Source organism: Telopea speciosissima, chromosome 2 (assembly GCF_018873765.1).
Source record: "Telopea speciosissima isolate NSW1024214 ecotype Mountain lineage chromosome 2, Tspe_v1, whole genome shotgun sequence".
In the NCBI taxonomy this organism is placed as follows: domain Eukaryota; kingdom Viridiplantae; phylum Streptophyta; class Magnoliopsida; order Proteales; family Proteaceae; genus Telopea; species Telopea speciosissima.
Genome location: NC_057917.1, coordinates 42,769,429 through 42,841,517, shown reverse-complemented (window position 1 = coordinate 42,841,517; position 72,089 = coordinate 42,769,429). Strand labels below are relative to the sequence as shown.

Genomic DNA, 72,089 nt, shown 5'->3' with positions numbered 1-72,089 from the left:
TAGGAGATAAGGAATAATAAGACTTTAAACAACCAATAATTAGGATTAAAATCCTCTCCAATTCCTTGATCGTTGAGTGCGGTGCAGTTTGGGGTTGAGAGGTTGACACCTAGTAGGTGCGACATCCAATCGTTTGAGGTCGATTGAGTCATTTGTTTTCTTTTCTTCTCGAGCTCGCCACAGTTGGATGTCATGCCTATGAGGTGTCGAGCTCTCAACCCCAAACTGCACCGCACTACACTTTTAAAAGCCATGACAACAGTTGTGCCAGAGATAGATTAATGAGATGAGGGAGATCGAGAGAGAGAGAGCGAGAGACACGAAAATGATGGAGAGATGCTTACCGTGAGAGATGAGGGAGATCGAGCTCGAGCTCGCTTCGGGGAGGAGTGGACCAAAACTTTCTCACCATTCCTCGTGTAGAGGACGAGAATAGTTTTAGATTCCGATGGAAAGTTTTATAATTTTTTTTTTTTTTTAAAAAAAAATTTCTTTCTTAAATTTATCAACCAAACAACCAGAAAATATGAAAGCCAAGAAATATTAGAGAATCTTCTTTTTTTTTCTTGACTTCCAAACACAGCCTTTGGAAATTGGAGATGAGAATTTTTTTCATAGGCTTAGGTTTTAACCATTTCAGATAGAGAGCTCTAATGTAACATACACCACTTGTTCAGAAAGACCTGTTTTTTTTTTTATTTGATTTAGTCGGATTCAAATTTAAAAAATTGCTATAAACAGTTGATCGCTTCCATTGCTATAAAGTTTTCAAAAAACACGGCTTTGAAATCAAACCTTTTTTTTAAATGAAAGAAAACCAATACTTGGTGGGCACGATATTAGAATTTATAATTAGAGTAAAAAAAAAAAACTCTATTTTATTTTTGTAAATTGATGGCTCATGTAAGCTTCTGATGGCATCATAAAATTCTCAAATCTAATTATCTATATTTATATATTATATAATTGTCTAGATAAGACATCCAGTAACGTCATTGACTCAGAAGACATGCTCAAGGATCTCGCATTAACTAAGCTTCTTATCTCCTAAATTATTATTTTATTACTTTCAATGTCCTGTTCAGATTATGGCAAGGGTTGTAAACGGATCGGATTCGGTTCGGATAGTGCTATATCTGCATCCGCATCCGATTAGTTATTGGACGGATTCGGATAGTGTCAAACGGATACGAATACGGATACGGATCGGATATTTTATCTGTTTATGTGTAATCCGTTTAGCTTTCAAACGGATTCGGATAGTATTAAAGAAATACGGACACGGCTACGAAAACGGATTTCGGCTATTCATTTATACCCTTAGATTATGCTTCGAGGAAGCTTTAATGAAAGTCGTGTGTGAAAGTGAGCTCAAGAGCATCTATTTTTCTAGAATTTTAGACTGGATTTTCATGGCTTTTATAATTTTTCTGATTGAAATAATTAAACAGAAAAAGGAAATGGATAAATGAATATTTACAATAGTTGGAAAACTAGGTTGTCGTTGGGTAGAGTATGGGTCGAGTCAAAGTTTTGAAAAACCTGGTCAAGAGCCATATACACTAGGGTAGGGTAAAAAATTGACGAGACTCGGTTATAAATCGTTCGAGTTAAATAAGACTCAGTATTTTTAACGAAATCATGACAGACTTGACGAGTTTAGTCATTTTTTTTTTAAAAATGTCATAAAACTGATTCACTTAAAAACTGAATTGAGTAAAATAGTAAATCTGTATTTTAAAACAGTAAGAAGCCCTCTACTCTTCTTCTCCCCTCGCTTGTTTAGTGGTATAAACTCAAAATACATTGATATGTGATTTCTCATTTTTTGTTTCCTAGTTTTCCCAAATTTTTTTCTGTATTTTTTTGACATTTTCTAATCTATACATATCTATTATTTATTGTACTAAATGTCAAAACACCTGATTTTCCAACTATGGAACTACCATTTCTAATCCGGGAGACCGAGGTAGCCTGATATTAGTTTGCCTTGTAAGAAAATGAATTTGGGTTGGGATGGGAAAGGAGGGGAGGGGAGGCCTGATATTAGTTTGCCTTGTAAGAAAATGAATTTGGGTTGGGATGGGAAAGGAGGGGAGGGGAAATAAATATGAATGCATGAGGATCATTAATGGATGCATTATGCACGTTTTCGTAACGAAGTGGGAGAGCCGTAGAGCATCTTGAGCTTAATATGGTATATTCACAAAACATCATGTTGCATTACTTAATTTGGGTTTGTTTGGTGAAGTGTTGCACCAATGAGAGGGGTGGGTGACGAATCGTCAATTAAAAGTGGGCATTTAATGAGTGGAGATGATGTAAGGTCCACATGTGGGATGTAAGAGGACGTGTACAAAAATTTCCACACTAATGTCATGAAAAATCCTTTTCCTAGAAACAGGAAAGGAAAAAGTTTGATCAGGTGCTAGCTTTTTGATTAATTTTCACTTTATTTATTATCAAAAAAAAAATTTAACTTTAATTCGATTAGCTTTAAAGTTGTGGAGACAACTTTGTCTACAAAATTAGAAGGAATTTAGCTATTATATAACAAAGAAAGTCACGTTGATGGTACTTGTTTAACGACCTATCTAGATGTTATGGTTTGAGGGAAAATACCATTCCCACTTGATCAATTTGTCATTAAAGTTTTTAAATTAAAGGGCAAGAGATCATTGTCTAGAGATCATTGTCTAGTCCCGTAGCTTTGCACTAGCGTATGGGCCAATGAGAGTGTATGTAGGGACACAATAAGGATGGGATTTTTGATTTCAAGAGTGGTTGGACGGTAATTTCGTGTGAACTTGTGTTTGGCATGGGAACCATGCGACCAGGTAGCGTATACCATGTAAATAATAAGAGAACAAAGAGAGAGACTATGATTTTATGTAACTTTGGGAGTTACAGCTTAATGTTGAAGCTTCCATTCAATTCAATATATAATAACTAAAGAATACTAAGGACATAATTGAAAATAAAGAAATAAGAAAAAAAAGTAAAAACCTAAAATACCCTTCATCTATCTAATACTGAGACTTGAGACTCACAAGTCTCGATTTATACTTCCTCTCAAACTAGAACATAGATGCTTGTTACAAATATAATCCACTCTCGCACTTTCCAAAGATTTCATGAAAGGGAAACAAACGATGCCTAGTCACGTGGCCCCTACACCCACCTAGGCATAGGAAGATGCAAAAATAATGTCCTACTCTCGTGAAATAAAAAAATGTCATCCATGTTGATGTCCCTGTGTGCCCTCTCATTTGCTCCCTTAGCTGGTGTAGTTGCCATGCGACCATGCAACGAATTCTTACCCTTAAATTAAAAAACAGAAAAAACAAAAAAAGATTAAATTTTCATTTACCCACGGAAAATATCTTGATCACCACTTTTATTGGGTTGGATGAGACTCTTGGAATAGGAAGAAAGAACACTATTTGGTCGTGTGTGGCGCGTGGCGCCTGCACCCAGACGCACAGGGTCATGTGAAATGACCATCGCACTCCATGGAAAGACGGAAATTCTTAATGACAGCAGTCATTTCACACGACCTTGTGTCTAGGTGCAGGGACTACGCGCCGCACTTGACCAAGTAGTGATCTCTTACCCCTCAGAATAATACCAATAACATTTTAGACTACATAAAATAAGGGAAATAATTAGGTGATCACAGTAGTGGGATTTTATGGGTGAAAGAGTAATTTTTTCCTACATACAAAGGCTCCTTTTGATTGCAAGGAAAGTAGAGGGAAACATTTGCATTTCCGGCAGAATGTATTTCACTTCCTAATGAAATATTTGCATTTTTCTTGCAACCAAAAATCAAAAATGATTTTTTTTCTATAAAATATGGTTCACTTCATAGACAAATAATTATATTTCCCTTGAAATCAAATGGAGCCACATATTGGCCAAGAAATTGAGATGGTAAATTTGATCCCCATAGGTGTTCCCTCCCCCTCTTCGCCAAAACCAAACCCAACCCTAAAATATAATAGGCAAAAGTTTTTATGCATGGTCGTGCATGTGCACAACTGATATTAAATGTAGTTAGATTGACATAAATATCCATCTGAAGTGTCATAAACACCCTTACCTCCCCTATTTGACGGAGTCGATGGAAGAATCTCTCATGTACAAATACTTTTGCCAATATAATAACATTGTATTTTTTAAATAAAAAAATTGCGTGTTGCTGAGATGCTACACAGGGCATCAATGTAGACGAGGGTTCTTAATAAATGGTCATCACTTGATAACAAGTTCACGATTAGAACTTCGCTTCCTTCCACACAAGTAACCCTTTCTTAAAAATGAGAGATTATTTTTTAAATAGATTAAAGATAATAATATATGGTTAGTTGAATAAAATCAATAGGCCAAAGTTTTCGTTCACCGGCGAGGGGAAAAAGCCCCTCACCACCGGTGATGTGAACATGTGATGGGACTCTTGTTCCATCACAAACTTTCACCCTTTATTATTTGGGTTCCAAAGTGCCTCTTCCTTTGGACATCTGATGGCAATGATGCTTGAATCGAGCTCCTCTGCACTGTGGGTTATGTTGGAAGAAGTCCGGTGCATCACCACAATTCGACACATGGCTGAGGTGCTATTCGGATGGCAAGGATGGATGCACACCATCAAGCTGGAAATCCTTCTCTCCACCGTATGTGCACCATGCTTATATGTCCGCATCCATCCTCACCATCCAAACAACACCTCAGCCACGTGTTGAGTTGTGGGAGTGCATCGGACATCTTCCAACGCACCCCCGTGCTGCAGAGGAGCCCGATCCATTGATGTCCATGGCCAAGGAATTCTTCCTTTGCATAATTCCTTCACCATTGATGAAGGCAGACTCGATCCAAAGTTCCAAACTACTAAAATAAAAATTATTTATAGATAAATTATAGATATCTGTATTTAGTGAATTATATAATATTCTCAAATCATCTATTTATAAATCTGATGAACCACACATATTAACATAAGGGGAAATGGTTTATAGGGGAACATCGTCCCTACACTCAGATACAGAGGAGGTGAAATGACCACCCTACCCCCATTAAAGGTGGAAATGCCTACAGTGTTATGCTTTCTCATGTGCTCCCATTGGCCCACACATACACAAGCCACCCTCCCGGTAGAGAACTGTTACCCTTAACATATAATTGTGTAAGAAAAAAAATAATATATAATTGATGAACTTGTCATGAACAAAAACAGAAATAGGTTATAAAAATCTTCCATCCCAACTCCAAACCCAGCTAAGGAAAGTCTCATACCAAAAAATCTTTACATGCAAGGCAGATTGATGAAATTGTTTCAATTCCTATGTTTTGATCGATGTCGCGTGATTGGTATGAATCCCTTATTGATGAAATTGCTTCTTATGTTGTGATTGGTGTGACGTGGGAGATTCCTCCCATATAAGCAACATGGAAAATCCTTGCTCTTAAATCCATATGAAGAATAGTGACTCTTGGAAAAAGAAAATGAAAGAGAACTATATGATGTAAAAGTGTTGCCAAATTTGACATGTAACTTGTTCAACTGACTCTCATTACCTGTCCAATGTTTATAATGACAAAATCATGTCCACATGGCAAATCTCACATTATTAGTATAAGAAACATTTATATATTACATAAAATATCTTTTAAATAACGTGTTATATTTGAGAGCATGGCCCCTGCGCCAACACAAGGGGTCTATGGGCGTGTGTACAAAAACATCAACAATGGTGAGATTTTCACCTTTCATGGGAGTAGGCCGGTCATTTCGCCCTATCATGGGTATGAGTGTAGGCGTCATGCTTCTGGACCGAGTCCTTTTTCTCTATCTTTTAATTTCATTATAGAGTGGAATTCCTATACGTGCAGTCTAGAGAGAAACTCATGGATGCACACTTAGTTCAGCCATGTGGAAGGTAAGATTATGTTGAGATTTTGTGAAACAAATAAGTAGCTACCAAGGTCCTAGGCTCACGTCAAATTTCTACGCAATTAGAGTTGGCTACATGGCAAGACAATGCATTGAGAAATCTTGGACTACCATGAGGTGCACAAGGAGGTGTATTGACATGCAAGATAGGGTATATATTTGAATTTGAAGATGAAATTTGGCACATGGCCAATTTAAATTATTCATCAAGTATTCAATAGTGAGAATTACCACATCATCCTTCCATATGTCTGAACTCACAATGTAGTGATGCTAGTTCATAGATTCCCTTCTAAACCACTAGTTCGGGAAAACATTTTCCATTTATTTCACTTTAACCATTGACTTATAACCAAAAGTGTTTAAGACTTAGACCTATCCATCCAAATTTTGGATGATTCTCGTAATCATCTTTTGAATAACCAATGATTCATGTTTGATCTTTAATTTCTAGTTTTTGTTATTTTACCTTCTCCTAATCAATAAAATAGAAGAAAATCAATAACCTTTACATCTTACAAATCAAATACTATGAAAAATCATAGATATCAAGAAATCTTTGCTTCTTCCTTACATCAATTTCTTGGCTTCTGGGGATTTCAGGTCAGTTTCGATCTAGAATTGTATCAAAATTGATAAAGACCGATCCCATGACTGATTCTAGGTCTTTAGACGTTGCCTTCAACCAAGTAGCTTTTTGATTGAGCTGAGTAGTTTGAATGAATGGCGGGACCCAGATCCTTTGTAACACGGCAGGACATGTAGCACACATCCGACAGTAGGGAGCACTCGGATACACAGACTAACACACGGGCTCACAGCTGGGTTGAGTGCAAGGCTGGGTTTCAGAGTGGTGGTCAAAGCCCATGGTGCTGCCCAGTTGAGTCAATCACTTTATCAATTTTCTTTTGGGGTAGATAAAATGGGCATTGTTGACCCAGTGAATATTGCCGAGTATCAATATCAACTAAGATTCAAAATCCAGGTATCGGGCTAGGAATTGGTCATGGTTGATACCGTTTTGGATCGGTAAAAAATGACCAAACTCGAGTTTTTTTTGGATCGATAAAAATTCAAAAAAATGAAAAAATCCCAAAATATCAGTCAAAAACCCCAAAAAAAAAAAAAAAAGGCTAGTATTGGATCGGATCGGCTAATCTAACCAAGTTGACCGATCCAGAGAACGATCCAGGAATACCTTGACCGATCGGTCTAATCTTGGACTCGGTCATATCCGGTACCGATCCGAGATTACGAATATATTATCAACTTGCTGGAACGAGAGAGAGAGAGAGAGAGGTTCTGTTGGAGCAGGTCGTTGGTGTTTGAAAATTAAGTTGATGAATTGTTCAAATAATGAGTATATTTTTTTTTTTTTTTTTTTTGGGTATTTTCAAAGGGTGAATTGAAGCGACTGGCCGTCTTGAAGAACAGCGGGAGCGGAGTCAAACCCAGAAAACTGAAGCGCTATCAAGTTGTGATTTTACTTTCTCTTTTCATTCTAAAAAGAAAAGAAAACAGTTTAACAGAATCCTTTTTTTCACTATTAGTCTTCTAGAAGCAGAACAACAAAGCAGGCTCTGGTGTTGTGTGTGGGAGACTTTTTGGCTTCTTTGCGTTTTCCGGGTGGTTTGTTAGTATTTGTTATTTGTTGTTGCCTCCCATAATCCCATTACGACCTTTCCACGATTCTCGCTTTCGCCGCCGGCCTTCTTCTCTTCTTGTCGTTGCCTCTCTTCACCTCTATCTCCTTAGACATAAAAATCCTCTATTTCTTCTCAGTTTCTTGTCTTTCACCCCTACACAAAAAATAGAAACAAAGCAAACCAAGCGGCACGGCACGGCCCAGCTCGCTTTCTCTTTGATTTTGGCTCTCAAGACTGCCGGAAGCGCAATACAGGTCTCTCTCTCTCTCTCTGTGTCTTTGGCTTGTCTTTTCTCTTTGAAACTGTAAAGAAGAAAGAGAGAAAAAAAAAAAAAAGGAAACAAATACCCTTTTCGCTGTTCTGGTCTCAATTGAGTTTTGGGTTCTTACTCTTGTTACTGCTGCTGCTAATTGCTAATTGGGTATTGGGTATTCATACCAGTTTAAGTTGGAGATAGAACTCGGTGCTTTATGAATTTGGGGTTTGTAGTTCCTTTGCTGTTCACGGGACTTGTGATCTTCGGATCATGACCTCTGAGCGGTCTCTATTAAAACTCTCACCTCAAACTCCAACTGCCCTAGAACGGATTCTTTCAATATCCTCCTTCTCCGATCTATCCAAACCTGCCCGTTATAGCCCCGTTGCGGTTTCTGCAATGGATCAGCCATACCCAGCTGATGATTCACACTACTCTGGCACCACCCCCAGAAAGTCATCTTCTTTGCGAAGTGTGTCTATCCAATCCAAGGACTTTGGTAGGACCTCTGTTGGTGAGGGGAATTCTTCCTCTATGGACGACTATGGGCGGTCAGGATCCAAGCCTGTGCGGCATGGGTCGAAGAGTGCTGAATCTGAGGGATATAGCTTGTCTCAGAAGGAGATCAACGACGATGAGGCGAGGTTCATCTACATCAATGATCCTGAGAAGACGAACGAGAAGTGCGAATTTACAGGGAATTTGATCCGAACAAGCAAGTATTCTTTCCTCACCTTCTTACCCAAAAACCTGTTTCAACAATTTCACCGAGTTGCCTATATATATTTTCTTGCAATTGCCATCCTCAACCAGCTCCCTCAGTTGGCCGTTTTTGGTAGGGGAGCATCAATCATGCCATTAGCCTTTGTCCTTCTTGTTACGGCTATTAAGGATGCATACGAGGACTGGAGGAGGCATAGGTCTGATAGGATTGAGAACAATCGTTTGGCATCAGTTATGGTCAATGGGAAGTTTCAACAAAAGAAATGGAAGGACATCCAGGTTGGGGAGATCCTCAAGATCTTTTCTAATGAAACTCTTCCCTGTGACATGGTATTGCTATCCACCAGTGATCCCACAGGGGTTGCTTACATTCAGACTCTCAATTTGGATGGCGAATCAAATTTGAAGACCCGATATGCGAAGCAGGAGACTCAGTGGAAGATGCTTGAGAAGGATGCTATTCATGGACTGATCAAGTGTGAGCGACCCAATAGGAACATTTATGGTTTTCAGGCAAACATGGAGATTGATGGGAAGCAGTTGTCTCTCGGGCCCTCCAACATCGTTCTTCGTGGTTGTGATATCAAGAACACAGCTTGGGTGACCGGAGTTGCAGTCTATGCTGGCCGTGAGACAAAGGCGATGCTCAACAGCTCCGGATCGCCATCAAAGAGGAGCCGGTTGGAAACCCGTATGAACCAAGAGATCTTATACCTCTCAGCCTTTCTTGTTACCTTGTGCGCAATAGTTTCTGTCTGTGCTGGGGTTTGGTTGTTTCAAAATCAAGATCAGCTTGACTACATCCCTTTTTTCATAGCATTGGACTTCAATACAGGGAAAAATAACAATTACAGTGGAGTGGGATTGCAGATATTCTTCACATTCCTCATGTCAGTCATCGTGTTCCAGATCATGATCCCTATCTCACTCTACATTTCAATGGAGCTAGTCCGTCTTGGCCAGGCCTACTTTATGATCCGAGATGCAAGAATGTATGATGAGACAACAAATTCAAGGTTTCAGTGCAGGGCATTAAATATAAATGAAGATCTAGGACAAATAAAATATATCTTCTCAGACAAAACTGGGACATTAACTCAGAACAAGATGGAATTTCAATGTGCCAGCATTGGGGGAGTAGATTACAGTGGCGGGAGAGCTGCTCTCCCAGATGAAAAAGGATATGCTGTCCAAGGTACCAGAAACTTTTCTTATTATGAAACTTTGCCTGTGTTTTTCGTGGTACTCAGTTGTGAACTTTTGTTTCTTTTTCTTATTCCAAAATCAGTGGATGGACAGGTTTTGAGGCCAAAGATGACTGTGAAGGCCGACCCAGAGCTCCAATGGCTTCTAAAAGATGGCAACACAACAGAGGAAGGAAAATGGGCTCATGATTTCTTCCTTGCCCTTGCTGCTTGCAATACAATTGTGCCTCTGGTTGTGGACACATCAGACCCTTCTCTGAAGTTAGTAGATTATCAGGGTGAGTCTCCAGATGAGCAGGCTTTGGTTTATGCTGCTGCCACATATGGTTTCATGCTCATAGAACGAACCTCCGGTTACATAGTCATTGATGTTCAAGGAGAAAGGCAAAGGTAATTTCAACATGGTTATCTTGTTTCTATATTTTTTATGATGTCCCATCGTTACAGTAGCTGTAGTCCTTTGTTGTAGCTTTTACTGTGACTAATTACTGGTTTTGAAGGTGTAATGGTTGTGTCATAATATTTTCTTTAGTGGTAGAACTTACTGGCTATTCTCCTTGTTTTGATTATACTAGGCATAATGGTAGTTTTGGTTCTGGTTATGGTTTTCATGTACAAGCAGGGGTAGCTGTGGGTAATGACTGTGGGATGGCATTGACTGCAGTAACTTGTTTAGTAGTAATTGTACTGTTGCTGACTGGTTGTAGTTGTCATAATCTTCTGGTTGGTTACAATAGTGGTTGGTCATGCAACAACAAATTGTGGCCGTTGTAGGTCGCAACAATGGTCGTAGGGCTGTATGTTAGCAGTTGGAGAATGGAGTTAATTTGGAACTTTTGCCTGGTTGTTGTAGAGAGTATTAGTGGTTGTTTCACTGGTATCTGTTGCACAAAGTATTACGTTTTGGTGTTTGTGCTGATATGCTTTCTGGTATTTACTTTTATCTTAATGTTCCCCTAGATATGATCCAAATTTGGGAAAGCTGTTTATTTATTTATTTGTGTAAATCCCCACATCATTGGCAATGCAGGTTCGATATTCTGGGTATGCATGAGTTTGATAGTGATCGGAAAAGAATGTCAGTTATAGTTGGTTGCCCTGACAAGACTATGAAAATATTTGTGAAAGGTGCAGACAATTCTATGTTTAGTGTAATTGATAGATCTCTAAATCTAGATGTGATTGATGCAACTGAAAAGCATCTCCGTGCCTATTCTTCATTTGGTCTGAGGACCCTGGTCGTTGCAATGCGGGAACTGAGCGGTCCAGAATTTGAGCAATGGCAATCAGCTTATGAGAGAGCAAGTACTGCATTGATTGGTAGAGCAAGCCTACTCCGTACTGTGGCATGTGATGTGGAAAAGAATCTCCACATATTAGGAGCCTCTGCCATTGAAGATAAGCTTCAAGAAGGTGTGCCCGAAGCCATTGAATCACTAAGGCAAGCTGGGATTAAAGTGTGGGTCTTGACAGGGGACAAGCAAGAAACAGCCATATCAATTGGCTACTCCTGTAAGCTACTTACTAGTGACATGACCCAGATCATTATAAACAGTAACTCTATGCAATCCTGTAGAAAGAGCTTTGAAGAGGGAATGGCAATGTCCAAGAAGCTGATGACAGTGCCTGCCGACACCCATACTGGAGGAGGTGTTGGACCTGATAGAGCCGCCCTTGCTTTGATCATTGATGGTACCAGCCTTGTTCATATTCTTGACACTGACCTTGAACAAGAGGTAAGCTTTTCTAGACCCACTAAACAGAATTTCTCTACTGCACCCTCTTCTCCTTTTCTTCTCTGGTTGCATTATATGCTGACCTGAAGTTGCTTTCCGGGGATGCTGCAGCTGTTCGAATTAGCTACTGTATGCTCTGTGGTTCTCTGTTGTCGAGTGGCCCCCATGCAAAAAGCTGGAATAGTAGCCCTCATAAAGAAAAGGACAGAAGACATGACCCTTGCTATTGGAGACGGTAAGTATTGTTCCTTTGACGTGTTTGCATGCTTGCGTGTGTGTGTGTGTGTGTGTGTGTGTGTCAGGCAATTTCCGTTTCCATGTGTCAGTCATTCCAAACTTGGTTATTAAATTTTGCTTTACTTTGCAATCAAGTCCCTTTGATTTGAAAAGTAAAATGATGATTACATCTAAAAAATATAATTTCCTAATGTGGTATCAGTTGTAGGTAGGTTACGTAATAATAATTGCAACACTTTCCTTTTTATTTTTAAAATTGATTTCACTTCCCTTCGCTATACTTGCAACCATACGAAGTCGTAGCTCTTTGCTACATGGTGAAAAGAGTCACTTCCTGAAGTCTAGCTTATTTACAAAAATACAAGAATTTTTTTGGCTGTTTTATGTAGAGCTGACATTCCATACAAGGTGGACCATTGTGTTGATCTTGAGAAATCAGCTGAACATGTGGCTAATCCAGAAGCTTCCTAGGATTTGGACAGTTTTGATTTGCCACATTAGCTTTTACATGGCATAAAACACCCTGTCATGCAGTGCAAAAAGTGTGCAGTATTAGAACAGAAAACCTTTGAGCCTTTGTAGGGAAACTATCCTCGTTGGGACAAGTAGTACTGCATGGAGGGTTGATACAGTCATTCTGACCGTTGCGTAGATATTGGCACCATCCAGACTGGCCACATTTCAAATTTCCTGGTGACCTCAACTTTATGGCCTACAAAGTATTGGTCTCTCCCTTCCATCAACCTGTTTAACCCCTTTTTGTTTTAAAATTATTGACTTTTCAACCTATCAATTTTGGAACCTTCTTTCCCCTCAGCCCAGGACACATGTACAGTGATAGAGATAGTGAACTCTGGTTTGGTGAAATGTATCACATGGAGGTTTGCCACGGGATATTTCTCTCTAGGTTACTTCTCTGATTAGGTGGATCATATTCTTCTTCACTCAGAAATGACTTCATTTTGAACCATAGAAGGGATAATATAGTTGTCACTGTACATGAACCTTTGGATTTGCTTTATGTCTAGTTCTGGAGTCAACTGAAGCTGCATACCCGCAATGTATCTAGTTCCCATTTTGTAGGTAGGCAATAAAAACTTGGGATTTCTTAATTCAAAAATAAACAATAAAGATGGCTTCATTTTGCCATGTAGTTTAATGGTTTGGGGTAAAATTAACCACAAGTGTTCGGTGCTAGCGAAGATTCCATGTGTAGAAGTTTTGGTGGTTTCCTAGGTTTTAACTAGAAAAGAGACCTTTGCCAGTTCATTAAAATAAATTTGATTTCTTCTAAAGGTGACTCACATAGCAAACCATTGCACATGTAAATATTGGACTTGTCTTTTAAAATTTTATTTGATGCTAACAGGTGCTAACGATGTTGCAATGATCCAAATGGCTGATGTGGGAATTGGCATCAGCGGCCAAGAGGGCCGGCAAGCTGTCATGGCATCAGATTTCGCAATGGGGCAGTTCAGATTCTTACTTCCACTTTTATTGGTCCATGGACATTGGAATTACCAGCGTATGGGCTACATGATATTATACAACTTCTATAGAAATGCAGTTTTTGTTCTTGTCATGTTTTGGTGAGTATTGTCACTCTCAATGTACATTTCTGCATGTTATACTTTTGCGTTCTTTTATAATGACCAGGATGGGATTTCATTGTTCTCAGAGATGGAAATTCCATTGTTCTGTTATTGAATGGGTTGGCCTTCTTGTCCTGGGCATTAAACATTGGAGTTCCCGTGGTTTATTTATTGTTGATCACCATAATTAGTCATCCAATGTCAGGAATGATTACACTATGGTCTATGATTGTGGCATCTGACCACAACTGCAATTTGTAGACGATGCACCCAATCATCAATGTCCTTTGGACTATAGACAATAAAGAAAATCATGGGGGGTAGTTATTCAGAATGAAGAGATCACATTATGCTATATTGTTCTCTATTAACATAGTGGATGGCCATAGGAATGTCTCTTACCATTTTATACTTCTGAAACCAAAAATTAGTTGCTCTTTGAGTTAAGTTTGCGATTATGATTTTATGCTTCAATATATTGTCGCAGCTGACAAATTTTACCCTTTTTTCTCAGGTATGTGCTATACACTGCCTTCACGTTAACAACTGCAATCAATGAATGGAGTAGTATGTTGTATACTATTCTCTATACTTCCATGCCTACAATTGTTGTTGGGATTCTTGACAAAGACTTGGGCAGGGGAACCCTGATGAAATATCCTCAACTTTATGGGCCGGGCCAGAGAGAGGAGTGCTACAACAAGAGATTGTTTTGGCTTACAATGGTGGATACTGTGTGGCAAAGTGTTGCTATGTTCTATGTCCCTTTCTTTGCTTATAGTCACAGCACTATAGATGGATCAAGTATAGGAGATCTATGGACCATTTTAGTGGTGATTGTAGTCAATATCCACTTAGCCATGGATATAATACGTTGGTCTTGGATTACCCATGCAGCCATCTGGGGAACTATACTTGCAACGTGCATTTGTATCATGGTCCTCGATTCTATTCCCGTATTACCGGGTTATTGGTACTACCTCTCTCTCTATCTACATCTACCATTCTATCTTCACCACACTTATGCATGCATACAATGCACACATGTCATACAATCAATCCTTGCAATGATGAATGAATCATCTCATGCCATTTTTGACATGTACTTGGAAGGATTTGTTTCCCTGCATAATGCATTTATTTTTTGCCACTGTTTGCCTGTGCCTTCAGGGTCAGCTTCCTATGTGTTCTATCAACTTTTCACACAAATTCTCATGGATACATGTTTATTAAATGTAAATGTTTGAATAGTTTTTCTCATCTACATCTCATTTCTTCTGTTCTCTTTTACTTTCTACTTGAGGACAGTTTTTCATGGAGCTCATTTGGGAAACTCCTTCAATTTTTGCATCCTCATTGTAGTTTCTGCAATGTTTGTAGAATTCAACCAATGGAATAGGTTTTATGGCTACACAAAGTTTTAGAATTTCCAAATGATAATGGGTTGCCCGGGATTCAATTGCATATCATCCATTTAGCTATTGTGTTGATTTTTCTTGTTACAGGGCTCTTTTGCCTAGTTCCTTACAGAGAGTTGTCCTGCTCACTTTGGCTCCCATTGTAGTCCTTACTGTCACAATTGGCAGACACCTCATTCAGTAGCCACAAATGGCACATTTATTCCAAGTTTAGCATTCTAATGGGCAGTCTAACAGGAATCCATCGTGGTGATAAATTCGTGGTTTTACAAATCCTTGGATGGAACATGTTTAGTGGTCATGATTTCTGTCATACATACAATTTACCTGTACTGCTTGCTGTACATGGACTTGCATTCAATCATAGGTCATACATGGATGATTTTATATCCTTTATTGAAAGTGCTTATGGGAACATTCTTATTTTTTGCAGGGCCATCTTCCATCTTGCAACGACTGAAGTGTTTTGGTTTTGTTTACTTGCCAGTACAGTAGTAGCTTTAGTTCCTCGTTTTGTTGTTAAGATTCTTAGTCAATTTTTAAGTCCAACCGATACTCAGATTGCAAGAGAGGCTGAGAAGTTTGGGAATCAAATGGAATTATTAGGTGCAGCAGAACTTGAAATGAACCGAATCCGGAATCCTCCACAGGAGATGCCAAGGTGATTTTTTACTTTGCATCTCCCCCTATATTCTTTTGTTAATTTGTGTATAGTATCATATTCTTTAGGCTGCTTCAGCTGTGCATTGCAGTCTTTCCATTCTCAGGCTCTCTCTCTCTCTCTATCCAAAGGATAGATTTTTGTCATATTTTTAGCAATGTATCTTAACATTATTAATTTTTTTTATACATAAATGTGAATCAGTAATTCATAAAGCTAAATTTCCCAAAATCACTGTAATATGACCAATTAATAATATCATATCCTCATGTTTTCTCAATTTCTTAGCCATTGATTAAGAAGGCTTTAGCTTTGCAAGTCCTATTTCTTTGTTGGTGGCTCAAGCTCCTCCTTATTTTTTACTCTAGACAATTTCTCGGCACACTATTGATATACACAGGGAGCAAAGCATGCTTAGTCCTCGAATTTGAAAGTTTTGGTTCAGTTCAAGAATATAATATATAGAAACTGAAACTGAAACCGAAACCGAAACCGAATAGGAGAATTGTTTCAAAACCATAGAATTTGTTTGGAATTCCATGGGTCCGGTTTTGATTTTTATTCAGTTCTTTGTTCCATTTCATATTTGGTTTTGGTACGGTTTGTATTTGGTTTGGTCTCCAGTTTAGGTCTTGGGCAAACTTTTCTACATCTTTACAACGAAAGAATCCTTTATTTGTTGAGAAAAGCTGCTTGGCACTAAGGTAGGTTACAAAAATATTGTAACCTATTTTTAATTACCCAAAGTATCCACAATGTTAGAGAGATGATTGGTCTCAAAGAAATCAAAACGTAATTTTACATAGTAAAAGCTGACATCCACTTTTATGACAAACTCTAAAAATAAGGGTGTAGATGGAATTTCCTCCTTTTTGGATCCATCCAAAACCACGAAACGTTTCAAATGATTCAATTAAGGGGCTGTAAATGGATAACCGAAAATCTGAATTCGATCCGCATCTGTATCTGTTTAGGAACATCTGTATTCGTTTAGAGATATCCAGAAAAAAAACTGAATATTTCGATAAAAATCTGTTAAAAAAAAAATCCGACTACTTAATAATAAAATATTTAATAAATAATGATCTTTAGGGTTTTTGAAGATTCAACAGGTTCTAGAAAAAGAGAATCATGATCTAAGAGATATGGATTGTGAGTGAATTGTCTCCTTTATGCGGGGAGGGGAGGGGAGGGGAGGGGAGGGGAGGGAGGAGGTCTGGGTTACACAAGATAGAGATGTAAACGGATGATCAAAAATTCGAATTTGATCTGCATCTGAATCTATTTAGAGGTATCTGTATTCGACCAATTAATATCTGGATCCAATTACATTCGATCCGTATTTAAGCCAAATCCAATCCATTTGCAGGCCTAATTCAATTCCTGGCCACTCAAGCCTCAGATCTGCGTTTACATTGAATTAGATTCTTGAAGGTTTGTACAACCTCCGCCTCTTGGGCTCTTGGGCTCTTAGCTGGCCTTGAGTCTTGAGTCTTGACACTTTTTTTTCAAGTATTCATCATAATAGAGTAGAACAAAGGGAAAAAGAAGCCTTTGTTTTTCGTGACTGAGTTCAACATATGATAATTGAAAGGTAATCCGTAAACCAATACGAAAAACCAAGCAATTCAATTCCAAAAAAAATAAAGGGTAAAGTATACGTACGCCCCTGTAATGCACCCAATATTCCTCCTTCCCCCTAAGATTCTGAAAAGTCCACGTACCACTCTTGTAAATTTCACGTACCATCCCTACTTTACCCCCTAATTCCAAATAAGTCCAAACCGTTAAGTTTAGCCTTTAAATGCTAAAAATTTGACCATTTTACCCTTTCTTCTATGTTTATAAATTTGAAAAGACCTAATTGCCTTGATCTATTTGTTCATAATATGAAAAAACCTTTTTGCCTTAACCTAATTTGATAAGGCCCTTTTACCCCCACTATTTGTTCTTAAGAACCTAACCCAATCTAATTACTAAAATACCCTTGTTAGGGCATAATTACCAAAATACCCTCATCTTCCCCAAATCTCATCTTCCATTTTGAAACTTCTCTCAAAATCGATGGTAGGGTTGATTTGTTGCCTGAAGCTTCGGTGTTGCACAAATTCAGTCCAGCGAGCTTCGGTTTTGTGCTTTTCTTTTTTGGAGTTTTGCGCTTGTGTACTACTTGATTTCTTCGGCTCAAGCCACATATTCAGTCCAGTAAGCTTCCTTCTGCAAATGCTTGTTTGAATTGTTGAGACAAGAATACATTGGACAGGGGCCTTTACGCTTGTGTTTTACTTGATTTCCTCCGCTCAGGCCACAAATTCAGTCCAGCAAGCTTTGGTCGTAAGCCCGGGGACCTTTGACCATCAGTTGTTTGATGAAATTCCCCCCAAAAAAAGGGGGAGGAGGTTTATCCCTGTTTAAAATCAAGAATGGATTAGCCAAAGAAGTATCCAAACAACGTTTTTCATTTTTAGTTAAGAATGCGTTCTGCATTTCAAGAATGGGAATGCCTACCCAACATAGCCTAAGATTCTTGTTTCCTTAGAATGCTCTTGTATTTCTTTCTCTCCTTATGTGATATATCATTATAATGTGGTACAGAAACTTTAAGTACTTGATTACCAGGTAACTCACCAAGTAGATAAAATTGGAAACACCAGTGAACAAGAAAGAGAATGATGGGATCTCAAATTGATAACCACAAGTGACAAGAGAAGTGATAAATATAATCCCACAAATTAGTAACCTGTTGAAGCTGCAAATAGGACTGAATAATCTTCTTTAAAGTAGAATGAATCCCCAGATAGAAGAACACGATCAGAATAGGAAGAAAATAGAGATCGAACAGCCTTTAGGGTTTTGGGAAACCCTAGCATGCTCTCTCAGAGAAAAAAAAAAGAAGGAAAAAGGAGGTGGGAATCAGAGAACAAAAACCAGTCTGGGTTGGATTTTGAGAGAAGTTTCAGAAATGGAAGATGGATTTTGGGGAAGATGAGGGTATTTTGGTAATTATGCCCTAACAAGGGCATTTTAGTAATTAGGTTGGGTTAGGTTCTTAAGAACAAATAGTGGGGGTAAAAGGGTCTTATCAAATTAGGTTAGGGCAAAAAGGTCTTTTCATATTATGAACAAATAGGTCAAGGCAATTAGGTCTTTTCAAATTTATAAACATAGAAGTAAGGGTAAAATGGTCAACTTCTTAGCACTTAACGGCTAAACTTAACGGTTTGGACTTATCTGGAATTAGGGGGGTAAAGTAGGAGTGGTATGTGGAATTTGTAGGGGTGGTACGTGGACTTTTCAAAACCTTAGGAGGTACGAGGAATATTGGGTGCATTATAGTGGGGTTCATGTACTTCACCCAAAAATAAAATAAAAAGCCGGTTTGAATTTTCATAAAATCGGTAGAAAATCAAACTAGACCAAACCCACTAAAAATCAAAATCAGAAAAATTCAATGAAAATTGAAAATATTTATGTAAGTATTGAATGTTATGAACTTGCCATGGCCAGCATAGTTGGCGTATCCTACTTAGATCCCACATATGCAGTATAGTTGGATTAATATATACATTAAAAATGAATTTTAATGAAGGATGACACTTTTGTAATTTTGGAGAAGTGGGAGAAAAGCACTTTGTTATTGTGCCTTCCAAACACGTGATCAGAATTGAATTGGCTAGTGAATCACTATATACATAGATAAACAATCTACTTTAATTGTCTACATTGTGCTAAAAGTAAAGAGGATGGTAAAAGTGTTAACCCCCACAAGAAAATGATGCAATAAGGGAAATCCGAAAAGGGTCAGATTCGAAATGTCTCCCGGCTCAACTGGAGATAGATGATCGGCTTGCCTCTCTACTATCCAATAGAGTAATGGCTATATAAGATGGATTCAGATTACTTGGACTTCGGACAAACTAACAACTTCACATGGGATTAGAGGGGGGTTACCCAAAGAAGTGTAAGGGTGACAAAGTGGAAAACAAGGTAGGATAGATAAGGTCTCAAAAGGAAGTTGGTTTGGGTAACAATCGCGTGAATGTAGGTATGAGATGATATAAGAGGATCAAAATAAGCGAAATGAGGGTATAACAAGGCTCAAAAAGGGAAAAAAGAGGCTTGAAACTCAAAACCCAGAGCAAAAGCACGCTTACCAAGGCACACTTCCCAATGGAGGGGGACCTCCTATTTATAGGGGGTTCTGGCCTACCGCGGTGTCACGGTATCCAAATGTGACTATTTTCCCACTGCACTCCGCGGCATGAAGAAAATCATTTTTTGTCTTCTGTGGCACCGTGGAAGGAATCTGTGATTTCAGCATTGCCAGTGCCCTAAGAAGGGTATTTTTGGAATTTTCTTAGGTGTTTGGAAGGTCTTTTGATAAAAGAGGCATTGATATTCATCCGTGTCCAATTATCCTCATTGTCGGGAAGGGCGATAAAATGTAGCATCTACAAGAACCCATCGCGAATCCCTGTCGTAGAAACCCCATCATCCTCACAGTGGTGACTCCACTTGGGACGTTTGACTTCTGATTTGCTTGGCAAAGATTTTTTAGTATGTAATATGTTTTGTATCACTTATATGCTAACATCTGTGAGCTAACCATGTGATGCATTGCATACATGGGGATTTAGAGCCCCTATATATTTAGGGAATGCCAATAATTAACTTAACTTTGTTTGTTAACTGGGTACTCGGAGTGACCAGGTTCTTTGGATTCAGATGTTGCATATAACAATATTGACCTTGCTTTGGTGTAATCTTTAATAGTTAGGCCAGTGTAGAACCCAATCAACCATGTATCCACACTTACTAACCTTTATTTGGTTGCGCATCATGAGCATAAATACCCTAATCTAAGAGGCGACTAGAGGATAGGACTCTTAGATTTCTAAGGCTCCTTCTTGGATCAAAGTTGGTCTAATTGTGGCACCATTCCATCGAAGCAAGTAAAGGTTAGACCATCTTCCTCCTAGATTAGGAGTGCACTGGTAGGGACTGTTCATTGTAGGCACCCCTCCATAGGGGTGCTAGGGCCTTTCGGCCATGCCCAAACATGAGATCAGAAAGATTATGGCCATGCCCGTGCATAGTTCATATGTACGTGCGTCAATGCAGTAGCCCTCTGGACTTTGAGGTCCAAATCAGCAAAATGTTAAACGGTCTACAAGGTATTCGATTGAATGCCTAAATGAATAGTCAAATTGGGTTGGACTAGGTGAAAAATAGATTACAATGCATTGTCTTAATATCCAAAATGATATGTCAGGAGATGTCAGCTGTCAATGAGAGCCCGACATGTGTATTATAGACGAGCTGCGATCACGTGGGGTAAGCGGGAGCTGACTAGATTCATAAAGAGCGAGGTCTGGGACACCAGACCTCGCAGGGTGCACATGCGAGGCCGGACCTCGTGTCATTACGAAGAATTTCCAGGCTGACTCCCTCATGAGGGCGACCTGACCCATAGTGGGAGGGGACGACCTGAACACTTCACTGATCTGTTAACTCAAATCCTGCCATGAACTACCACAGCCCGAGATTATCGCCCATATGGCACATAATAAGGCGCAAAGGGATCAACACTATCCCTAAAATCACTCCTAAAATCTTTCACTCCATGCCGGGGATTCTACTTTCCTATTAGGGCACGATTCTACCCACCATCACCAATAAATAACAAGGTAAACTCCTTCCACAATCATCTGATTTGAATTATCATTATCTGTTGCTATGAGTTATGACTTAGGCATCGGAGTAGAGACACCGGCATAGCCCGACCCTCTCTTGTTAATTTTGTATTGCAGGAATAGGTTGCTCCGGCACAGTTCTTAACGCAACTGATTGATGCCGTCTGTGGGAACGACGATCACAAGCCTTCCAAAGCTCTACAAGCTAACTGAAAATAATAGCCGGTGAACAGAACGTGGTTCCTACCAATCCTAAAGTTCCCCAGCCTGTGGAGAATCCGGTAGCCCGTCGGACGACGAAGAGCACTCGCGGTGGAGGACAAGCTGGGAAGCAAATTGCACACCAGGCAGCAGTAGCAGCGGCTGGATCCCGACCATAGGCTGTCGCAACGGCCGTAGTTATGTCCCAGCCATCGGCAGCAGTAGCGGCGGGGACGACAAGACCCCGGCCATCGATCATAATGGCAACTAGACCAAGTGTAGTCCCAGAAGGTGCTCAGGCCACCCAAGGCGTGGGAGCTCTACCGCCCCCACCTCCACTGCCGGAGGGGTTTATCCCAATAAGCATGAACCCAGATGCGCGGGCCACAGTGGGCCAAATCCACGACTTACAGCGGCAGGTTCTTCAATAGAACGACTTCCTTAGGGAGGTAGTCAGAGAACTGCAGGCCGTGAGGACGACTAATCCTACACCCGTTGTAGCACAGTTCCCACCCCTGCCACCAGTTCTCCAGAGGCCCATATGAGAAGATGAGTGAGCTCCAAGAGAGGGAGAAGTACGTAGGACAAGAAGTCGGGCTGGGTCGTCTCACCCCTCCCAAAGGAACATTCCCCCTCTAGGGATTGTTTGCATCGGAGACCTGACTGCATGGGTCAATCCTTCTCGCATATTGGAGCCATCAGTCTCAACACCCAGAGAGACCCACGGCAGAATAAAGCAAAGCTGTACCAAGAACTCAGACGCGCGCACTGAGCGGGTCAGTCTACAAAGGTCGGTTAGGCAAGAGAACTGACAAGAAGTAAATGGGCGCAATGGACGAGTCGAGCCAATAGCTAACCAGGTTGTGGAAAGCGAGCTTGATCGTAAGCTCAGGGAGATCAACACCAAGTTGGAAGCCCTGGAAAAGGGGGGGCATCCTAGAAGAGAATTTCAGGCTTGGCCAACACCCCTTCACGACCAAGATCATGAGAATTGAGCTCCCCTGAGGCTTCAAACCACCCTCCTTTGAGGCTTATGACGGGAAGACCGACCCCAACGACCATATCAGTTACTTCAACGCGATGATGACGGTATACGGCAGGTCTAACGTCATGTTATGTCGATCCACTATTTCTATGAAGCAAATACAAACCCTCACTCTCCCATCTCTCAAAGAGATAACTACAATATATAAGAAAACCCTACCCCAGAAAGTACAAAACTGCCCCTAGAGACCCACCCGGTCTGGTTCGGACCTGAAACAACATAGGGAGAAATACATATCAAATCAAAGATCTCGACGAGCTCTACAGGTGTTAGAGCTGTTGTATGCACTTTTTGGCCATATTTTGGCACGTTTCGAAGGCAAAACGGCCTGCCAAAGAATCACTGCAACACTCTCTGGACTGAGATCATGTTTCACCAATAACAAGAACAAGGAACTTAAATGAATTATGGGGTTATGTGTGTTGGGGTTTCACGTGAAAAAAGAAAGTAATAATCCCACAACAGATGTGAGTAGCCCGATGTGAAGACTTATAAGAACTTTAGATCATGAGATTAACATACCATTTCTGATCTCCTGCATTGAATGTTTTCATTTCATAACATTCGTTATCTGACTTTGAGAAGTTCTCGACTCTCCAATTATGCTTAGTAGCAATAGCATCCTTCGTCATTGTCAGGCATTCGCCTTTTCCGATACTTCTTTCTTTAGAAACAAAGACCTCAGCTCCAAATACACAAGTATCACCCACAAGATATCCATTAGAAGTATCCATGAAAGACTTGAGAGTGATAAATTGATCGAAACCCCATTCGGTTTTCATCGCATGAAACCTCCTTCCAGTTCCTCCTGAATCTAAAGCAAACAGATGCAAATGTTAATTTAAAGAATTTAATTTTCATTAGCATTCAACAATGAGTTTAATTAGGGCTCCGCCTGAGCGGAGGAAATCAAGTAAAACACAAGCGTAAAGGTCCCTGTCCAATGTATTCTTGTCTCAACAATTCAAACAAGCATTTGTAGAGAAACATGGGAAGGAAGCTTACTGGACTGAATATGTGGCTTGAGCCGAAGAAATCAAGTAGTACACAAGTGCAAAACTCCAAAAAAGAAAAGCACAAAACCGAAGCTCGCTGGACTGAATTTGTGCAACATCGAAGCTTCAGGCAACAAATCAACCCTACCATCGATTTTGAGAGAAGTTTCAGAAATGGAAGATGAGATTTGGGGAAGATGAGGGTACTTTGGTAATTATGCCCTAGCAAGGGCATTTTAGTAATTAGGTTGGGCTAGGTTCTTAAGAACAAATAGTGGAGGTAAAAGGGTCTTATCAAATTAGGTTAGGGCAAAAAGGCCTTTTCATATTATGAACAAATAGGTCAAGGCAATTAGGTCTTTTCAAATTTATAAACATAGAAGAAAGGGTAAAATGGTCAACTTCTTAGCACTTAACGGCTAAACTAAACAGTTTGGACTTATCTGGAATTAGGGGGGGGGGGGAAGTAGGGGTGGTACGTGGACTTTTCAAAACCTTAAGGGGGTACGACGAATATTGGGTGCATTATAGGGGGGTACGTGTACTTTACCCAAAAATAAAATAAAAAGCCGGTTTGGATTTTCATAAAATCGGTAGAAAATCAAACTAGACCAAACCCACTAAAAATCAAAATCAGAAAAATCCAATGAAAACTGAAAATATTTATGTAAGTATTGAATGTTATGAACTTGCCATGGTCAGCATAGTTGGCATATCCTACTTAGATCGCACATATGCAGTATAGTTGGATTAATATATACATTAAAAATGAATTTTAATGAAGGATGACACTTTTGTAATTTTGGAGAAGTGGGAGAAAAGCACTTTGTTATTGTGCCTTCCAAACACGTGATCAGAATTGGATTGGCCAGTGAATCACTATATACATAGATAAACAATCTACTTTAATTGTTTACATTGTGCTAAAAGTAAAGAGGAAGGTAAAAGTGTTAACCCCCCTCAAGAAAATGATGCAATAAGGGAAATCCGAAAAAGGTGAGACTCGAAATGTCTCCCAGCTCAGTTGGAGATAGATGATCGGTTTGCCTCTCTACTATCCAACAAAGCAATGGCTATATAAGATGGATTCAGATTACTTGGACTTCGGACAAACTAACAACTTCACATGGGATTAGAGAGGGGTTACCCAAAGAAGTGTAAGGGTGACAAAGTGGAAAAGAGGGTAAGACAGATAAGGTCTCAAAAGGAAGTTGGTTATGGTAACAATTGCGTGAATGTAGGTATGAGATGATATAAGAGGATCAAAATAAGCGAAATGAGGGTCTAACAAGGCTCAAAAAGGGGAAAAAGAGGCTTGAAACTCAAAACCCAGAGCAAAAGCACGCTTACCAAGGCACACTTCCCAATGGAGGGGGACCTCCTATTTATAGGGGGTTCTGGCCTACCGCAGCATCATGGTATCCAAATGTGACTATTTTCCCGCCGCACTCCGCGGCGTGAAGAAAATCATTTTTTGTCTTCCGTGGTGCTGTGGAAGGAATCTGTGATTTCAGCATTGGCAGTGCCCTAAGAAGGGTATTTTTGGAATTTTCTTAGGTGTTTGGAAGGTCTTTTGATAAAAGAGGCGTCGATATTCATCCGTGTCCAGTTATCCTCATTGTCCGGAGGGGCGACAAAATTTAGCATCTATAAGAACCCATCGCGAAACTCTGTCGTAGGAACCCCATCATCCTCACAGTGGTGACTCCACTTGGGACGTTTGACTTCTGATTTGCTTGGTAAATATTTTTTTATTATGTAATATGTTTTGTATCACTTATATGCTAACATCTGTGAGCTAACCATGTGATGCATTGCATACATGGGGATTTAGAGCCCCTATATATTTAGGGAATGCCAATAATTAACTTAACTTTGTTTGTTAACCGGGTACTCGGAGTAACCAGGTTCTTTGGATTCAGATGTTGCATATACCTATATCGACCTTGCTTTAGTGTAATCTTCAACAGTTAGGCCAGTGTAGAACCCAATCAACCATGTATCCACACTTACTAACCTTTATTTGGTTGCGTATCATGAGCATAAATACTCTCATCTAAGAGGCGACTAGAGGATAGGACTCTTAGATTTCTAAGGCTCCTTCTTGGATCAAAGTTGGTCTAATTGTGGCACCATTCCATCGAAGCAAGTAAAGGTTAGACCATCTTCCTCCTAGATCTGGAGTGCACTGGCAGGAGCTATTCATTGTAGGCACCCCTCCATAGGGGTGCTAGGGCCTTGCGGCCATGCCCAAACATGAGATCAGAAAGATTATGGCCGTGCCCGTGCATAGTTCATATGTATGTGCGACAGTGCGGTAGCCCTTTGGACTTTGAGGTCCAAATCAGCAAAATGTTAAACGGTCTACAAGGTATTCGATTGAATGCCTAAATCAATAGTCAAATTGGGTTGCACTCGGTGAGAAATAGATTACAATGCATTGTCTCAATATCCAAAATGATATGTCAGGAGATGTCAACCGCCAATGAGAGCCCGACATGTGTATTATAGATGAGCTGCGGTCACGTGGGGTAAGCATGAGATGACCAAATTCATAAAGAGCGAGGTTTGGGACACCAGATCTCGCAGGGCGCACGTGTGAGGCCGGCCCTCGTGTCATTATGAAGAATTTCCAGGCTGACTCCCTCATGAGGGCGACTTGACCCATAGTGGGAGGGGACGACCTGAACACTTCACTGATCTGTTAACGCAAATCCTGCCATGAACTACCATAGCCCGAGATTATCGCCCATATGGCACATAATAAGGCGCAAAGGGATCAACGCTATCCCTAAAATCACTCCTAAAATCTCTCACTCCACGTCGGGGATTCTACTTTCCTATTAGGGCACGATTCTGCCCACCATCACCCATAAATAACAGGGTAAACTCCTTCCACAATCATCTGATTTGAATTATCATTATCTGTTGCTAAGAGTTATGACTTAGGCATCGGAGTGGAGACACCGGCATAGCCTGGCCCTCTCTTGTTAATTCTGTATTACAAGAACAGGTTGCTCCGACACAGTTCTTGACGCAACTGATTGACGCCGTCTGTGGGAACGACGATTGTAAGCCTTCCAAAGCTCTACAAGCTAACCAAAAATAAAGTCGACGAACAGAACTTGGTTCCTACCAATCCTGAAGTTCCTCAGCATGTGGAGAATCCGGTAGCCCATCGGACGGCGAAGAGCACTCGCGGTGGAGGACAAGTCAGGAAGCTAACTGCACACCAGGCAGCAGTAGCAGCGGCTGGATCCAGGCCATAGGCTGCCGCAACGACCGCAGTTGGGTCCCAGCAATCGAAAGCAGTTGCTGCGGGGACGATAAGACCCCGGCCATCGCTCATAATGAAAACTGGACCAAGTGTAGTCCCAGAAGGTGTTCAGGCCACCCAAGGCATAGGAGCTCTGCCGCCCCCACCTCCACTGTCGGAGGGGTTTATCCCAGTAAGCATGAACCCAGATGCGTGGGCCACAGTGGGCCAAATCCACGACTTGCAGCGGTAGGTTCCTCAATCGAACGACTTCCTCAAGGAGGTAGTCAGAGAACTGTAGGTCGTGAGGATGACTAATCCTACACCCGTTGTAGCACAACTCCCACCCCCGCCACCAGTTCTCTAGAGGCTCATACGAGAAGATGAGAGATCTCTAAGAGAGGGAGAAGTATAGGACCAGAAGCTGGGCCGGGTCCTCACCCCTCCCGAAGGAACATTCCACCTCTAGGGATTGTTCGCATCGGAGACCTGCTTGCGCGGGTCAATCCTTCTCGCATATTGGAGCCATCAGTCTCAACACCCAGAGAGACCCATGGCAGAACAGAGCAAAGCTATACCAAGAACTCAGACACGCGCACTGAGCGGGTCAGTCTACAAAGGTCGGTTAGGCAAGAGAACCGACAGGAAGTAAACGGGCACAATGGATGGGTCGAGCCAATAGCTAACTAGGTCGTGGAAAGTGAGCTTGACCGTAAGCTCAGGGAGATCAACACCAAGTTGGAAGCCCTGGAAAAGGGGGGGGCATCCTAGAAGAGAATTTTAGGCCTGGCCAACACCCCTTCACGACCGAGATCATGAGAGCTGAGCTCCCCCGAGGCTTCAAACCACCCTCCTTTGAGGCTTATGATGGGAATACCAACCCCAACGACCATATCAGTTACTTCAACGTGATGATGATGGTATAAGGCGGGTCTGATGTCGTGTCATGGCTATCCTTCCCAACCTCCCTAAAGGGACCGGCAACGCTCTAGTTCGCCAAGCTAAAGCCCAACTCCATAAGAAGCTTCACGGAGCTAGCCAGAGCATTTGTGAGCCGCTTCCAAAGCAGTGTCAAACAAAAGAAGATGGCCGCGAACTTGTTAGCAGTGAAGTAGCGGCCTGATGAGTCCATACGGGACTATATCACTCGCTTTAATGGAGAAGCTTTGGAGATCAAGGACCTAGACAATGGCATGTCCTTCAATGCCCTGCACAACGGGGCACCCAACCATGACCTGGTGAAATCGCTCGCCCTCGAACCGGTCACCACCATGTCCTAATTTCTTCATCGGTGCTACCAGTACGCCAACATGTTTGACATCATGAAGGCACGAAGAACGGCCGACCCCAAGGCGGCTGAGAAAAAGAGGACGAGCGAGAAGGAAGAAAAGAAAGATACCAAGAAGCCAAGGTTGGATCGGTACTCAGACCGAGATCAGAGCCCGAACTACACGCCCTTGAATACAACCAGGACTAAGATCCTGATGGAGGTTTATGATTGGGGCCTGCTGCAGTGGCCCAGACCAATGTTCTCGAAGCCCAAAGAAAGAAACAAGAAGAAGTATTACAAGTTCCATCGAGACATCGATCATGACACTGAAGACTGCCGACAGCTGAAGAAAGAGATCAAGGATGTGATCCAGAAGGGCCACCTACGGCAATATGTCAAGGAGGATAGAAAAGATAATCCTCAAGGCCGAGATGATACAGAGAGCAACCCTAAGAGGGATGACCGACCCCGAGAAAGAGATAAGCGAGATTGTCGGGACGATCGACGAGATGACTGGAGAGATAATCGAGAAATTGGCACCGAGGCCAACACCTCCAATGCCCCAGCAATCCTCACCATTCTGGGAGGCCCAGGATAGGAGTCATCCCGAAAGGCGAAGTCCAAAGCACGGTTCGTGGCAGTAGCAGAAGTGCCCGAGAAGAAAGCGCGAACTGAGCCAATAATTACCTTCTCAGATGAAGATCTTGAGGGGTTAAACTAGCCACACGACGATGTTATCGTGGTTCAGGCAGTTATAGCCAACAGACCGGTACATAGGATACTGGTGGACACCGAAGCATCTGTAGACATGCTGTCGTACGATGCCTACCTGTATTTCGGGTTCGAGCCAGGTACGCTGAAGCTCGAGATCGCACCTTTGTACGGGTTCTCAGGAGCACCCGCCTCGATCGAGGGATCACTCAAACTCCTAATGATAGTGGGGACTACCCCATGCCAAAAAACCGTAAAGATCAACTTTATGGTAGTTCAGGTCGCAACAGCCTACAATGTCATACTAGGGAGATCGAGCTTGAACGAGTTGGGGGTCGTGGTCTCCACCAAGCATCTTAAAGTCAAATTCTCCACCCCAAACGGTATAGGGGAGTGCCGAACCGAGCAAAAGAAAGCACGAGAATGCCATGCAGCCTTCCTGAAGCAGATTAAAGGCAACAGCAGGGGGACAACCTTCGCGGTAGAAGTCGACGACAACTGTGAGGAGAACCAGCGCTACCAGCAGGGCAAGCCGCTCGAGGAACTCGTCAAAATTCAAATCAACGACCAGGAACCCACAAAGACCATGAAAATTGGGGCCCTACTAAAGAAGAAGCAAGAGAGCTCGGGTCTTTACTTCGAAAGAATGACGATGTATTTGCTTGGACGGCTACCGACATGCCACGTATCCTACTCCACATAGTAGAGCACGCCCTATATGTGGACCCAACCAGAAATCCGGTCCAACAAAAAAGGAGTAGCTTTGCCCCAAAAAAGCTAAGAGCATCGGGCTTCATCTGAGAAGAGCAGTTCCCAACCTGGCTGGCTGATGTAGTAATGGTACCGAAGCCGAACGAAAAATGGAGGATGTGCATAGACTACATCGACCTCAACAAAGCCTGCCCCAGAGATGAATATCCTTTCCCCAGGATAGATCTCCTGATAGACGCGATGGCAGGGCATGAAAGGTTAAGTTTCATGGACACGTACTTAGGGTATAATCAAATCCTGATGAGAGAAGGCGACGAGAAGTACACGGCGTTTCGGTCAGACTAGGAGAATTTTTGCTATCGGGTCATGCCTTTTGGCTTGAAGAATGTAGGGGCAACCTATTAGAGAATGGTCAATAGGATGTTCAAAGCCTAGATTGACAGAAATATGGAGGTGTTCATGGACGATATGCTAGTAAAGAGCGTATGGGCCAAGGACCACTTAGCCAACCTCGATGAAGTATTTCAGGTACTGCGCACCCACCAAATGAAGCTAAACCCATCAAAGTGCGCCTTTAGAGTAAGCTCGGGTAAGGTCCTTGGGTACATGGTATCCTAAAGGGGGATCGAGGCCAACCCTGCCAAGATACAAGCCATATAGGAGATGAGCCCACCAAGGACGGTCCATGAAGTACAGAGGCTGAATAGAAGAATAGCGGCCCTAGCCAGATTCGTGTCGCGATCTGGAGATAAGTGTTTACCCTTTTTCAAAACACTAAAAAATTTAAGAGAGGTGAAAGACTTTATCTAGACTGAGGACTGCCAGAAGGCATTTGAAGACTTGAAGACATACTTGGCTAACCCACCCCTTTTGGTACGACCTGACCCAAAAGACGAATTGTTGATATATCTCTGGCAACATCGCCCGTGGCAGTGAGTGCGACCTTAGTAAAGGAAGAGAACGGGTCACAAAAGCTAGTCTAATATGTCAGCCATGTCTTACTGGAAGTAGAAAGCCGCTACCCAGAGATCGAGAAGCTTGCGTTTGCACTAGTCAAACCAGTGAGAAAGCTAAGACCCTACTTCCAGGCCTACCCCATCTCAGTAATGATAGACCAGCCCTTGAAAAAGGTGCTACACAAGTCGGACGTATAAGGAAGATTAGTAGCCTAGGCGGTAGAGCTGAGCGAGTATCAGATCGAATAGAGGCCTCAGACCGCCATAAAGGTCCAAGCCCTGGCCAATTTCGTACTCGAGTATACGCAAGGTGAAACCGAGCCAGAACTAGTAGAACAAACTGAAGAAGAGGTCAAGTCCGAACCACCCTGAACCATGTTCATCGATTGCTTGAGTAACTCAGGGGGCAGCGGAGCAGGACTCATACTAACGAGTCCAGAAGGCTTTAAAATATAGTTTGCGCTACGGTTTGGGTTCCCAACATCCAATAACAAGGTCGAGTATGAAGCGCTAATAGCAGGACTAAAACAGCCAAGGCCATCCAGGTCAAGAGATTGGTGGTGAAAAGTGACTCTCAGCTGGTCGTGAACCAGATGAACGGTGATTACAGAGTAAAGGATGACCATATGGTGGCATACCTAGCCAAAGCAAAAGAACTAGTTAGTTCGTTTGAGGCATTCGAGATGCATAGAGTACCAAGGGATGAGAACGCCAAAGCTGATGCACTCTCACGCCTCTCGGCAAGGAGTTAGCATAGTTGGACCTATTGGTGTACATTAAAACCTGCCCGAGCCATCCCATCAAATAAAAGAGGTCGCGTCGATTGAGGTTAAACAGAGCTTGATGGACCCGATCGTCGCCTACCTAAGAGACAGTAGTTTGCCCGAAGATAGGACCAAGGAGAGAAAGATACGGGGATGAGTAGCAAGATATACTCTGATCGAAGGGAATTGTATAAAAGGTCAGTGCCATCTCCATTGCTCAAATGTTTAACACCTGGTCACGCCCAGTACACTCTAGTGGAAGTACATAGAGGAATATGTGGCAGCCACATGGGGGTCGCAACCTAGCCTACAAAGTACTTCGGTTAGGCTTCTATTGGCCAAATATGCAGAAGAACGCAATCCAGTACGTAAAGACATGCAAATAATGCCAGAAGTTGGCGCCCATACCTCATCAACCAGCTATCGAGCTGACCTCAGTACTCAGTCCCATCCCATTTGCAATATGGGGAATGGACATACTGGGCAACTTCACCCCGGCCTCTGGAGGAAGAAAATACCTAGTTGTCGTGATAGATTACTTTACCAAATGGGTAGAAGTAGAACCACTTACAAAGATCACGCAACAATAGATGGAGAAATTCTTCAGAGACAAAGTCATCTATCGATTTGGGCTACCCAAGGTACTGGTAATAGACAATGGGCTTCAGTTCAACAACATAGAATTTAGAGGATTCTGTGCACGCTACCATATAGACCTGAGGATGGTGTCGGTATGGTACCTGCAAGCAAATGGCCAGGTGGAAGTCACCAACCGGACATTGCTGGCAGGAATAAAGAGAAAGTTGACCAAGGCAAAAGTAAAGTGGGTGGACGAACTACTAAGTGTCTTGTGGTTGTATCGAACTACTGTTCGAACGCCAATAGGGGAGAGCCCATTTTGGCTGATATATGGAACAGAAGCCTTAGCACCAATTGAGATACTGGCAAGGTCGTTGAGGAACCTCAACTTCAATGAGAGAACATATCAGGACGGTCTGAGGGAGAACCTAGACTTTTTGGACGAGGTAAGAGAAGACGCCTTGATGAGAAACATAGCCTACCAACAAAGGACGGCTCGTTTCTACTACTCGAAAGTAAAGGAAAGAGTATTCAGAGCTTGAGACTTGGCGTTAAGGAAAACCAGCGCCTCGCAACCTCAAATTCAAGGAAAATTGGATGCAAATTGGGAAGGTCCATATGTGATCTCCATGCAGATAAGGCCAGGCACATATTGCTTGAAGACCCTGGGGGGCAACAAAATACCTCGACCGTGGAACTTAGAGAATTTGAGAAAATTTTTCCAATGAGCTATTGTAAAAATGACTTCATTTAAATAAAAGATCATGGTTCGCGCTAAAACTGTCCAAAGTGCAAATCGTCACACTAAAAGACTGGCCTTTGTGGTCGGCACGAAAGACCAACCTTAGTAGTTGACACTAAAGACCAACCTCTGTGCTTGGCATGAAAGACCAACTCAAGTTGGCACTAAAGACCGACCTCTGTGGTCGACATAAAAGACCAACTCAAGTTGGCAATAAAGACCAACCTCTACGGTCGGCACGAAAGACCAACTCCAATAGTTGGCACTAAAGACCAACTCCAATAGTTGGCACTAAAGGACGACCTAAAAAGTCAATACGATGACCCTAGCAAGTTACTCGACGTCGAGAGTTAGAAAGAAAATGCATAAACATAAAGGAACGACCTACAGAGTTGCCAAAGTTAGAAGGAAATAGTATTCGTGACACCAAAGCTAGGAGCAAAGGAATTTTTTTTCATTAAGGGAATCCAAATATTTACGTTAAAAAAAAAAAAGAGAAAAGGGCTATACAAGAAAAAAATCATCAGTTCTCAGCTAGTGGTGAGTCTGTAGGAGCTGCAGCATCAGTAGGAGGAGCAGAATCATGGCTGGGAGGATCGACTGGGGTTGGAGGGTCAGCCGGACCTGGAGGTGCGAGCTCTTCTAGAGATGGAGAAGCAACATCGACCACAACAACCTGATCTGGGGACTTCGGCGTGGGAGGGACGTAGTATTCAAACTTAGCAGAATTAAAGCCTGGGCTCTCCTCGAGGACGTAGCCCACCGTGTTGCCAACGCCGAAGTTGTATGCCTGTTTAGTCTTTAGCGTCAGGAAGTCCTTCAGCTCCTTCGACGTCTTGAAGGCTTTAACAGCCTCCAGACAGGCCGTGCTCTCCCTCACCTTCTGATCAACCAGGGCCTTCTGAAGACCCTGGATCTTCTTCTGGCCCGCGAGGACCTCCTGCTCCAGCCCATCTTTGCGATCAGTCTGCATCTTAAGTGTTCCCTCCATATCCTTGATCTTGAAGTCAAGGGTCAAGACCTGAGTCCCGACGTCCAACGACTGCTCCTCCGTAACCTTACGTTTCTTCTTCTCCCCTCGTAAAGGTCAACGAGGACCTCCATCCTCTGCCGGATCTCGCTAGCCTTACTGGAGACCTAAAAAGACAACCCCAAGTCAAGAAACACATATACTGCAGGGAAAAGGAAGACAATACAGAAAGCACCAAAGCTTACCCAAGAGAAATTAGAAGTGAACGAGTTGACCAGGTCCTCGTTCGTCAGCCCCTGAAAGACCTCCAGGTCTGGAGGAAGGCCGTGGTCCATCCACTCTTTGGTGACCTTCGGGTCCTGGAAGGCTGAGTTACCCTCGATAATGTTTCACCGGAAGTTTATCCAGCACCGCGCCCCCTTCCTAGAAACCTGGGGCGATCTGCTACCGCTGGCACCCTGGGTGATGGTGAGAGGGGTCTTCTCGAGGGCGGTCTTCTTCAACGGCGCCCCCTTCTCGAGATAGATGACATCGTCCCGAGTCCTCTTAGGAGGAGGGCGCTGGTCCTTGGGAGGGACCTTTGGGGGTGGAGGTGCGATCTTATCCTTTAGAGGGACCTTGGAAGGGCCGCTAGTAGCTGGGACCTTGGAGCGCTGAGCTAGCTCCTCGGTTGCCTTCTTCTTCTACTCCGAAGCAGACGATCGAAGCAACCTCACATCCACTTGGAAGTCCACTGTTAGAGAAACAGAGAGCAGTTAGAGATATAAAAAAAAAAATAAAAAAAAAAATATATATATATATATATATATATATATATATATATTGAAGGAAGAACCAACACTGAGGACCGAAGACGCTTACCCTGGGCCGAGCTCAGGCCATGGCGTACCAGCAGATCCTCATTCTTCAACTCGCGCACGTCGAAGGCCACGTCATTCAAGTACAAGCTAAGAGACTCCCGATCGTACAGACTCAACTCAGGGATGAGGTTCATGGTCCTTAGCCAGATCTTCTCCCATTCTGCTTTGAAGGGATCCCCAGGTATCCACGCGAAGAAAAAGCAGTCCTTCCACTTCTTAGCAGACCGGGGCATGTGGCTTATAAACCGCACGGCCTTCAATGACCCCTTCTAGCCGCACAATGCCAAATAGTACCACTAGCCTGACGCCCTCTTCAACATGAAGTAATGGGCAAAAAGGGCCCAGGACGGCCTACAGAAGAGCTGGGCAAAAAAGTGGTAGAAGCCAAAGATCTGCCTCCACGAGTTCGCCACCAGTTGGCCCGGAGAAAGGGCGTAGTAGCAAACGATGTCCACCACAAAAGATCAAATTGGCAGACGGAGGCCGCAGGTGAACGCGGCCTCATACAGACACACAGTCCCCTAGGGCAGGGCATTCGCCTTCTCCTCTGGTTTTGGGGCCCAGGCACGTACTTCTTTGGGGAACCCGAACTGGTCCCTCAGAGCAGTCAGGGATCACTCAGTCAGAACACTCTCATAAGAATCTACCCCCCTAACACCCTCTTTAGGCGCCTCAAAAGCGGAGTCACCCCCCTCGTCCTCATCCAGGGCCTCACCACCTTCGGCCACCCGCTCCTCCAGAACTTGAGCAGGGGCTAGGTTACTCCTCGGGGGGGTCCAAAGAAGAGGTGGCCAAATGGCCATAGCGGGCAGCAAAACGCTTGGACTCGAAGAGTATAAACTGGTCATCGTGACTTCTTTCAGAACTCACCTCGGGGTCAGAACCCCCACTCATGCTGGGAATATTGCCGGAGCCCCTATTGGGCTCCTGCAGAGAAGATGAAGAAGACGTGGAGACTAAGTTAAACTTATTGGAAAGAGTTGAAGTTTGAAGAGAGGAACCTGAGAACGAGAACAATGCAACCAAAGAAGGCTGGAGTAGCTATAAGGTTCAAGGCACCAACAGGACAATGTGCAAGCAAATAAGAAAAAAGCAGCAGCAAGAAATGAGCACAGGGAACACAAGGTAACAATAGGGAAATGGTAAGCAAAGGCTCCAAATTTATAGGCCTTGGAAATGAGGGAAACCATCCAGATCCAACGGCTGAAATAAAAAACCATCAAGGGTCGAGAGTGAAGGACTGTAGCTCTGGCTGAGACACCATAATGGTGCTCCACATGGAGCTCCACCATTAGAATGCCAAGCTTTGTTGAGCCCGAACGACGGTAGTGCTACTCGAGGCACCATCATCACCCTTGCCACATGTCAATCAACGGGTGGAGCATCACGTCTCCTCTCAGCTACCAACCGTCGCATCCCCACGCGTGAAGACAGGCATTAAAATCGAGAATCGATCCAACTCCTCTGAGTGAGAACGCCCAGAGGAGTGGGGGGCTCGTGATATGTTAGGAGATGTCAGCCGCCAATGAGAGCCCAACACGTGTATCATAGATGAGCTGCGGTCACGTAGGGTAAGCGCGAGCTGACCAGATTCATAAAGAGCAAGGTCTGGGGGTGCACGCATGAGGCCGAACCTCGTGTCATTACGAAGATTCGCCAGGCTGACTCCCTCAAGAGGGCGACCTGACCCATAGTGGGCGAGGACAACCTGAGCACTTCACTCTGTTAACGCAAATCCTGCAATGAACTACCATGGCCCGAGATTATCACCCATATGGCACATAATAAGGCGCAAAGGGATCAATCCCTAAAATCACTCCTAAAATCTCTTACTCCACACCGGGGATTGTACTTTCCTATTAGGGCACGATTCTATCCACCATCTCCCATAAATAACAGGGTAAACTCCTTCCACAATCATTTGATTTGAATTATCATTATCTGTTGCTAAGAGTTCTGACTTAGGCATCGGAGTGGAGACACCGGCATAGCCCGACCCTCTCTTGTTAATTCTGTATTGCAGGAATAGGTCGCTCCGGCACAGTTCTTGACACAACACTGAATATTCTTGTCCATCAGATTCAGATCATTGGGCAAGATTCAAATCAAACGGCCCTCATCAAGGTGCGAAAAGTCAAAATGCAGATTGTTCTCGCGCGAACTCCATAGTTTGACGAGCATATAGTAAATGGTTGTTTGTGCATGCACAATAAAAGTGAGACTTGTTTAGACAAGATCAGATGGTTCATTGAGTGCCGCACAGGCGATATTCAGATTGGGCAATAGAAAATGTTGTTCGTTATAGATCAGCTTTAAAGATTCCATCAACAGTGTCTTCATTCGTCGATACCAGAATTTTTTGGTACACTGCATCACAACGAATCTCTAAGTGATACCTTGTAATGCGCACACTCCGTACACCTCTATCGAAGATTCCAAACCAGAGGCCCTCATGCCTCCCACAACAATCTGAGAGAATGGAGTTGATCCAGCGGTCCAAGATTGACCCATGCGTTCTTAGGGTGATCCGACGGCCCATAAGCGAGTAGTCGGGCCATTATGCTTCCCATGTCACGAGATGGCCTCAGAAATTACTGTCCTGCCCTTCCTTGATGCCAATATAATGGTTCAATTTCAAAGTGTCATTCTTACTCATTTTAAAATTCAAATTGAGCTGGGTTTTTTATTGTAGCCTTGAAATTCATGTAAGAACATCACTGTGCTATTTAAAAAGGGAAAATTGTGAGCAGAAACCCTAGTTTGGGCTGAGAAGGTGATTTCAATGATTTTGATGAGTTGGGACTACAATGGTTTGATTGAACTTCATCAATTGGGTCTCCAAGAAGCTGTAGATGGTGGTGGTGCTGGTAGATTGTAGTGTTTCTTACAAGTGGTTGATCCACCTAGGTAATTCACTGAAACAAGTTCCAATTGTAGAGATAAGGTTATTGATGTGTGTGGCAAACCTAGCATGTATTGTAAGGGTGGGAAATTGTAATTTGATTTTAAATCAATCATTGTAAGGGGCTATTAGGTTGGTGCCTATTAGAGGCTTGATTGAGGGTTGCAACCCTGCGTTCTTGTATGATCAGGACTGAAGCATGAGAAATCCTAAATTATAGTAGTAGTTGAAAATAAGGAAAGATTGAAAAAATACGAAACCCTAAGGGGTATTGCTCCGTGGATTTAGACATATTGACGAACCACGTATATTTTGTATTGTGGGTGTATGCATTGAATATAGACGTGTATCTGTTTTGTAGAGTGAGCATGCATCCCCTGATACGCCTAACCATTCTTGGTTGTAAGGCACGAGTGCATGTGAATTGGTGACTTAAAAATTGGATAGCTCCAACCAGTTTGTGTGTACAGAGTATTGTTCCCAATCAACCTACAACTAGTTAATAGAGGGGAAGACGTTTATATACACTAGTTTACCCCCTCTCTGTGTTGAAGTCAATTCAACAAGTACAATATTGCGTAAAAGACTATAGGGCATTTGTGAATTTACTATATCACAGCAGTCTATTGTAAATTCTATTTTCGAGATGTTGTAATTCTTATTGGACCTTAAAACATCTAAAAGATGTTTGTGAAAATAATTATTATAAGGATATACTCAGTGCACGAGGCTCTCGCCACTTCGAATTAATTATCTAAGGCATGGGTAAGACTTTGTAATGATTTTTTAGTCCTTTAATTGACATAGACCCAAGAACTCTAGTGGAATGAGGATGATGCATTAGGAATAGTCGGGATAGCTCAACTGGTAGAGCAGAGGACTAAAAATCCTCGTGTCACCAATTCAGATATGGTTCCTAACACATGATTAATTTCTAGAATTAGAACAGATACTCGTACGAATTCATTGATATGGATAGGCATACATATTCGTTAATAGTCATGATCATGCAACATATTTATGTCTGGGTATCTAGAGATATATCCCTATAGAATATAGTATAGTAGAATAAACAATATTAATTTTTAAAACTTTGCAAACAATAGACCAAAATACCGTTGATGCCAAATTTTGGTCCAATCAATTATAGACATTCTTTCTCTATGATATTCTCCCAATAAGGCCATTGGATTCCATGTTAGCTGTCTCTTTCGAATACAATCAAACACTGAAAATCCAGTACACCAATATATAGTCAAGGGAGACATCAACTGTTGGTGCACCAAAACTCACAATGCATAACCACACTGATAAAGACCCCTTAGGTCAAGGGACCGACTGTACACTATTAATGAGAATTCCGTTCCAAATCAACTAACAGTAGCGCACATGCAAAATCTCGTATGAATCAGTTCAATGTACTGACTGTATGTACACTCGCACTTGTGTCCTGAAATCTCAATTCCTAAGTACACACAATGCAGTGACCATATAAACTAGGTGTCCAGTCCTGGCTCTAGTTGTGAGCAAGTTTAAGTTAAAACCTAAAAACTACTAAGGCCCATATGTAAATCATGCAAGTTAATTTATTTAACCCATATGAATATGGATTTCATGGACACATTTTCAACACTACCAAGCCCTATGCAAGTGTAATTTTTCGGTTAAAAGGACTCTTACACATGGTCAAAACTTGCCCAAAGGTCAAAATATGAGCAAAAGAAAGCATAATAGTTCAACAATCAGAATTAATGGGAAATCTAGTACAAGGTAAGCTATATATTTGAGTTCCTGACCATAAAATTGGACATGTGACTAATCAAAATGAAGATCTACCAAATCAATGGTTTAAATTGGATACATGAACCTTCCACTTGGCTTAATTACAACCAAGGATTTAGGATTTGGTATCGGTCTCGGTCGATGCCGATCTAGATCGATCGACATCGCTCCAAATCAGATAGTACATCGCTCCAAATCAGACAGATTTATCCTTATTTTTCTTCAAAAATTGGATTTTTTAAAAAACTTTTCAACTCTTGGTCCATACTAATCCATCGATACGGTAATTTTTCTGTCCTCGAACATAAGATGGTCCAAAATCCTAATAAGTAAGTTTTCATATGAGGGACTCGGACACATAAAATGGCCTCACCGACACAAAAGACAAACAAGATAAGCTATTTTCATCCATATGGTATAACCATGAAGTTTTTTTCTTTAAAAGCTTTTTTGTTTGGTAAGAATGTAAAGGTTCACTCATCAACGACAGATAAACTCCTACCGTCTACCACATGAGAGCTAGGTAACTAGACAAGAATTGGAATTGGGCCAAACAATCCTCTCCGTAATAGATTATGCCCTCCTAGCAAGGATATTTATAACAGTATTAGCAGTCCTTGAAATATAAAAAAACTGACAATCATCAAAACATGTAGCAAGGTGAAGGATGTCCTCTAACACAGATCTAGTTGCAAGATTGGAGTCAGAGATAGAATTCTTCAAGGCTGAGATGATCTCCTGACTGTCGCTTTCCACCCTTCGCTTCCTGACATCTTTAGATATGGCTTCTAGCATCCCTTGGCAAACAGCAAGTGCCTCACCCACATTCACCTCCGTAAATACCAAGGGGTCCAAGACTAAGATTTGGCACCTACCATGCTGGTCACGCAACAGGTAACCCACACCTGATTGGTTTCCTTTCTTCACATAAGAAGCATCGCAGTTTAAGGTGAAATAACCAGCTACTAGTGGCTTCCCTCGATGGACCTTTTTGATAAAAAAAACCTAAAAGAGGAAAAATAGATAAACATCGGGACTAGCTCAAGACATACAAGTAAGTCTTTCTTCTGGATAAGCTTTGCGATCGGGCGGGCAGTCTTCGTAATAGAAGAGACATTTAACGATAAGTTTGTGCTTGTTTGAAATTGTTTGAATGAAGTACGTCATTCATAATATATAAAATAGGGTAAAGTACACGTATCTCCCTATAATGCATTTAATATTTCTTGTACCTCTTAAGCAGTTCAATATTCCACGTACCACCCTTGCTTTATATCCCAAATGCCAAATAGATCAAATCCATTAAATACTACCGTTAGATGCCAAAATTTTGACCATTTTACCTTTTGCTCCATGTTCTTAAATCTGAAAAGACTTAATTACCCTCACTTATTTGTTGTCCTAAACTAATTGAAAAGGACCATTTTACCCTTTGTTTTATTTTTATAAATGAAAAGACCTAATTGCCTTCATTTATGTATTTCCCTAACCTAATTTAAAAAGACTATTTTACCCCTAAATATTTGTTCCTAAAAACCCCAAAATGCCCTCATCTTCCCCAAATCATCATCTTTTTTGACATACCCACCACCGCCACCGCCACACACCATTAACACCATCACCAACCCAACCCCTTCATTCTGAGACTAATGCTGCTGCTGCTGCCACCACCACAGTTGTGGTGCCGTCTGATATGGCGGTGGCGGAGACCACGGCAACCCCATCTTCAGATCGGCCAATTCTGCAACCACATGATCAGAGACAGTTCAATTCGGAAAGGCGTTAGGTGGTCCTCTATCTCAGGCCAATTTTTTACTAAATAGTTAATTTTAGTTTTTTTTTCTTATTAATGAAGTAATGTGTATATTTGTTTAGGGATGGAAACAAGAGAAGAACTTGAAATTTTTGTTGCAGAAAGTGTTGAAACAAAGCGATGTGGGTAATCTTGGGAGGATAGTATTGCCAAAAGTAAAATTTCTCTCTTTCCTCATCTTAGGGTTTTGAATTGAATTGATAATTATTGAGGGTTTTGCCTTTAGAATCTCAATTTGGTCGAAAATATTTAACCAGAAGGAAGCAGAAATGCATCTCCCGGAGCTGGAAGCAAGGGATGGGATCTCTATCGTCATGGAAGATATCGTAACCTCTCGCACCTGGAACATGCGTTATAGGTTAGAATCTATTAATAATACATTCAGAGAGAACTCATCTTTCATTCATTTTGGGTTACTTATTTCTCTGCTATGGGTGGTGGTGGTGGTGGGTAAAATAATCTTTTCAAATTAGGTTAGGGTAATACATAAATAAGGGTAATTAGGTCTTTTCATTTATAAAAATAAAACAAAGGGTAAAATGATCATTTTCAATTAGTTAGGGCAACAAATAAATGAGGATAATTAAGTCTTTTCAGATTTAAGAAAATGGAACAAAAGGTAAAATGATCAAAATTTTGACATCTAACAGTGGTATTTAACGGATTGAACTTATCTGGCATTTGGGGTGTAAAGCAAGGGTGGTACGTGAAATATTGAAGGGTGGTACGTGGAATATTGAGCCACTTAAGGGGGTACGAGGAATATTGGGTGCATTATAAGGGGTACGTGTACTTCAGCCTATAAAATATGTGAACAGAAATTTGTGGCAGTTTAGAATCTAGCTGCCTAAGAGGACCTGCTTTTTAATGTTTACCCGAATGAACTGTTCTTGAATCTGGATAATGGTAACAAAAGCTTAAGTTGGAGGCACTGCATAGAATATTCTGTTTTAATTTCAGTGCTCTAGAACAATTAGTAGTGGTTAAATGATTGGAAATGGGAAAGCAGTGTTGGAAATGAGCCAGCTAACTGAGGGTTCTGTGTCATTAGGTATACTGGATTTCATGTGTTTTGCCTGTGTTATTAGGAATACAGGCAAGTAGAGAGCATGATATAGATGCAAACAACAGGGTACAATACATTTTCAATGATTTGCCTTTTTAAGTCTAAAAGCCAACATTGTATCTGTCAAACATTAGATAGCCATGATGCAACTAATCCTCAAGAAAAAATTAAGTATGAAGCATCAATCCTAATTGCATAAAGAATGATGTGATCTTTGACCATTTTCAGTCGTATTTGAAATAAAGGAAAAAGAACGCTACCTGGTCGCGTGGCTCCTGCACCCAGACACAGGAGTCAGGAGCACACGAAAGTGCCATCCTGCAAACCCCATAAAATCAATACTTACGACTATGTTTATGCCCATGCGTGCGCAGAGTAAACTTAAGACTCTCATAATCTTCTCAGAAAAGAAAATTCAATCAAAAGAATATGTCAAGATTAAAATACTGTCAATTTTGATGATAATTTTCTTTTCTTTTCTGTTTTTTGAAATATTTGAATACTTTAAAAACTTGGGAGGGGCTTTTGATGGATAAAAAAAAGGCTCTCAACTCATGACTTCTAGTGGCCCTAGAACACAACCAAACAATCAAGGTTGAAATTAGCAGACAAGTAACACAATACTCAGTAAGAGCAGCTTTAAATTCTTACAGGATAATAGAAAATATCCTCTTCAAAGCTAAGAGAAGATCCCACAAATAGGTAAAAATTCAATATCTTGATCTCAAATGAAGTTGGGTCAAGAAATACAGACCATAGTTTCCAAAGCTGCAGCACTCCTTAAAAGCGATGAATGAGAGCTGTTACTGATGGCGAAAGTGTTGACCGAAAAAAAAAAACCAGACAAGGGAAGTGATTTGCACTTGCATCACTCTTTCCCTCAACTGGTTCAAAACCAAAACATATGCATGCAACTGCAAATCTGGAATCTATAGTATGGATAAAGTATCAGACAAGCACTATAAACAGCTCAAAGCTACCCTCTACTATTTACAGCATACTCTCGACCAGTTTAGATGGTGTTGCCAACCTAGTGGATTCTGGTGGCTCATGACCATCAAAACCAAGTACGAAAATAAAGCCCTGCCATAAAAGACAGCATCAGCAAAAAGCTGCTCCCTTATGCTCTATACAACAAAATGTTCAGCCAGTATGCATGAGTCAACCACAGTTCTAGGCTCTTTCGGAAAAAAAACTCCATGCACATCCCGGTTACGTGCTCTCGTGAAAGGTCTGAGAGCGAGAAAAAGCTGCAGGGTTTGCTTGTAACACCTGTGCTGCCTCTGGTGCAACTTGGTCTTCCATTTTGGGTTCGAAAGTTTTAAAAATACTGCCTTTTGTTCGTGGTTCATTCTGATCCAGATTAATACCCAGAGTAGCCCAAATAGAACTCTTTGCAGCCTCATCAGGATCATCAATTCTTAGCGTCTTAGGAACCCAAAGATACTTTTCCAGTTTCTCTTCCCCCTGTACACTTGCATCTCTAGAATGCTTCCCTAAGGTTGGAGAGCCATTCCCAGAGCAGCTACTGTTGCTAGGGGAGGATGATGGTGAAAGGCTACCATTAGATCCAAGCCACGGAACATTCCATGCACCTGCAGGCCAGTTAAGCATGCCACCCCAATAGGACGCAGGCATACATGGGAAGGGGTTGCGTGGTGCACAAAAGGTGGGAGCTGCCACCATATGTGGGAAAACCCATTGCATCGCACTAGGGTTACTGCTATCCTGTCCATTAACCAATTCAGACGGGCATCGGCCTACTGCCGTTGCAGCTACATCGTTCCAAGCAGGGTTCCATGGGTAAGCCCAAGGAGGACCAGGGTAAAATTGAAGAGGATGTGTAGGAGTAGGCCCACTACAATATTCCGTTGTACCACCTTGCTGCATCTGCACCATATTTTCATGTTTTTCAATTTCATGGCATGTTGAGACTGTAATTGAAGAGACACATGAGGGTTCCTGTCCATTTTCTTCACAAGCCACCATACCGATCTCAATTTTTCTCTTCTGCTCCTCAAGATTAAGCACAGATGCCATAGACTCACATAGAGTTGCATCAGGACCAAATTTTAGGACTGTTCCATTTCCCTTCATGGGTTTTGAAGGATTGGGAAGCCCTCCACAGGAAACAACTTGGTGATCTGCTAAATCAGGATTGTCGACCCTGGTGCTTGGCATTCCATCAGAAGACATCATTATATGATGATACTGTGAGGCTGAATGCTTATTTTTGCGCCGTCCAGCACCCACAGGAACATTTCTCATTGTTCCCCCAGCAGTCCAATATCTCTGGCATTTCTTGCAGAAGTGCCTGGGTTGATTAACATTGTAATTATTGTAGTAGCAGAACTTTGTGTCCAAGCTATTGCATCGAGGACATGGAAGGAGCTTGTCAGGCTTCTTGAGAACTTTCTCTTGGGTTGCCATATCAGTCTCAGCCTGGCCTTCATCATGATTAGAATCTACAGTTGCTTTATTTTCTTCCTTGGTGGGAGTTTGATGGTTGCCTTCCTTACCATTATCCATGCTGGAAGACTTATCATGGTTCCTGGACTCATCTGTAGGACCACCTTCATCCTCTACCTTTTTTGTTTCGCTGCATGCAACCTGAACAAATAAGAAATCATTAGTGTAATGAGCATCTAGAATTCAGGGAAAAGTTTAGCATGACATTCAACCGTTCAACCATGAAATAACACTGAATCAGGGTTTCAACTAACAGTTACTTCCAAATTTTGAAAAGGTTTATCCTAACCCACTCTCCAAACAAGAGAATAAATACCATCAAATTTAAGATTTTAGAAGCCCTAATTATATCATGAAAACAGTTACTTAAGCCACATGACCACAAACTTTTCAAATAAAAATCTAATTTGAAGGCACATGAATAAAACTTTTTCATATCAAGACCTAATAATTAGGTAAATGCCGACTCAGCTTCAATCGAACAGATAAATTTCCCTATTAAATTGATAATAAATAACTCTCTCTCTCTCTCTTATGAAGAAATATTAGTCTTTGATACTCTCCATTTCATAGACCAAAAACCCGAAAGAAGAACTAGGATAACCCACTTTACTTAATTTCAATATCATCTATTTACCTTATAACATTTGGGGTTCTATCACAGCACATTATTAAACACATCAAACCAAACCTTCACACCCAGTGGAGAGAAAAAGGGAAAATCAAAATCAAACTTCAAATTACAGCACCAAGAAATTCCAGTGGCGAAAATTCAACAACACAAAACCCATAAAGAATCAGAAGAAGAAGAAAGTCCCATAAATCCACATTTAAAATTGAAGAGAAATCTTAATAAATAGTGGTGTATTTCATTTCACCACCAGATTCAGATTACAACCCATGAAAAGAAAGAGAAGCATCAAGTATCAGGAAAACAGGAAACAAAAGAAACTGATAAGGATCCATTAGAACAACAAACATGTATTGATGAAACCTCAAAATGGATAGACAAGAAGTGGAGTAAGGAAAGTATTAATATACATACTGTCTCAGCAGACTCCACCGGAACCTGACATTCGGGATCGGATTTCTCCCCTGCTTCCTGTGGAATCTGGTTCTCCTGTAACGGGATAGTCTTCCCAAAAAGCTTAATAGCCGGATCTTTAACCTCAAACATTTTTCCCCTTTTCGATTTCTACTCTCAACTATGTCGGAAGCTCAAAGAGATCGACGCGCATATCCTTTCTCAAAACACAAAGAATCGGAAAGAGAGAAAACAGAGCAGAGCAAGACTTTTTTTTGTTCGAAAATCAAAACCCAGAAAAAACCCTTTGGGAGAATAATAAGCCCCTTAAAAAGCACAAAGAACGTGATGGGATAAGGGGAGATGGGTATTTTTAATTTTAAAATCTCATTTTACTATTTTCTTTCTTAATATAAGACTTCAGTGTGAACTTTACCATGAAGCATCGGTTGCTATTACTGCCAGTTGGCATCCTAATAAGCAAAGCGAGTGATTCTCAGCCACGAGAATTCGTGGCTGTAAATCTAGCGGATGACATCAGTCTCTGAAAAGCAGCCAAAAGAGACCTTTCCTCTTTTTCTCTCTTTATGACTTCTAAAATCGAGAAGAAATCCCATTTTCACTTTTCAACACTATTTGCCTTTGCCCGTTTGGATCAGGAGTTAGGACAGAAGGGGGACACGCTGTTGTACCTACGACACATGTCTCACCCACCATCATTTAAGGGATATTTTTTAAAACAAGAAGAGAATATGTGTTAAGAGTGTGTTTAATGTACATGCATGCCTTGAAGGATAGCCAGCTCTTTGTTTTTTTGTTTGGTAAGAAGGGATCTATTCATCACTTGTGGGATGCACAAAATACGAAATACAAGATTTCATAAGCCACATAGTAGAATTGGGCCAAATTGTGATATATATAATTGATATTGCATTTCTTGCTAGGAAATCTACAATATAGTAGACTAGAAATATGACAAAACTTAAATCCATAAAGCAAGTAGATAAGAGAAAGATATCTAAGATTATGGGTTGAGTGGAGAGTGGCGCTCGTGTGACTTGCTTCTAGGGAGGACTTGGTATATTTTATGAGTTCCTTGCAATCAGACTCCACTAGGAGGTATTCCATGCATTTAGCTAGCTATTTGAAGGTTAGCCAGCACTCGAGAAAATCTTACAAGGGCCAGGTTTTCTGAATGGATCTGTCCGTATGGTGGGTATCCATGGACACCTTTTTAAAAAACGTAGCATCTAAGATGGGGGTTATAAATTGCGTGTAGACTCAAAGCTTTAGTTACATTGAAGTTGGTCCTGAAAAAGCTTTCTATACAAGATGGTGCATGACGATGCTTTTTTTTTTTGGTAACATGAAGCTCTACTAATAATCATGTGAGGGCCCTTGAACTCCAAACATGTCTTGGAGCCAAGGAGTGGAAATGGGCCAATCTGTCATACACATGCTAGACAGGGTCCTCCTGGCCAGGGTATCTGCAATAGTATTTAGATCCCGTGGAATAAAAGAAAATGAAACAGTAGTAAAAGAATTACATAGGCGCATTACATCATCCAGAATCACAACTGCTTCAAGGGGAGGGTGCATAAGAGAACCCTGAAGGTAGAGAATTGCCTCTCTGCAGTCAGATTCTACAACAAGGTACGTTATTCCTAGAGTGGCCGCTTTGGCAATGGCCATTCTGATGGCAAGAGCTTCACCTTGCAGTGCAGAAGTGATATTTAGGGGAGCGGATAATGCATGTAAGAGCCTTCCCACATCTAACCGAAACACCAAGCCATTGCCTCCCTCCAAGCTACCTTGTTTCAAAGCCGCATCACAATTTACCTTTACAAAACTTGTTGGAGGCGGGAACCAGTGCGAGACATGTGGAGGTTGCAAAAGAGTTGTTGTCGTATTGTATTGCAACCCTTTCGCTGAAGCTTTGTGGTATTCCAAGAACGCACTCTCCACCACCAAAATGACTTCTTGAGGGGTCCATTCCTTCGTGCCAAAGACATAGTCGTTACGCGCTCGCCAAATATACCAACATATAAATGCAGCTCTTGCTAATGATTCTTTGGCTAATTTTTTGTCCCCCCTAAAAAGGTCCTCCCAGCTCTATAGCCATAGCAAAAATGAGGGATCTTGGCTAGTAGGAGGAATATATGACATGGAACTCCCAAACCAAACAGCCCTTGTGAAACAGCAACTAAGAAGGATGTGGTCTGACGTCTCCTTCATACCCCCACATCTACGACAATTTAGATCTATTGGAATCTTCCTAGAGTGAAGCCCTTCACCTGTTGGAAGACCATCTGCACATGCCCTCCACATAAAGGCCTTAATCTTTGGTAAGATATCAATATTCCAAATACAATTCCGAACTTTGTTTGGAACCAGATCCCATTTATGCTGTCATGAAATAGAAGCATGGTTTGCAACAGATGCTTGAGCCATATTAGACAACATATGGTATGTTAATTTCACACTGAACAACCCATTCTTTGCGGCACCCCAAACCAATTTATCGTTTCTTGGGAACATACTAAGGCTAATAGATTGAATAGCCTTCCTCTCCTCTGGGCAAAATAGAAGTTGACGCAAACTCCTTCGCCAGGTGCGAGTTATAGGGTCTATTAAATCTGACACCACATGAGCTTGATAACCAGTTGTCATCGTACTTTGGATCTTATAACCAGGTAAGGTAGGAACCCAATTGTTGTTTCATATATTGATCGAGTCACCAGTTCCCACTTGCCAAATCAAACCTGATTGGAGAACAGCCCTACATTCCAAGAGACTTCGCCATCCCCAAGATGGCCTATTACCTACCTTGGCATGAAGGAAATCCGTGAAGGGAAAATATATGGATTTAATGAAGCAAGCCCAATGAGATTCAGGTGAAGACAATGCTTGAACCAATAAGAAGGTTCAGGATGATAAATGAAGGGGAATAGTTTTCTGATTGGGAGCATGGATCCTATGCCAACTCGAGGCAAATGGGAGCGCAAGCAAAAGCATCAATAGTGGTAGGATTTCCGATTGTCATGGGGTGGGGCAATGATTTTGCCCCACTCTATGTTTGGGCGTAGGAGCCACACTCCTAGACAAAGTCCTTTGAGTCCTTTTTCCCATACATGAAAGGCTACATGATTAATGGGAAAAAGAATGTATACTAAACGCGTGGATCCTATACCCAAACATAGGAGCATGCAAAATTATAGCCCTACTCCCCATGATATAAAAGATCTCATCCATGTTGATGCCCCTGTGCATGCTCTCATTGGCCCCTGCACAGGGTGTAGGGCTACACGACCAGGTAATGATCTCTTGCCTATGATTAAATTTAGGGAGAAAGAATCTTGCTTGATCTTTTGGGCCAAACAGGTAAGTGTTGGATCCAGAAGGTTCCATTTATACATTATGTGTTAATTGGGTCAAATTTTCATATACATAATTGACAGTGCATTTCTTGCTAGGAAATTTGTAATAGAGTAGGCTAGAAATATGACAAAACTTACAATCCATAAAGTAAGTAGATATGAGAAAGATATCTAAGATTATGGGTTGAGTGGAGAGTGGGGCTCTTGTGACTTGCTTCTAGGGAGGACTTGGTATATTTTATGAGTTCCTTGCAATCAGACTCCACTAGGAGGTATTCCATGCATTTAGCTGGCTATTTGAAGGATAGCCAGCTCGAGAAATTCTTACAAGGGCCAGGTTTTCTAAATGGATCTGTTTGTATGGTGGGTATCCATGGACACCTTTTTAAAACACTTAGCATCTACGATAGGGGGTATAAATTGCGTGTAGACTCAAAGCTTTAGTTACATTGAAGTTGGTCCTGAAAAAGCTTTCTAGACAAGATGGTGCATGACAATGCTTGAACCAATAAGAAGGTTCAGGATGATAAATGAAGGGGAATAGTTTTCTGATCGGGAGCGTGGATCCTATGCCAACTCAAGGCAAATGGGAGCGCATGCGAAAGCATCAATGGTGGTGGGATTTTCTCTTGTCATGGGGTGGGGCAATAATTTTGTCCCATTCTGTGTTTGGGCGCAGGAGCTACACTCCTAGACAGAGTCCTTTTTCCCATACATGAAAGGCTACATGATTAATGGGAAAAAGAATGTTTACTAAATGCGCATGCTCTCATTGGTCCCTGCACGGGGTGTAGGGCTACACAGCCAGGTAATGATCTCTTGCCTATGATTAAATTTAGGGAGAAAGAATCTTGCTTGATCTTTTGGGCCAAACAGGTAAGTGTTGGATCCAGAAGGTTCCATTTATACTGTGTTATGGATATGAAACCATTGTGTGATGCGTGTTTGAGTGTACTAACATGTTTATTAATATGATAAGCATTTGATGTAACCCAAACTGCTGAAAAGATACCATTGAAGAAAGAACAAGGCATGTTCATTAGATGAAAAAAATGCTGAAAACAGTCTTCCACATACAGGGGATGATCTTTCGTGACTTGAAAGTTCAAGGAGTTGAAGGCATCCTTCAAGGAACGAGATTAGGATTGGACTATTATTGGCATATCTTTGTAATCCTAATGTATATGATCAACAAGATGAAAAAAATCTCATGATAGTTACATAAAAAGGGACTTAAATGATAAAACTAAGAAACTAAGTGGTTGGCTTTGAGAATTGTCTAAGTCTGCTGTCCACGATCTTCTGTGAACAGGGACGGACGATCAAGCTTAATTGGTAGACCAAAAATATTCTAAGTTATAGCTCACGAACAATTGAGATTTATTGTTTTGTGTCCACAGATGACCATCAAATTGGATTATTTACATTTGATATTGTAGACACTAAAATTTTGCCACCACCCTTGGCGATGATGACAAACGAGACATGGATGAAAGGAATCACACTTATGACCCTTGAAAAGCCCCAAAAAAAACACAAAAAAAATCATAACAACCCAAAAAAGCCCATGAAAGGCCCAAAACCTCAATGCTGGGGAAATATCTTAAGCGCGGCGCCATGACCAAGGCGCTATAGAAAGATTTCCACGGCGCCGTTGAAGACTTCCATGGTGCCTCAGAATATTGTGTGGCACTATGAAAAAGGACAAATGTCAGCCGAGTGATGTCATCCATGGCGTCGTGGTTGACCATCAAGGCATCGCGGTTTAGGGGTGCCCTCCTATAAATAGGAAGGTCCCCCTCCCCCCAAAAAAAAGGAAGGGGAGAGTGGGGGAGGGCGTCCCAACCCATTTTTTAGCCCCTTTTACCTCCTTTGAAGCCATTTGACTGATTTTGTGAGTATTCTTGCAAGTCATGGGTAAATCCTTCAATTACCCTATTTGAAGAGTGAATGTTCATATCCCAGGTTAAGCCATTACTCTGTCTGCATACAGGTAGCGAAAACTTCTCTTTTTACAGTCGTTATTCCATTAGTGTACGGGTAGCGAAAGGTCCTTCCACAAGCCATCATTCTGGTCGAAAAGCCAATGATGATCCATCCATCCGTCTCCACCTGAGCTTGGGGACTATCGATGGTCAAGAAATATTTATATAGAGGTATAATCATTGCATTTTATATTGGCACAATGTAGTCTTTTGGGTTTTTTGTGTTAGTGTAAATACTATACATTGGTGTATGTTTTTCGCTGATGATATTGTTTTGAGAGATGAAACAGTGGAAGGGATTAATGCAAAGCTGGAGTTATGGAGATCAAGCTTGGAATCATGAGGTTTTAAGTTAAGCTGAACAAAGATAGAGTATATGATGTGTAACTTCAGTCAAACCAGGAGAGGTGATGAAGTGGTGAAACTTGAGGAGTAAGAGCTACTATAAAGTGAATGCTTTAGATACCTGGGGTCAACCATTAACAAAGAGGGTGATATAAAGGATGATGTTTCCCATAGAATTAAAGTAGGATGGATGAAGTGGAGAGGCGCATCGAGAGTGTTATGTGACAAATGCATGCCGGTTAAGCTTAGGGGGAAATTCTACAAGACAGTAATATGACCAACCATGACTTATGGAGTAGAATGTTGGGCAGTTAAGAAAAGTAATATAGATAAGCTGAGTATGTAGCAGAGATGAGGATGTTGAGGAGGATGTGTGGCAAGACTAGGAGAGATAGAGTAAGGAATGATTGTATTAGAACCGAATTGGGAGTAGCACCAATCTAAGACAAGCTTCATGAGAGCCGCTTGAGGTGGTTTGGCCATGTCCAACAGAGACCTATGGATGCACCGGTAAGGAAGAGCAATCAAATTCAATTTAACAGAGCTAAAAGAGGTAGGGGCAGGCCTAAGATGACTATTGGAGAAGTGGTAAGAAAGGATATGCTTGTGGTAGGGGTGTAGGGCTCGATCCTAGTATAACCGTAGATAGAGTTGTTTGGAGGATAAGGACCCATATAGCCGACCCCTTGTAGGGGAATGTTCGTAGGATGCTACTTTGAGTTTTTCCTTTACTTATTTTCTTTTCTTCTTCCTTTTACTTCTTTTACTCCTTTTTTACTTTGCTTATTTCTTTTACTGTCATAACCTCTATCGGACCTGTGTAGCCGACCCCATTTAGTTGGGATAAGGTTATGGTTGTTGTTGTTGTAAATACTGTACATATTGATAGAATGCATGTTATGTAGTCATCTTGTGAATATGTTATAAGGAGATAATATTTGACATTTAGCATCTATAATAGAAAGACCGATTTAACCGGGCAAAGTGGGGTGCTAATACCTTCCCATACTTGTAACCTAACCCCTTACCCATTCTCTGATTAGACCATATAGAATCATGTAGCCCATTTCCACTCATATCGGATAGGACTACACCCATTGGGTCCTAGGACCTAATCCTAGGTGGCGACTCCATGTTTTTTTATAAATCATTATCTCAATTCCCATGATGATATATCGAAATGATACGCCATTATTCATCAAAGACCTTTTGTCGCCACAAGGCCACGAAACCTTGACCCGACAGGGATGCCTCTATCGAGCGTTTCCCCTATGGAACCGATTCAGGATCGCAGTACTTACAGTGGCGACTCCGTTGGGGACACATGGGTGAATACCTATTCGCGGTCAAGCTTTCAAAAATAGATGCTACTGATAAATGCAAGAATGTTCTCTCTAATATTGTGTGAAAATATATATGACTAACCATTTGTATGATATTAACTGCATCATGGATTGTGTTCGAAGGGAAATCAAATGACGAGGGTACTCCCTGTTGTGCCTCTACCCCCGGGGAGTTGGGGCACATCATACTAAGTACTCTAAGATCGAATAATGGGCACTTCCTATACCATCTTCATGCATGCACACACACACGACATGGGAACACATTCAGACACATTGTTAGTTGTTGGACCCCATGTGTAGTCATGGGTAATTCACAGTGAAGCCACAACCCCTGATATTTACTTTACAGGTTTAGCATCACCAATGAGGATAATTACTAGTGTGCTGTGGGGTGCGTTAGCCACTCAAAAAAGCCACTAGCACGATTATTTTGAGATCGTGTGACCTACTCCCCAGGTATATTAAAAAAACCATGTACCTATAACTCGTGTAAGCGACAAGTATATCGGTTTTATCAAGGGTGACCTTTTTTGTCCTATCAGCCTACCTATATCATAGATCATATAGGAAAATAGACCATATACGATTAGGATACGACACAAACTAACCATTAGCTTGTTGTGGTCCAAATTTAAGAGTTTTCAATGATTAATCTTGTTTTAATACAAGGTGCCATCAAAAGTAGGGAATTCCATAGTCCCGCGATAATCCCTCGGAAGAACTATGGGTAATTCGTTCCCATATGGCCTAAAGATGATGGAATCCTACATGTCCCTTGAAGAATGGGCACCTTGTATTAATCCAATATATATTAATTAGGAATCTTAAATTAGGTCTATTTTTGTTTTCGCGTAATAAACTTTTCTTGGCTTAAGAGATGTTGAACAATGATGGTATACGGGATGTGGTTTTTTCGATCTCTCACAAGAAGGGAAGTTTTCGTCACAACAAACGTCAGAAACTTTCCCAAAATAGAGGATATGATTACACTCTCGATTACCTAAACAAAGATAAATCGAAGGCCAAGAACGGATTATTACACAAACTGACTCTTGTTTGTCTTATGTGTTTTTGCTCCGTTTGAGGTAGGTTCCTCTCTTCTAGTATCTAAAATAGGATGTTCTTTCTTATGTAGAGGCACGATTCCATACCTGAGAAAGCTCTCCTTACCTGTGTGAATTTGAAATGATGGAAGATTAACCCAGATCAATTCACCATCCCCTCGAGACCTTCGGTCATCTTCTCCTTCGTCCAGTTCTTCAACTGAAGTATCATTTAAGACTAACAACATGGATCCCCCTAATGATCACCACTCTGATGGTCATATGGAACACCAAGTGGAGCAATTGCAGACAAACATGGCAAAAATGAGATAGCTCATGGCACAGTTACTGCAAGCAATTCAAGGGTCCTCCAAAGGGAATGCGACACTGGTTTCCACCGAATAAGAAGTATGAAAGACCACTTCGATTATTCCCAAGACACCAGTTGTAGTAATGGAGGAAGAGGGAGAAGATATTGTGGTTAGTGTGTCATCTGACCCTCCTAAAACTAAGAGAGAGAAGAAAATGAGAGAAAAATTTGAAAAACTTGAGGTGGAGGTCAAAGAAAAGGAAAAGAAAAAGTTGAAGACGAGTTAGTTTTCTTTCCTGAAGGGAAGATACTCGAGGATTTCAAGTAGAAGCTGGATAAATTTGATGGTTTAGGTGATCCCAAAGCTCACGTCAAAATCTTTACCACCGTGGCCAAGTCTTGGGACCCCACAGAGAATCAGATGGGACAGGCATTTTTGTACTCCTTAACTGGGTTAGCTCTGAGATGGTTGACTGATTTAGACCAGACTCAGACCCAAACATGGTCATCTGTGGTAAAAGCTTTCACGAAACAGTATTCCTATAATACTGTGATGGACATCACCACGAGAGAACTAAAAACTTTAAGGTAAGAGTTAATCGAAGAATTCTCGAATTTCATCATGAGGTTCCGAGAGAAGGTTGCAAAAATGTGGAATCGCCTGACATAGGAGGAACAGGTGGAAATAGTACTAAAAAATCTGTACGGTGAATACCACAACAAATTGTATTATCAGTACATCAACACCTTCGAAGCTCTCATGGCTATTGAAAAGAGAATTGAGGATAAAATATTCAAAGAAAGATAGGCATAAGGTGTGACTAAGGAGACAGTCGGATCCTATTCTAGGAGAAAGGTTCCAAAGGCAAAAAGAGTAAATGCAGCAGGAACAAGCCGCTAATCAGTAGAAATGCAAATGGTGGCCACAATAGCTCCACCGCTTGTAATCCAAGCTGAACTAGAGCCTCCCAAGAGGACCTTTAATTTCGGAGGAATGACACCAACTGTACTTTTCACCAAGTTGAAAAGAGAGGGGATGATTGGAAAGGTCCCACCTAGGCATGTGGATATGAAAATTTTACCAACATGGTACATGCCCAACTTGTATTACCACTATCATGATCAAAAGGGACACCAGACAGACAAATGCATACATCTTAAACATGCCATCCAAGACATGATTGATGCTAGAAAGATTGAGGTCTAAACAAAGCAATAATCAAATGTGACAATGAATCCTTTACCGGCCCACGGAGTAAACATGCTACGAGAAGATTCAGAGCAAGGGGATCTTACTCCCTTAATCAGACTCGTCAATGGAAAGAGAAATGTAATGAACACCCGAGTTTACAGAACTACTCTTGCAGCAACGAAAAAGAAAGAAAGGAAGAAATGTCAGGTTCTTGAAGAAGTCTCCCAGGAAGTGGATCGACCTAACTCTCCTTATTACCATCCCAGGTCCCCGGGTACTTTACAAGTAGAGCATCTTGCCCCATCAAAAAAGACACCACAATTTCTCCTAAAAGGATCCTATTCCCCTAAATCATCGATAGGATCGGTAAACATGTTGGGTGGGGAAGAGCCTACGATGGATCCAATAATACTGATTCAACCCAAAGGGCGGAAAGAGAAAGAGTAGTCCTAGAATGAGGATGGGCCCTTATCATTTCAAGGAAAGAGTAGACAAGCCCAAAAAAGAAGAGTCGAGAGAATAAAAGTGTGTGTTTATTGTGCCAGAACAAATTGCAATGGCAAGAGGGGGGAAGGTGGACAACAATGCGATCATGGTAAAGGGATGACATCCACCAAACGACTACAAAATCTGGATTTCATAGAGAATGGTTTGGAGGGGCTCAAACCAGGAGCGCCTCTACGGAAGTATGGTTTCACGACCTATGAAATCAGTCACCTAGCACTGAAGCAAGAGTCCGACAATGAAGAGGATGATGCAAGGAATATAGAAAATGTGACACCCAATCTAATCAAGGTTGTAGCAGATTTAGCCATTGGGCAATCCTTGTCTGAAGAAGTTTCCCTCATTCAAGTTGGAGGAGACAGAGATGATAGAAAAGAAGAAGAAGAAGAAGCTGATTGTGTTGAGGTATTCGACGAATGGATGAACTATGTTGAAGAGGAGGTTTGTCTGAAACCTTATGAAGATGAGTTCTCTGTGGAAGCAACTAGATGGATAAATAGCATCAGAGCAGATGATGATCACACTGATCTAACTGACCTCATCTAGCCAATTCCTTTGGAAAGTGATGATGAAGAAATAGGATCCCCTGAAGATCCTCGAGGAAACTGGTTTGTAATAGAAAGAGATTTTGATCAATGGGGCATGAACATTTACTCTCAAATAGAAGATGTGTTGGAAATTGCCACAAGGCAACTTTTCAATTTCTAGAACTTTTTTTTTTGGGTTAAGAATTTCCAAAGCTTGTGTGTAGCAATTTTGTAGAACGATGTGAGCGACTGGAAACGCCTAATGAAGATGATCTATGTCTTCGAGCAATGCATGAATAAAGAAATATGACTTGGCTCACTAATGCACTGGTACACTTTTTGTTCGGGAAGTCCCCCTCAAGATCCCATGCTCTTCTCAGACATAAATCCCTACTCTGGACCTCCCTGAAGGGTGGAAGAATGGGAAACTGGGATCAATAATCTAAACATAGGGGATCCCTACTTTGATCCAACGGATGAGATCTGACCTATGGAGGTTGATGGTGAAGAAAGATCAAGTGAGGAAGAATCACATGAAGAAGGGTCAAGCGAAGAAGAGCTAGAGGAATGAGGAGAGAATTTAGAAGAAGAAGAGCTAGAAGAAGAGAACTCAGGCGAAGAAGGTTTGAATGAGGAAAGCTAAGAAGGAGAGGAAGAGTCAAAAGAGAGTTATAAGACAGAAACTACTCTCAACAAATATCAAAAAATCTATAGGAGAGCACCATGGACCTTTGCCATTCGAAGTAAACAAAATCCATAGAGACAGATAAAATCAAAGAGATGCTTATGAAGGTTGTATCCTCCGATGACAAGTACTAGGAAGAGCTTCAACAGTTGGATCTGGTTAGAGAACAATGGCCTCTACCTCAAATAATGCGTGATTTGGAGAATTTGGTGGTATTGACACTTGCTTTGGCACAAGATTTTTGCAGAACTCCTCCTCCTCCTGATTGGGATAGTGAAGAATACCATGAATGAATGCAAGCACATGATGATTTCTTCCTCAATAATGTTAATGAGCAAGGCCAATTCAGCGATCCTATGGGAAATATCCATCCAGTCATTTTCAGTCCTGAAGAAAGTTCAGAATCTAGTTCTGAAAACTCCAACTCTCAAGAAGATGAAGGAAGACATCACTTCTATAGGTCGTTAACTGAAGTAAGGGAAATGCATGAAGCAGCCATTGAAACCTTTCAAATGCTTCACCAAATGATGTCACACCCCAAACTACCCCCTGGGAGGATTAGGTAGGTGACCCGAATTGCATAACGGCAATCTGTCAAATCCCACGGATCTAGAAGCAGTTAATACATTCACAAACACACACCCATAGTATTACCACATGTAAACTCAGAGTGCTACAGAAACTATAATTGCATTAAAAGAAACGGAAGCGTAGCAGTACAGGAAATGATTGTTATATACATAAATAAGCTGAATCATTCCCTCTCTCACACCCACAAGCTGAACAATAAAAGATACTAAATACATCTGCTGAAATAAAAAGGAAAATATATATACAGGGCGAGACAACTCGAGCCCCAAAAAGAAAGAAAGAAAACTAAAAGTAAAAATGGGGATAAACTCCAGGAAAAGTAAAAAAGGAGTCCCCAAGACAAAAAGCAGCATCAACATCCACGTCAACACCCTTCACGGGTTAGTCCTCAATAGTCACCGAGAACACTCGGACCATCGGCACAACCTCCGTCAGGGTCCACACCAATATGGTCATAACCACCAAGGCTCTCCTCTGCGTAATGAGCCTCCTTGATACAGTGACATCCACCTATACAATCATCTAATAGATAAGCATATATAACAGAGTGTGAGCCCCACTGAGCCCGTGAGTAAAACATATCATCATGCATGTATATGCAACCACAGTCATTTAGATCCTACATGAAAATGCAGTCCAGTTATTTATTAGCCACCTAACATCACAACTAGGGCAGGTTAGTGCAACTACAATCCCCAATACATGTATCCCTGGTGCGGGCTTTTAACCCCTTCCCATGATATACCCATTGAGTTTTCGGAGAGGACCAGTCAGCTCCGGCATTCATTCACCAAGGTCAACCCGACTAGCCCTCTGTGATTAACCTGTGAGGCATCCATCCCTTTTTCTCTTTTGTTTTCTTTTCTGGCATAAAGCCCGACATATAGCTCATAATCATATTTCTTTTCTTTTCTGGCATAAAGCCCGACATATAGCTCATAATCATATTTCTTTTCTTTTTCTTTTATATACGGTCACTCCCACAGGAATCCAACAACTTAACCCCTGTTGGCAAGGGTACATAGCATGGGTGATGAAACTCTAACCCCATGTCTATATGGTATTGTATGAGTCGGGTGGTGTCAACCGCATCCCATCTCATTTCCAAGCCGACTACGACATCTAGTCTAGCAATCACAATCAGCATGGAATATTCAAGCAGAGTTAATCAACAGTTAACACAATGTTGTAAGGAATTTGTAAAAATTGAATTAAACATGTATCATAATATTAATATTTATGAAAATTAGATTTAGCATATTATTCATGTTACACGTACATACACGATGACATTCCACTCACCTTGACCTGATTCTATGAGATCAGTTGCAGTTTCAGTTCTGGTTGTAGTCTGGCAGTGCACCTCGAGCGCGAGATCAAATCCTAAAGTGTCAAATTATACATGTGTTATTTAATATTTAAAATTGTTCTCAGATATCCTAGTGTTGATCTAGACTCACTGATCTGACTCGGTGCTCAGTCTGACATCACTTGGAATTCTCTGGGCCTTGCACTGGGCTTTAGGTCTATGTCCCGGTGCATCATCCGGAGAATGTGGTTTAGGGTCAGCATGGTATTTTACCTCTGTAGTACATGGTTCATGGTCCCAATAGTCCTATAATATAGTCCCTAGGTCAGCAGTGCTACAGGACCAACACAGACAGGGTTTCCAGGCCTAGCGGGGCCAACTTGGGTACCCAAGGTACAAATAAATGTGGACAGATGTAAGGAGGCGTATTTTGGTCATTTATCACCTCCTTATACTGTTCATAGTCCATTGGTGGAAACCCCCATGGTCAGATTTGCATATCAGCCCAGTTTAATTCTCTGGGCTTTGCACTGGGTGATGTGTGCATCGCCCAGAGCCTGTTTAGAACGTGAGCAGACTCATTTTCTTGGTTTTTGCACCATAGGTAGTGCCATGGTCGACCCCTTATGCATGTTAGGTCATTGTGGACCCCATGTGGAGTAGTTTACAGTGGTCCACATGGATTATGAGCTGGGCCCATCACCTGGCAGCTAGGAGCTGCCCAGACAGCCCAGGGAATAGTAACCCAATTGTGTTCCAGCATATGGGCATGGATTGGGCTGCAAATAAGGGTAATGCCACGCAAAGTAGGGTGGTCAAAGGCTGCTACAACATAGGGTTAGGCTGAGAGCAGCCTGTGTGCACAGATCTAGGCCCAGACTGCCTGTTCTTGGTGCAACAGTGCAGTGTAGTCTGGCACAGAGACTGGTTTCAGTCCCAAGAACAAAATAGCAGCAAAAATACATGAATGTCCCTCAGATCTTCCATGCAACATGTTTGCATGTTGGATCTGAGGTGGTACATGGCAGCCCCGAGGTGTTCTGGGTTGTCCATGACCAAGAATGCTACCAAAACACCAAAGATCCATGGAGAAGAACAGTAACAGCAGTGTAGCAGCAGGTAAAGACATGGCTTTTTATACCTAAACTGGCTTAGCAAGCTACTGGAGTAGAGCTTGGAGGCAGGGGTAAGTTCTTCCCTTTCTTCTCCTTCCTTCCTCCTTCTTCTCCTTCTCTTTTCTCTCTTCTCTCCCTTTCCACGGTTTTAGCAGTGATATAAGGTTCTAAAATGAGGCTGAGGTCTCCTATTTAGAGATCAGCCTGTATTAGGGCTTGTTTGGCAGCTTAGGTCCATTCCATAAATGCATTTTTGAAACTGATTCTCAGTCATTCTAGGCACTTTAGTGGGGTCCAAGGGTATGTGGTGATTCCCAAGACTCCCATCAACCTATGGAGGGTGCCTATGGCCAGTATGGGTGGTCCCCACACTTCTGTGGATTAAAATACTCATTTTCCCACTCTGGGTGATGTGTGCATCGCCCAGTGCATCACCCAGAGAATACAACAAAGCTGTTTCTCAATGGGGCTTGCACAGGGGTTTGGCCCAGGGTTTAGGTATTACACCTACACCTCACCCAGGGTCAAATGCACCCCATTTTAGGTGTGGGCCCCACACTCTTGAGGAGGAGAGAGATTACCTGGAGTCCAGGCTATACATGATGCTGTGGGCAGTACAACTGCATGGGTCTGCAACCCATCTTTTGATAGGTATGTGTTTGCGGCCCAAACCACCTGGTTCTGGTCAGGCTGGGCCAGGGATGAGCCAAGGCTGAGCACTCGTCGTTGGGCCGAGATCAAGGGAAGACACCGGAACGTGGCTGCACCCTGACAGTTAGGGGCTGGCCCACATGTCAAGGGCACAGGCAGTGCTGAACGTAGAGCTGCGTCTCACGAGGAACGTGAATAAGGACGATGCTAGTGGGCCCCACCATTACCTTGGCAATTGGAGGTAGAGCAGGTTGGTGGAGTGCGTGGAAACACCTGATTGGGGGTGAGGAATCATGGATCGAGAAGAATGGCCTTAGTGGAAGTAGTGGCACAGACTGATAACCGCTGGTGCTTATCTTATATAAGGAGGACGATAGATTTGAGAGAAGGAGGACAAACACATCTGACAACCAGCATTTTATTTTACTTGCTTTACATTACTTTTCCTTGTCTTGTTCTGCATTCTTTATTGCTTTTCTTGTTGTCATTTGAGGTTGAAGGGGATGTACGGTCACATACTAAGGGTAATAGGAGTGTACGCACAGGGCTCGCACTTGTATTTGGTATGATTGATTAATACATTTATTATTTCAGTTTATTGTTGTTTGTGTCTCAAATCTCTCTCAATTTTCATTGAGCAATAGCAGTTCGGGTTGTAGTCCGTAAATGTTGGCTTAACCCAAAAAACCTTAGAGCTACTCAGGCAGGAGGGAATCCTACTAGCCTGGTAAGGAGTCAGATTAGGCTATTCTCGGCCTCATTTGAACCTGCGGAAAGGTGCTGGCACACCCGTACTATTTGCACCACGTGTGTATCCCCACGTGTGAGTGTTTGGGATTTCTATCACCAACACATTTTGGCATGCCCGGTGGGACCCTCATAAGCCAACAACTGCTATGGTCAAGCAAAAAAAGGGACTAGGACGTCCTCGTATTCAAAAGGAAACTTTGGTGGATGAAGAAATGGAGAATCCCATGGCGGTTACAGTTGCAGACATGCCGAGGGTGAACCATGTGGTTCACATGGTAGCAATGCCAGCCATGACTCAGCGCATCAGCTGGCAGTTATGGTGCATGATGCTGTCGACCCCCTTGCGGGCAGTATACAACAGCTTTTGGATGTCTTTAGACCCATTTTCGATGACTTACGACACATAGTGGCTGCGGTTGATAAGTCCGTGGCCAGTCAGCAAAGTCAGTCTGAAGAGTTCCGTGAAACCCTTGTTGCTTTTAGGCAGCAGGCCACATCGGGGGCGAGACCGAACACCACGGTCACACCACCTGATGGGACTGTTGCAGGGGCCAAAGGTAGAGGACTCGAGGTAGGCCGAATAGGCTTGCCGGCTCAGGCTGAGTATGGCGGCAGCTCGAGCCAAAATCCTGTTGTCGGGGACCGGCCTAGGGTCAATCTGCCTGTGATAACTTTCGTCAATCCCCTATATCAGGCCGCCTCACCCAGTGTCCCTAACCCTATTGGAAGCTATGTGGTCAACAGCCCTCCCACAGGCGCCCCAGGTGGCATTAATCAGGCAACAACCCTAGGGGCAGGTAATGCGCCCGTAGCGGCTATCCCAACGACATTGCAGTGGTCAGTTGCCGCAAGCGCTACCCAGACAAGGGGCATCAAGCCCATCCCGGGGTCCAGTAACATAGTCGCCACAGGGGTAGACGCTAGGATACCCCCCTCTGGGACGTGGCAATGCGACCATTGGAATGTTTGGGTATAGACCCATAGGGGTAAGCATCAGGGAAGGTGTGCCTGGATTCGAACTAAGGCCGGAGGCGTTCCCAAATGCTCAGCCCGGCTTGGCTTACCATGGTAACCCATGGCCACCCAACACGGCGGGGTATCCTACTGCTCAGGGGGCACCATTGGTAATTGACCGGGGAGAGTTGACTAGGATCATCCAGGACAGCAATAATCCTTTCTATAGGACTAACCTACATCCTGCATACCAAAAACCCTACCCCAAGTATTTTGATGCGGTGGACCTCGGGAGAAACCCTAAGATCCCGAAATTTACCAAGTTCTCAGGTGAGGACAAGGTGTCCACCATTGAATATATAGCCCGATTCACCGTATAGTGTGGTAATCTGGGCGGATTGGAAGCGGCCAAGCTCAGGCTGTTCCCTAACTCCCTAATGGGATCGGCCTTCACTTGGTACTTTAATTTTCCCGCCAACTCGGTCCAGAATTGGCAAGAAATGGAGGAACTCTTTCACACTCAGTTCTATCATACTGAACCTGAGATTACCATAGGAGACTTGGCCAAAATGACCCAGGAATCGGGTGAGGCCATCGAGGGGTTCATCACCCGATTCAAGACGGCCAAATACAAATGCCCGACCACTTTACTCGAGGCCAAATACGCAAAGATGGCCTTGGGAGGACTCAGTCTTGAGCTTCAGAAAAGGTTTGCTGGTCAGTACTTTACTAACCTCGGACAGCTGGTGCTGCAGGCTGTACCCTCTGAGCAGCTCCTAAAAGAAGAAGGCCAGCGAAAAGCGGCCTCTATTGGAACATATTACAAGGCTGCAACTGGTTACACTTTACTGTTACTGGGAAGCAGCGATAAAAAATAGGTCGACTATGTAGAATTTGAGGTGGATGCTGCGGAAATCGCAGAAGGAAAGCCCTATGTGTGTAAGGCTTTGGCCAGGCCGAATGATTAGGCTAAGCAGGCTGAACCACCCAAGACAGTGCCTCAGAGGACCTTTGACTCGAAGGTGACATACTCCTTCGATATTTTGAAGGCCGAGTTGATTTTTGATCACCTACTCAAAGATAAACAGATTAAGCTGTCTCCAGGGCACTAGATACCACCCAGCCATGAGCTCAAAGACCAAAAGTACTGTAAGTGGCACAAAACTCGCACCCATACTACTACTAATTGTGTGGTTTTACGGAATGCATTACAGAAAGCAATTACAGCCAGACGCTTGCAATTCTCAGGGAAGGAAAAGGGAGTCATGATGGTTGATGAAGACCCCTTCCCAGTTAACATGGTCAGTACCAACTTTTCGAAGATGGCTGGGCTAAGAGGGAGTACAGTGCCGGCCTTGAGCTTCGGACAGGAGAGCAATCTGCCCAGACCGAATCCACCGACGCAGTCATCAGGGTCCCGTTTGAACCCATGGGCCGCTCCTTTCCATACCCAGGCCAACAACAGTCGGGTAACTAACAATCTGGGGGATGCAATAGGTAAAACGGTGTAGGCATGTATGGCCCCACCTGAGCGGCCCAGGGCGCCTATCATGGGCCGGTCCAGTAATGTGCCAACTCAGTCTGAGGAACAGGTTAGGGTCCAGAGATGGCGAAGAAGGGACAAACGGCCCACAGTGAACCCCCGCTATGAGTTTGGTCTGCAAGAGGAAGTAAGGGGACTAGAGGAACATGGAACTGGCACACCCAGGCTGGGTGAAGCACCAAGGCTGCATCAGGAAGTCTATCCCAGTCGCAGTCAGCCAATCAAGGGACAATGAAACAAAACCACAGCTTGGTCAGGCCGAGCATCGTCCGATCATGGCACACGACCATCCCAGAGGGCCCAAGGGGAGGTTAATCCAGCGTTTGCATAAGATAGGAGGCCATCTTCTCATCAATCAATCGACACTTCTAGGTCATCTACCAAAGACCGACTTGAGAGGGTTTCAGTAAGGAGGCACCTGACATATGAATAGTATAGGCTAGACTACTCGCACTCAGAGTACTCCAGTTGGGAGGCCCCTCAACATCAGGAGGACCCCAGGCTAAGGATGGTTGTTCCTAAGACAGATGGAGAAGAGTGGAAGGTTACAAGGCATCCGAAGTTCCTGGCCAGCCCTGATCTGGCTCGCATGTCTAGAGCACAGAAAAGAAGGCGATAGAGAAAGAGGGTGGCCCAAAGGCGGAACCAGCAAGCCCAGGTCAATGAAGACCGTGGTAATGGGCTCCCCCAGGACCAAGTTGGGGGAGGTGTGAGCTCTGGAGAACAGAGCCAAAAGGCAATCAACGGGCTATCAGGGGCAAAAGACCCAAACACTGCCGTTGGGGAAGAAGGAGCTCTGGGGCCAGATGTGTCAGATTACAAGACCAAGGATAGTGACCCAGATGTCTTCAGGGACATAGTGACGAACGCTAGCATAAGAATTGATAGTACGGACAGCAGTGGCCCCATCCACTCACCAGATATCGACTTCGATGGGTTGGTCGAGATGATGTTTGGCACAATCCCAACTCAGGTACAGATCACAATGGTGTACGTCCTGCCAAAGACATTACAGTATCAGCTCGGCCAGGTAACACGACTGGAAGGAGACGTGGACGAAGGGGACTCGCATCCAGAGATATTGGGGATAGAGCTGGTACCCACTAAGGAACAGGCCGAGAAGAGGGTAGACTGCGATGAGCCAGCCAGCAGGGCCCAAAGGACAACGTCAGCACGGTCATCACCAGGAAATAGAGTACACCTTTGACAATCCAGTACCACGGGGAAAGATGGCCGACATATGCGAGGAGCCCACTCGCGAGATGATGCGACATCTAAAGCCGTTGTATATTCAGTCTCACATGGATGGCAAACCCGTAGCCAGGGTTTTGGTTGACAATGGAGTAGTAGTAAATATCCTACCCTCAAGAATGATGAATGTCTCTGCAGGGATGAGACCGATCTACTAATTGCTGATGTATCGATCACAAACTTCCTGGGTGGTTCCACTACTCCTAGAGGAGAGCTCCCGATCGATCTGAAAGTCAGAGACCATACGTCCTTAACAGCCTTCTTTGTCATGGACGCCATGGCCAACTACAACGCCCTCTTGGGGAGAGACTGGATCCATGCAAACTCCTGCATCCCGTCATCTCTACACCAATTTTTGGTGCTCTGGCATAAAGGGGGAAAGATCGAGTTGGTAATGGACGACAACCGACCGTTCATGGTCGATGCGAGCCATGCAGAGGCCGCTCTGTACGACAGATGCATAGGCCCCATCCAGTTCACTGGGGCGGATGAGCATGGAAGGCCTACATCCCTGGTTACCTCGTCGTTGGTCCTGGAAGAGGTGTTCCAGCTGAAAGGACTACAGACGGAAGCCCTGTTGAATCTCGGGGAACGACGAAGGAAGACTGACCAAGATTACTTATGAAGGCAAACCAAGTGGCTGTGACAGACATCATGCGCAGGCTGGCAATTGTAAGCCTAGAGCAGAGGATGTCTCATGAGGCGAGCATGGTGGGTGAGGTCTCGGCCAAGGAGCACACATTGGATGGCCCTAAAGTCAAGCTGCAAGACCTGCCACCTGCACCACCGAAGTTGGAAGAGACACTGGCAGAAGTCCAGGATCCATTGATAGAGGTAGATTTAGGAACGACCGAGGACCATCGGCCTATTTATGTTAATGGTCTACTCCCAACCGAGTTAAGGGAGAATATTATAAGATTATTAAGGGAATTTAAGGATTGTTTTGCTTGGGATTATTCTGAGATACCTGGTCCAGACCGAAAGTTAGTTGAACATCAGTTACTCATCAAAGATAACTACAGACCGATAAAATAGTTGCCCAGGCGAATGGCACTGAATATTGTCCTGAAGATCAAGGACGAGATCGAACGGTTGCTCAAGACAGGTTTCATCAGGACCGGCAGGTACGTGGAGTGGGTGTCAAACATAGTATCAGTCATAAAGAAGAACGGGAAGTTATGGGTGTGCATCGGCTTTAGAGACCTGAACAAGGCAACCCCTAAAGATGAGTATCCGATGCCGGTGGCCGACATGTTGGTTGATGTGGACACAAAGAATCACATCATGTCTTTTATGGATGGCCACGCCGGGTACAATCAGATCTTCATTGCAGAGGGGGATGTCCCAAAGACAGCCTTCCACTGCCCAGGTACCCTAGGGACGTATGAATGGGTAGTCATGCTATTTGGGCTCAAGAACGCCGGTGCCACCTACCAAAGAGGGAAGAATACGATTTTCCACGACATGATCGGCACCTTTGTAGAGGTCTACATTGATGACGTGGTGGTAAAGTCAAAGCAGGAGCATGAGCACCTTGAGTACTTGAGGCTGGTGTTTTCCAGAATGAGGACTCATGGCCTGAAGATGAATCCAATAAAATGTGCCTTTGAAGTGGCAGCCGATAATTTCCTAGGATTCTTGGTTCATCAGAAAGGAATTGAGATCTACAAAAACAAGGCCAAAGCCATCCAGGACGCGAGGCTGCCTTCAAACAAAAAGGAGTTGCAGAAGTTTTTGGGACAGGTGAATTTCCTCAGGCGCTTCATTTCTAACTCCACAGGTCGGACAAAGATTTTCTCCTCATTGCTTAAGTTGAAAGCCAACGAAGAGTTTAGATGGGATAGTACTCACCAGGAAGCGTTTGACCAGGTAAAGGCTTACCTAACAAAGCCTCCAGTTCTAATGCCTCCAAGAAAGGGGGTACCTCTAAAGTTGTATGTGGCCGCAGTGGAAGGTTCAATAGGGAGTCTACTTGCATAGGACAACGAGGCTAGGAAAGAACAGGCTGTGTTCTACCTAAGTCGGGCCTTGACGAATGTGGAACGGAAGTACCCTGCAATCGAGAAGCTTTGTTTGGCACTATTTTTCTCTTGTAGCAAACTTAGGTACTATCTCTTGCTAGCAACGGTGGACATGGTTTGTCAGACTGGCGTCATCAAGTACATGCTCACACGCCCAATTTCTAGGGGAAGGATTGGAAAGTGGACTCTCGCTCTTACCGAGTTTACCCTCCAGTATGTGCCCTAGAAAGCAGTCAAGGGACAGGCGCTGGATCATCCACCTATGGAGGCCGCTAGAGATATAATGGAGGTCCCTCTCGTCGGCCTGACACCATGGAAGCTTTTCTTTGATGGGTCCAAGATCGAGCAGGCCGTCGGGGCAGTGGTTGTCTTACGGTCACCAGAAGGGATAGAGACCCAAGTGGCTATTTGGCTCGATTTCCCTTGTTCAAACAACCAGGCCGAGTACGAGGATCTCATATTGGGGCTGAGCCTGCTTCTTGGCCTTAAGGCTAACACCCTGGAGGTCTTCGGAGACTCGTGGCTGGTGGTCAAGCAGTTGGCCGGGGAATATCGGTGTGAGAGTGAACATTTGATGGAGTATCTTACGCATGCCAAGAAGCTAATCGAGGGGTTCCAGGACATGGTGGTTCACCACATCCCATGGTCAAGGAATCTGGCCTCGAACGGGTTGGCCCAGGCGGCGTCTGGCATTGGTCTACCAGAGGGCAGTGTAGAAAAAACCATCTTCATCAAAAGGCAAACACGGTCTGCTATCTATGAGGGCAGCTGCTTGGAGGTCAACCACGTCAAAGACACACAACTTGATTGCCGAACACCGATCGTCTAGTACTTGAGCAGCGGGGTACGTGTTGATTGGAGAAGACCTTTACAAAAAAGGGAAGGATGACTTGTTGCTCAAATCTGTCAGCTTGAATGAGCCAACGCTGGTCATGGCTGAAGTCCACGAAGGCATCTATGGAGTGCACCAGGCTGGTCCTAAGATGAGATGGTTGATTCGGTGCCATGGGTACTACTGGCCAACTATGATGGCAGATTGTGTCAAGTACGCCAAGGGATGTTGGGCACATCAAACCCATGGACCAGTGCGGCGGTTACCAACAACGGAGTTTAATCCAGTGGTCAAGCCATGGCCATTCAGGGGGTGGCTATGGACCTCATAGGGAAGATTACCCCACCAGCTACGCGGGGGCATTGCTTCATTATCGTGGCCACGGATTATTTTACCAAGTGGGTTGAGGCTTTGCCAATGAAGGGAGTCAGTTAGGCCGAGGTCATCCAGTTCCTCAAGAGTCACATCATTTACAGGTTTGGGCTCCTAGAGACTGTCACGTGCGACAACAAGAGCATTTTCGTTGGGGATGAGGTGGTGGCATTTGTGGCTAAGTTAGGAATAACATTCACCCATTCCACCCCGTACTACATGCAAGGCAACGGACAGGCCGAGGCAAGTAACAAGATTCTCAAGGGGTGTTTAGGGAATGTTGTGGATGACAATCCATGAAGATGGGCAGACATGCTTTCTGAGGTATTGTGGGCATTCAGGACATCACAGCGGACCAGCACGGCCACTACGCCCTTTGCGTTAACGTATGGCCACGATGCAGTGTTACCCGCTGAAGTTAGCATAAGATCAGCACGGGTGGCATTCCAGCAGGGACTCACAACAATAGCCTACAGCGAGGCCATGATGGCTGAGCTCGATGACCTGGAAGAAGAGTGCTTGGCCGCGCTGGACAGGATGTAGGTTCAGAAGAGGAAGGTTGCGGCCATCTATAATAAAAGGATATGCCCAACGCACTTCCAGGAGGGGGACATCGTCCTGAAGGCCATACTCCCGGTTAGAGCGAAGGACCCCAGACTGGGCAAGTGGTCCCCAACATGGGAAGGACCATTTATGATCTGTAAGGTGCTCTAGGGTGGGGCTTATAGGCTACGTGACTTGGAGGGATGCATCCAGATCAGGCCTATCAACGACAAGTTTCTTAAGACTTTTCTTCCCACGATTTGGGATTTGGGGTGAACGAGATAAGGGTATCACATCGTAGGAGCAAGGCCATAAATTAAAGGAAAAGCAAGCTTTACTCCTAAGGAAATGCAAACACGGCCTGGGTAGGCCAAACGCAACAAAGGCAGAAAATGAACCAAGTATCACTATTCTTCCAACAAAAGAGGGGGGGGGGGGGAAGGCATGCAGGCCTACTTGAAAAAGTCCTAAGGGGTGGGTCCTTGAAGTTCATTCCACTTCTTTTCGATCACTGATAGGCGCTCGTTGGCTATGGCCAGGTTGGCTTCGTGGCTTGGCCTCAGCGCTTTCAGCTGCTTGACTTGGGCTTTGGTGGAGGTGGCCTTTGCGGACATGGTCTGGGAGCTGAGAAGTTTCTGTGTAATCTCCTGATCTAGGGCGGCCCTGTCAGACTGTTAGCATCGTGAGCTGGGCTTCCAAGCCTACTATATCCTGGTCCATTTGGGCTAGCCGGTCTTGTCCTCCTTTCACCTCATCCAGAGTCATCTTGAGATCTTCTCGCAATTTCCACAAGTTCTCGTCCAGGGCATCATTCTCCTTGAGAAGGGCCTCATATTTCTGAGCATTCTGAAGGGCAAGGGGGGCCGAGGTGGTCACATCAAACATAAAAGAAATGGCTCCGTCTAACCACTCTTTGACCGGGATGGGGAGGTCTAGCAATGAGAACAATATGAGAAGCGCTTCGACGATGGACGTCAGGTTGTCGACACCCACGGCCTCACGGAAGGGTGAGTGCAGGAGCACTTTTGCCTCGGTCTCTTGGGAAGGAGCTGATCTAGGACCTAGGGCATCACCGGCCTCTTTTTCACTAGCTAGGAGGGTTTCCAGAATCACAACCTGAAAAGAAAGACGTGTCAGCACTGGCAAGACGGGGAAGCTAATGTTAGGGCTAGGGCACACGTACCGTGGGAGCTACTATAGGAAAAATATGGCTTGGAGGGGAAGGAGGCACTGGAGCATGCACTAGGGTTTTGGACCCACTGGGCTCGGCCACGTCGTAATTACCAGGCGCATCAGCGCCAGTCTCTTCTTCTTCAGTACCACTTTCGGAGGCGCCGTTCGAGTGGGAGGAGGATCCAGATTCTGAGGAACTAGTAAGAATAACCTGAGGGGACTTCGTAGTGACGGCCTACTTCAGGCGGGCACTGGACCGAGTGCGGTCTTTCACTGAGCGGGAGGTGACTGAAGGGGATGCTGCTGTGGAGGCATGAGGCCTGGTGCTTACGGGCTGACTTCCTTGAAATACACTTGGGAGAGAGGCCTGGCATGGGGCAGCCTTTAATGGGCTGACACTCTTCACCTTCTTGCTCACTGGAGGGGGGTCGTCTTCAGAGTCCTTATCGTCCTCTGGCATAGACCCGTGGTCGCTTCGGGCTGACTGGACAGAGGGCATGGGCTATGCTGAGGACTTGGCTGCAGTCACGAGAAGGGTAGTCAGCAAATAACAGACAGGAAGTAGGACAAGAAAGGGCAAAGATGATGCTTACTGGTGGCTTGCTTGGAGACTGACACTTTCTATCGCTTTAGGGCAGCGGTCTGATGACTGGTAGTACCTGAGGATAAGTGAGGGTGTTTACTGCTCTTGTGACAAGACCGAAGTGGAAGAAGAGGAGTAAAGTATGTACCCCACCAAGCCGTAAAGTCTTCGGTCGCTGTGGGCTCCCTGACAAAGAACTGCAACTTGAACTATGAAAGGACCAAGGCATTCATGGCCGAGGCATGAAGTATGTCAGCCATATTCGAGTAGACCATCCTATCCAGCTCACAGTCCATAATGGAATAGTAGTTAGGGGAGGGGATCACATGGCAGTGGCCGAATTGGCATGCGTAGAAATGAGGATTGTACATCTCGAAGCCGTAGGTGTTGTTCCCTGACGGCTCTAGGGTGACTCCGACGTGAAGATCCCGGCAGACTAAAAACTTACCCCACAAAGCTGGGGTGGAGGTAGGACAATCAATGGCTAATGAGAGCCACTCAGGGATGGCCTCTTCCATCTGAAAGGGGAGAAAGAAATTGCCACTTGAGTCAGGCTCGAAGGCGGAGAAAAACTGGTAGTACTCTTGTAGGGTCTTCAGATCATGGTGGGGAGACGATGAAAACAGATAACCAGCCATGGAACGGGCTGGGAGTGGCGAGGGCACAACATACAACTCAGTAAAGTAAGCACGAAGCCACATCTGGAGGATCCAGAACGGCCCACCGCCGTAATCAAAGTCAGACTCAGCAACTACGTTGCAGCCCCGAAGGAGGGCAGCCTGAGCAAAAGAAGCTAGATCGACTACACGGCCTTACCCCAGGGCATTGGCCAAGCGTAGGAAGGTCTTTGAAATCTTATTGGACCGTACACAAGTGACATAGTGATAGATCCAAAATAAAAAGAAGGCCGTAAGCTCTCGGGGGGAAACAGAGGCATGGGTCTCCTGATAGGCCTGTAGATAGAAATTGTAACTGGCAGACTTGGTAAATTCAAGACCGTGGTATATCTTAACCTCGAGGTCATCGGTCAGGCCAGGGGAGGAACCGTTGAACTCTTCTCCTTTGGGTTTCAGGCCGGAAAGGGCTTCGACGTCCAGCTTGGTTGGGGCTGTCATCCCAAAGCAAAAATGGAAGGTGTTTGTTGACCCGTGACCAAAACTAGAGCGCAGCCTGGAGCAAGGGACGATCAAGTGGAATGGAGGGGGTTGAGAGTTGCACGGCGTGAAGGATGCCAAGCTTGATCAATAACTCAGAACGATAGTAGACCACTCTGTCAACCTAGGTTTTCCAATTAGGAAGGTAATGGGGCCATAGATGCCCAAAGGCCTTATCCTTGACTTGTAGGGGGGCTGGCGATTGGAAGAGCAGTTGTTCCCGCTCATATTTTAGGAAGTTGGATAAACAATGGGGAGGGGATGCAAAGGCTGGACCTAGTTTGTAGATAGAGGGCTCAGAGCAAGGAATCTATACCTCGATCAGGACTGTAGAGGGCAGGAGCGAGCATTTTTGTGCTAGCAATTCTTTTGCTTCTTCCGCCACTATGGGTTCTCTAGGTTTCTTGGCCATGGCGTCGAGAGTAGAGGCTGGACGAAGGCAAAGAGGAGAGAATGAGGGGGAAGATGAGAAGGAGAGAGGGAAAGTGAGAGGGCAAAAGGCTTTTCCGTTGAAAGACCCTCGGTAATGGGTGAGAGTTTAATATGGGCTGGAATTTGTGCCATCATTATGGCGGTAGTGTTTGAAATTCAAAACCCTAATGACCCGAGAAGATGAGGTGGCGAAGGGGTTTTCGCGTGATGGATCAGCTGCAGATGACTGCCATTTTGGCCATAACCCCCTTCTAAGCTTGGCTACGTG

At 43.2% G+C, this 72,089-nt stretch overlaps 2 protein-coding genes and 1 long non-coding RNA gene across 4 annotated transcripts; 2 read left to right on the top strand and 1 right to left on the bottom strand.

The window, feature by feature from the left end:
• Positions 1 to 8,040: 8,040 nt before the first annotated feature.
• Positions 8,041 to 15,637, top strand: LOC122652330 (phospholipid-transporting ATPase 1-like). Its single transcript, XM_043846041.1, has 7 exons — positions 8,041 to 9,770; positions 9,864 to 10,170; positions 10,811 to 11,516; positions 11,628 to 11,751; positions 13,123 to 13,342; positions 13,860 to 14,318; positions 15,197 to 15,637. Exons 1-7 carry the CDS (start codon positions 8,123 to 8,125, stop codon positions 15,426 to 15,428), a joined length of 3,696 nt encoding a protein of 1,231 aa, XP_043701976.1. The 5' UTR covers positions 8,041 to 8,122; the 3' UTR covers positions 15,429 to 15,637.
• Positions 15,638 to 40,560: 24,923 nt separating this feature from the next.
• On the top strand, positions 40,561 to 41,035 carry LOC122653189. Its single transcript, XR_006331721.1, has 3 exons — positions 40,561 to 40,647; positions 40,737 to 40,829; positions 40,932 to 41,035. It is a non-coding gene; the product is annotated as an uncharacterized LOC122653189 (long non-coding RNA).
• Positions 41,036 to 42,593: 1,558 nt separating this feature from the next.
• On the bottom strand, positions 42,594 to 45,482 carry LOC122652575 (cyclic dof factor 1-like). Of its 2 annotated transcripts, none has more exons than XM_043846358.1 (2): positions 45,255 to 45,482; positions 42,594 to 44,350 (listed from the first exon to the last, which is right to left on the bottom strand). In XM_043846358.1, the coding sequence occupies exons 1-2, from the start codon at positions 45,384 to 45,386 to the stop codon at positions 42,953 to 42,955; spliced, it is 1,530 nt and encodes a 509-aa protein (XP_043702293.1). In that variant the 5' UTR covers positions 45,387 to 45,482; the 3' UTR covers positions 42,594 to 42,952. The 2 variants fall into 2 exon arrangements, with proteins under 2 accessions (XP_043702293.1, XP_043702294.1); XM_043846359.1 differs by having other exon boundaries at positions 45,273 to 45,482.
• Positions 45,483 to 72,089: the final 26,607 nt, after the last annotated feature.

Excerpts from the sequence above, each read along its gene's own strand:
- LOC122652330 (XM_043846041.1), top strand. The coding sequence starts at position 8,123 with ATGACCTCTGAGCGGTCTCTATTAAAACTCTCACCTCAAACTCCAACT. Across the intron at positions 9,771-9,863 it reads AAAAGGATATGCTGTCCAAG|TGGATGGACAGGTTTTGAGG; the intron begins GTACCAGAAACT and ends TTCCAAAATCAG. Across the intron at positions 13,343-13,859 it reads TTTGTTCTTGTCATGTTTTG|GTATGTGCTATACACTGCCT; the intron begins GTGAGTATTGTC and ends CTTTTTTCTCAG.
- LOC122652575 (XM_043846358.1), bottom strand. The coding sequence starts at position 45,386 with ATGTTTGAGGTTAAAGATCCGGCTATTAAGCTTTTTGGGAAGACTATC. Across the intron at positions 44,351-45,254 it reads CGGTGGAGTCTGCTGAGACA|GTTGCATGCAGCGAAACAAA; the intron begins GTATGTATATTA and ends TTATTTGTTCAG.